The 72,089-nt window shown below is 39.7% G+C and overlaps 3 protein-coding genes and 1 long non-coding RNA gene across 5 annotated transcripts in view; 2 read left to right on the top strand and 2 right to left on the bottom strand.

Annotated features, from left to right (window-relative positions):
- f13a1a.1 (coagulation factor XIII, A1 polypeptide a, tandem duplicate 1) overlaps positions 1–1,991 on the bottom strand; it is a 12,374-nt gene extending 10,383 nt beyond the window's left edge. Inside the window, exons 1-3 of the mRNA XM_083546161.1 lie at positions 1,958–1,991; positions 1,510–1,703; positions 1,032–1,211 (exon numbers count right to left, since the gene is read on the bottom strand). Of these exons, the coding sequence (XP_083402287.1) occupies positions 1,032–1,211; positions 1,510–1,648 (319 nt within the window). The 5' untranslated portion in view covers positions 1,649–1,703; positions 1,958–1,991. The remainder of the gene's footprint in view (positions 1–1,031; positions 1,212–1,509; positions 1,704–1,957) is intronic.
- Positions 1,992–6,096: 4,105 nt separating this feature from the next.
- On the top strand, positions 6,097–10,535 carry ly86 (lymphocyte antigen 86). Its single transcript, XM_083553174.1, has 5 exons — positions 6,097–6,305; positions 9,288–9,371; positions 9,458–9,586; positions 10,255–10,304; positions 10,395–10,535. The coding sequence occupies exons 1-5, from the start codon at positions 6,176–6,178 to the stop codon at positions 10,476–10,478; spliced, it is 477 nt and encodes a 158-aa protein (XP_083409300.1). The 5' UTR covers positions 6,097–6,175; the 3' UTR covers positions 10,479–10,535.
- Positions 10,536–14,579: 4,044 nt separating this feature from the next.
- On the top strand, positions 14,580–63,123 carry rreb1a (ras responsive element binding protein 1a). 2 transcript variants are annotated; one of them, XM_083543742.1, is made up of 13 exons: positions 14,580–15,264; positions 33,790–33,856; positions 43,951–44,052; positions 44,269–44,489; positions 48,315–48,404; positions 48,517–48,680; positions 53,554–53,707; positions 53,989–54,134; positions 55,997–56,186; positions 56,347–58,876; positions 59,007–59,171; positions 59,355–60,107; positions 60,192–63,123. In XM_083543742.1, the coding sequence occupies exons 3-13, from the start codon at positions 43,953–43,955 to the stop codon at positions 60,665–60,667; spliced, it is 4,989 nt and encodes a 1,662-aa protein (XP_083399868.1). In that variant the 5' UTR covers positions 14,580–15,264; positions 33,790–33,856; positions 43,951–43,952; the 3' UTR covers positions 60,668–63,123. The 2 variants fall into 2 exon arrangements, with proteins under 2 accessions (XP_083399868.1, XP_083399867.1); XM_083543741.1 differs by lacking the exon at positions 33,790–33,856.
- LOC310730792 lies at positions 51,300–55,972 on the bottom strand. The gene is made up of 3 exons (XR_014534963.1): positions 55,515–55,972; positions 55,294–55,353; positions 51,300–51,367 (listed from the first exon to the last, which is right to left on the bottom strand). It is a non-coding gene; the product is annotated as an uncharacterized lncRNA (long non-coding RNA).
- Positions 63,124–72,089: the final 8,966 nt, after the last annotated feature.

Below are 72,089 nucleotides of genomic sequence, written 5' to 3'. Positions count from 1 at the left end.
CTATGATGTCCAAAAAGAGGAGAGTTAAAGCTACACGTTACCGCATTCTTTACTTTCTGTACTGTACTGTATTAACCTTTTACTTCATTTTATAATTAATAATTATATTTTTATGAATAAGGTTCATTATTTCAACTTAAAACTCCATAAAAAAAAAAACCCTATAAGTTTTTTGGTCTATCGTGCTATCCATGAGAGAGCAGGAAAATCAGCCGAGCTAATTAGTTATGTGGCAAATGCAATTCTGTGATAAATCAACCAGGGGCACAAGATTCGAACCGTGGTAAAGCGGGGAATTACTGTAGTACTCTAGAGTTATGGACAGTTGAACAGTAGTGCACACCCTAGTGGTGGAGGCATAATAATAAAAACTGTCTATTCTTTAAAATATCATGGAATTATGCAATATCATTTTATTATCTGTTACATACATTCAGTTTGGGTTCTTGCCTGATACCTTGACAGATACATTTTATAACTGCAGAGTTTATATAATTACCAGAAACACAGGCCCAAAAACAAATATGTGTATATTAATAGTCTTTAATAATGGTTGTTATGCTTTAACATATTTTAAGCTCATCCTGGTAATTTATATATAAAGATGATTTATATATATATATATATATATATATATATATATATATATATATATATATATATATATATATATATATATATATATATATATACATTGTAAGTTATCCAAAACTTTAAGCAATTTTAAAACTTTGGATCATTCAAAATGTAGAGCAAACACCACTAACAAGTGGTCTCGAGCTCATGTGATCCAAATTCAAATCCAAAAAATATCAGTTTAAAAATGATGTTAGAAACATGGTTATAATGATCTATCTGGTAGTTGATCCATTTTATCACACACTAAAGACTATAATAAAGTGTTTCTCAAATATATTCTATAATAATAATCTGGTCTTTATTCTTTACATCTCAGAAAAATACTAACTTCAACCTATTTGAATAGTCAAAGAGACTATTGTACATTTTATAATAAACAGAAAGTAACTCACCTATCAGGAACTCAATAAAAAACAAGTCCATTTTTGGGTTGAATCGACGATTGAAGACAATGCCCATGGTGAACTCTTGACCCCGGCGGATGATCAGGTTGCTGAGATTGTATGCAGCAGTGTGATGGGCAGCCTTGTTCAACTTCTCATACATGTTAATACTCATCACAGTCAGATCTGCTGAAATAAAACACAGGATCAGAGAATCTCAATCAATTCAATCAGCAAATACCATCATTATAGGTTTAAATCGCTGTTACATAACAGAATATAGTTTTATTAACCTTATCTTATCTTAGTAACCAAAATGTAAAAACTTTTGACTCTTTAAGGGTTTTTAACAGACTGATTAAATCTACACATGAGATCAAACTGTCATATATTTCCCAATCTTTCCTACACACATATACACTCACACACACACACACACACACACACACACACACACACACACACACACACACAGTTTATACCATACCACCAGAAGACATGGGGGCCCGAGGTGTTGCATCATGAAATGCTTCAAACTTAGCCATGACCTTGTTCTCTCTATTGACGCAGGAAATTGGGCGGTTCAACCGGCCTCGGTTTCTCTCACATGTATCGAACATTGGCATGATGTCAGTACACAGGTGGTCTTCACTCTGTCCTGTGCTCAGATTTAAATGGTTTCTGAATAGGATTCATTGAAAAAAAAAATGTAAATAACAAGAAAAATCTTTTTCTACTCAACATGAAAGTAAAATAAAGTACTTGACTTGAGTTTTACTTTCACCAAATATCCCTTCATCAAGAGATATCTCCTGAGATATCGTATACTTGTATATGTAGAACTTCTTAGCAAGTTGCAGTTAATACAGTGTCAAAAAATCCAAATAATTTAACACTAGAAACAGCAATAAAACATTAGGAAAGCACAGACTTACTCTTGTGTTGAACTGGAGGATGCGCTGTTAAGGATGCTTTGTGCAGCTACTCAAACAGACTGCATGCCCACTTATATAAGCTACAAACATACTCCTCCTTTCATGCAAATGTCCAGTTCTTAGGAAATAAATATGCAGAGTCAGACTTTTAAAGGGGATACATTTTTTTGTTCTGTTGTGATGACATTTACATGTAATTTAGTAATGTTTCTTTCAAAGTATTACTGAACTTTTTGGATTTTATCAGTCATATCAATACTTTTAGCAGATCTAATGCATGCATTCTCAAATTCACTTTTAAATGTTACAGGATAATCCTTAATGTGGTTATTGTGATTTGGGATACATTTAACTATATTTAGGAGGAAAAAAAATCTTTCCTAAATGAGCCATAAGAATTTTGGACTTTACAAAAGGTTTATATTGCTATGGTTGAGAAGGGTCCACTCTATGGAATGGGTTAATTCGAGTTTAGTTTAGTTAGTCTAGTTATCTACATTTTATAAAGTTTCTTTTCGGCTTCTCCCGTTAGGGGTCGCCACAGCGGATCCTCCGCACGTTTTGATTTGGCACATGTTTTACGCTGGATGCCCTTCCTAACGCAACCCTCCCCAATTTATCCGGGCTTGGGACCGGCACTAAGAGTGGCTGGGGATGGTTCCCTGACCGGGAATCGAACCCGGGTCGCAGCGGTGGGAGCGCTGCATCCTAACCACTAGACCACCAGGGGACCTGCGTTATCTACATTTTATAATTAAGGTATATTTAAGTGGATTTTACAATTTGTGATTGCAATTGAATTTTTGCGATCGGAGCTGCAGGATTTTGCTGAAACAGCAAAAAATATTTTATTCCGTGATCAGTTTAGATGAATCCTTGTAATTATTTTCATAGCAAAATCATGTTGAATGTTTCAGTTCATATGTATATGCTGAAGTTTCTTCATATGTTTGATATGCAAATACTGTATCCTCCACATTTTTCAGTCTAATTTAAAAAAAAAAAAAAAAACAGTCTAAGAGACTTATAATTTATAACGAATAACATATAATTATATTATAATTATAACAAATACAATTTACACAAACTTGGCAGGTAAATAGAGCAACATTCAGAATGTTAACCTCATTGTGAAGAAGTAAAAAATTATCTGCTATCAACTTCACAAAAATATTATTCAGCTAACTTCATAAAGTATTTTTGCTTTTTTGCTTTTTTTTTTGCATAAAATTGTTAATTATAACATAATATATATATATATATATATATATATCATTAATTGTTTATGCAATATTGTTGTTAACTTTTGTGACGTTATAATCTTTTTCACATTCCTTCCTTCACGTTTTTTTTTTCATGTTGTGAAATAACCTGTCAGGTCAATGTGACATATGTTATCATAAGCAGAAATTATAATATAACTTCCCCCTAAGAAATGTCACAAAGCCATGTCACAGAATTTAGTGTCAGCGATTTATTACAAGGAGAGAAAACTATTAAAAACATTCCGACTTTTGCTAAGTCTACATAAAGCTTTTTTACAACTGTCCAGCATGTAAATAGAGATAGAATATAACAAATAAAAAAATTAATAAAAAAATAAATATAAAGTATAAAGGTATAACTCAGTGGAAAAATATTTATATGTAATATAAATTATATTTTATAAAAGTTATATTTTAAGTTATATTTTATAAAATATGTATATATATGTATATATATTCTCTCTCTGTCTCTCTCTCTTTCTCTCTCATCTCAATGTATATACATACATAGAGTATATACATACATAGAGTACACACACACACACACACACACACACACACACACACACACACACACACACACACACACACACACACACACACAACAACACACACACACACACACACACACACACACACACACACACACACACACACACACAACAACACACACACACACACACACACACACACACACACACACACACACTACACACACACACACACACACACACAGACACACACACACACAGTGTCCCAGTGTGATTGTCACTAAAGTGTCCATGTGCTGATATTAAATTGACACTGTGCTGTGCCAGTCCAGTAATAAAGTTACAATCATTTGTGCAATTGTGCAAAAAAAAATTTGCATATCCCAGGTGTGGTCAGATTACATGGTCAGCCATGGTACAGCGTCTCTGAGGCGGATATGGTTCAGTATCTTGCTCGAGGGATCAACGGCGGCATTTTGGCAGTGCTGTGGCCACCCATATGAGGATGGGTTCCCCTTTGAGTCTGGTTCCTCTCAAGGTTTCTTCCTCATATCATCTAAGGGAGTTTTTCCTTGCCACTGTCGCCACGGCTTGCTCATCAGGGATAAATACACACCATTCACCTTCACTGTTGTTTTCTGTAAAGCTGCTTTGAGACAATGTCTTTTGTGAAAAGCGCTATACAAATAAACTTGACTTGACTTGACTTGACTGTGGCTGAAACCCCTGACTTTATGATCAGTAACCCACAGACTTAACCACTGGACCACCACTTAACCTCATCGTTTCATCAAATAGTATATGCTGCAGAAGAATATTTGAGAAACTGGATTTTTTTCCAAATACACAGGGACATTATTCTATTTACAGTATATACAGGGACATTTCTAGCAATATAAGCAGTATCTTCATATTTACAGGAACAAAAGTCCCCAAGGCACTTATAGTTCTTTTTGTTATTTTGTATTTATTTATTTTTGTTATTTTGCAATAAACAAAGTTTATAGAAAAATAGACTCTTAATGAGCTAACCAAAATAGATGTCAGCAATGAAATATAACTCCTTAACATGTCTTAAGGAAAAAGCTTGAGAATAACACTTGTATGTCCATCTCTGTTCATGTATTTATGAATAATCTGCTTCTCAACTTCAATACAGTTTATGTCCTCAGTCCCTGTTTTGCATTTATTAGTTGCACTTTTAAAAAAAACTCCCCTCAATCAGAATGTGTTACAGTATAAACTATTCTCTAGTGGATCAACATCATTCTAACTACAAAATGCTTTGCATTTACTGCTTTGACTGGTTTGAGTATAATGAAGAGTTTGGGCAACACAGTGACCAAGCAATAGTTTTTAATCTAAAATCCTGCACTTTGGTTGCTGTGTCCTGTTCAGGCTTTAGTTTATTGTTTTCCCAAACATGCAAGTAAATAGATTGGCTATTAGTTTAAACTTACAAATTTAAACGAGTGTGCAATTTTTTTTTTTACCACTACACCAGGTTAATATTCTGTACATGAAATTCTTTGCGCTTTCTCATACTGGCCACTAGAGGGCGTAAACTCTTAAATAACAATTGGACTTTTTTCTGTGTATTACATGTAAATAAAAAAAAAGGCTTTTATTTGTCACATGTCACATATACATTATATCACAGTGAAATTATTTTCATTGCATATCCCAGCTTGTTAGGAAGTTGGGGTTAGATCACAGAGTGAATCGTGATATAGAGCAGAAAGGGGTAAGGGGCTTGCTCAAAGGTCCAGTAGCGGCAGCTTGGCTTTACAGGGGCTTAACCATTAATTGAGTAAGGAATACAATCACTAAAGGTGTCAGAGACCAAGATGTGCTGTAGGATAAAGTCAATTCTTATCAAATTTTATGTAATTGGTTGGGTGGATGTATTGATGGATAGATGGATAGATTGATGGATCCAGGTATCAGGTCTGTATCCATCTGAAAATCCATGCGTAATATATTCTAATAAGGTGCTTTTTAACCATCTGGTTTATTATTATTCTGCTTTATAATAATCATTGGGACTCATAAAAGACTGATCATGTGTCCAAAAATATATGCAGAACCACCACACTTCAAGACCAAAGCTCTAGACTACACCATTCTTTGTCAATATGATTGTAATTTTTTTTTCCTATTTCATAGTTTTGCTTTTCTTTAGTGTATATTTTTAATACAAACTTTAATACAAACAAGTGAAGATAAACACATGCAAGGGCAGTAATAGACAACAAGAAGAATTCACTGTCAGCTGTTAATTAAACTGATTTTGCCTTTCGGTCATGCAGAAGAAAGTGGAACTTGGTTATTCTTCACATTATTGTCGAAACCAAACTAAAATGGGAAGTTTCTCGTACTTGTTCTTTTAGTAGCATTTCCTGTTTCAAATAAAGTCAGGAAAGAGCCATGCTTCAAACTGACTTACACACATCTATTTTAACATGAAGTTATACTGTGTTGTACTGATCCTGAGCATTTTACATCTGCTTTCAGGGGACACACAGGAAGACTACTGGCCTGTTCACACTGCATGTGACTCAGACAAGATCCAAGTGAGATACAGGAGTTGTGGTGAGATCAGATGTCTTCATACTGAATATTGTGTGTGTGTGTGTGTGTGTGTGTGTGTGTGTGTGTGTGTGTGTGTGTGTGTGTGTGTGTGTGTGTGGGTGTGTGTGTCTTCTCAATTACATTTAAATGTATTTTCTGTGCTGAATTACATAACATACCATTAATAAGAACAAACAGATCCCAAAATGTAAAAAAACTGTAGAATTGTTTGATTTTAATTTGACTTAAGTGTTACACAATAATCTGTCAATAATTGAATGTATTCTGTCTGTCTGTGTGTGTGTGTGTGTATATATATATATATATATATATATATATTGTATATATTCATTAAGACATTCCTTTTGTACAGCTATATCTGTAAAACCACTTCATACTGTATCATACTTATATAAAAAAAAACACACTATATATACACCCTTATTCAGTTATATGTACATATTACTACACCTTCTGTATAACCTCATACCCTTATTTATTACACTGCCACTTGTAAATAAGCTATCTATGCACTTCTGGTTAGATGCTAACTGCATTTCATTGGCTCTGTATATATACCCTGCACAATGACAATAAAGTTGAATCAGATCTAATTAAATCTAATATAGGGAGCCATGTTAAACCATGATGTTTGTCTCAGAAAAACAGAAAGTTTAAAAAGGCATTCATTCTCAATGCTTCAGTTCAGTCTTACAGCCTACATGAAATCAATCCAAGCATCAGCAAAGACATCAAATAGGCCATGTATATTTTTGTCATTACAAATGTTTCTAAAATAGACCATTGCTTGTTACCAGACAGGGTCTGGTAACAAGCAATGCAATCCTACTTATAAATATTTTGACCTGGGAATGTAAAGGTAATGCTTCTTTGAAACTAATTTAATTCACAAAATCAAACCTTTTCCGATCCTGACCCTGAGAACAATAAAACAGTTATTGAAGAATATTGAAGAATGAATGATACTTCAATGATATACAAAGAAAACCCAGAAATATCCAAATAAATTTTTATTAATAAGTACAAAAACAACATAGTCTGTTTGTCTGTTATTGTAGACTAAATTGTGAAAATTAAGAGATGAACTTTAACAGATGGAAGAAAGTATTTTCTTGAAATGATGTGCTTTACACTAATTAATTTTAATTGGTGTCAGATACACAATGCATGTATAGGTGCATCTCAATAAATTAGAATGTTGTGGAAAAGTTCATTTATTTAAGTAGTTCAACTCAAATTGTAAAACTTGTGTATTAAATCAATTCACTGCACACGGACTGAAGTAGTTTAAGTCTTTGGTTCTTTGAATTGTGAGGATTTTGCCTCACATTTAACAAAAACCCACCAATTCACACTTTTTCTACAACAAAATATTTCAACAAATTTTAATATATTGACATGCCAATCAGCTACAACACCTGCAAAGGTTTCCTGAGGCTTCAATGGTCTCATGGTCTCTCAGTTTGGTTCACTACGCTACACAATTGTGGGAAAGACTGCTGATCTGACAGTGGTCCAGAAGACTATCCTTCACCTTCACAAGGAGGCTGAGCCACAAACATTCATTGCCAAAAAAGCTGCTGTTCACAGAGTGCAGTATCCAAGCATGTTAACAGGAAGGTAAGTGAAAGCAAAAAGTGTGGAAGAAAAAGATGCAGAACCAACCGAGAGAACCGCAGCCTTGAGAGGCTTGTCAAGCAAAATCGATTCAAGAATTTGGGTGAATTTCACAAGGAATAGACTGAGGCTGGGGTCAAGGCATCAAGAGTCATCACACAAAGACGTGTCAAGGAATTTAGCTACAGTTGTTATATTCCTCTTGTTAAGCCAATACTGAACCACAGACAGCGTAAGAGGCCTCTTACCTGGGCTAAAGAGAAGAAGAACTGGACTGTTGCAGTCCAGTGGTCCAAAGTACTCTTTTCAGATAAGAGCAAGTTTTGTATTTCATTTGACAACCAAGGTCCTAGAGTCTGGAGGAAGGGTGTAGAAGCTCATAGCCCAAGTTGCTTAAAGTCCAGTTTGAAGTTTCCACAGTTTGTGATGATTTGGGGTGCAGTGTCATCTGCTGGTGTTGGTCCACTGTGTTTTTTGAAAACCAAAGTCCCTGCACCTGTTTACCAAGAGATTTTAGAGCACTACATGCTTCTTCATGCTGACAAGCTTTGCAAAGATGATGATTTCATTTTCCAGCAAGATTTGGCACCTGCCCACTCTGCCAAAAGCACCAAAAGTTGGTTAAATGACCGTGGTGTTGATGTGCTTGACTGGCTAGTAAACTCACCAGACCTGAACCCCATAGAGAATCGATCTGGTGTTGTCAAGAGGAAAATGAGAAACAAGGGACCAAAAAATGCAGATGAGCTGAAGACCACTGTCAAAGAAACCTGGGCTTCCATACCACCTCAGCAGCGCCACAGGCTGATCGGCTCCATGCCACGCCGAATGAGGCAGTAATTAAAGCAAAAGGAGCCCCTACCTATATACAGTAAATGAACATACTGTACTTTCCAGAAGACCAACAATTCACTCACAATGTTTTTTTATTAGTCATTCAAATTTTTTGAGAGTGTAAATTGGTGGGTTTTTGTTAAATGTGAGCCAAAATCATCACAATTAAAAGAACCGAAGACTTGAACTACTTCAGTCTGTGCGCATTGAATTTATTAATTAAACGAGTTTCACAATTTGAGTTAAATTACTGAAATAAATTACTGAAATAAATGAACTTTTCCACGATATTCTAATTTATTGAGATGCACCTGTATAGCTACATACTGTACGTACTGTATACTACAACTAGATTCTGTTCACTTTCAGCAAATCCGATTCTTATTTATTAACATAATTGCATGTAGAAGTATAAGTATCTCAAACATTGCAACATTATCCAATCATCCATCATTAGCAGAGCACCAACTGTTCATTACACCACCGTGGACTTGTTTCTAAGAATTATTTGTTGTCTGACTCACATTTCAGACCCAATACAAGATGTAGGTTTCAGTTTCAGCTCTTGTTCAGATATCGAGACCCAGCCATACCTCAAAGCTTCCATTCTCTTGAGTGAGTTCACCCTTATCTGGGCATTAAGCATTACAGGGGGTTTTTATCATTGTGAGAAACTAAAGTTGATTATGTGTCATCTACAGGGCAATCCATTGATGAGCTTTATGTATATGTGGATCTGTTAAAAAATAAATCTTTTGTAATCTACCACAATGAGCCCATCTGCTTACGTAATTTCCCTCGTTTCTCCTTCTGTGGCAAAAGGAGAGGAGGTAAGAAGTAGCTTCTTGTGATTGTGTATAGAAGAACATTTTAATTCTTTCTTTTAGAGACAAAAAGTTAGAACATTATACAATGGGGGTGGGGCTATGGTGATGAGTGGAGTGGATGTCAATCTTGGTAAATTTAATACATTTCTTTCACCCTGGGAAGGTAATTTAATGTAGAGACATAAGCTTTTATGACCACCTTAAAAATTGAAGGTACGCTGTGTTAGTCTTATTAGGTTGTAGATGAGCACCGAAGGAACAAATGTACCCTTGAATGTCAGCGCAGTGATAAACAATGGTGCAATTTGCCATTTTAGTTTCGAGGAGTAGTATAGCCTAGTTGGTCCCAGTTTCCTGTTCAGAATGACTTGTTCTTTTGTACTTGATTCATCTGGGAAATGTCTTGCATATAGACCATAATCTACATATTTATGAATGGACAGCTAGAGTCTTTTATTGTGATCGTTGACAAATATAAGGCCTTTAGCTGTAGCTATCATGTAAATATACAATTTAATCAGAAACTAAATTGTAAAAGGCTTTGAAACTTTCCCCCATTTGCAAGAAAGTTTATGAAATTAAATATCTAGAGATGTCTTTTTTATTGTTTTCTTTATACATGACCAAGCACATGTAAAAAAATAATGGGTTTTTTATTGTTATTATTTCAGAAATGGTTACTATTCAGACGTCTTTGCCAGGGCTGAGGGTTCCATTAAAGGTTTGTTTGGTTTAAGGAACATAAACATCTGTATAGAATCTCTGATATGGAGATATTAATCCGATTTTCTTTTCTTTTCTCTTCCTGCAGGGTCAATACAATTTTAAAGTACGTGTCATTAACCAAAATGACTTCCAGATTGCTTGTGTGTATGTTATGGCTACATTTCGGTGACATCTAAAAAAAAAAATTGTTCATATAACAAATAAATAAAAGCTGATTAATAACGTACACTGAGTTGGAGTGAAATGGATTGACGCAGTACTCATCTCGACCAAAAGATGGCACTACTAACCCCTTAGTCATTGCTTTTCCTAGTACAATTAAACAATGCTTTCTTTTTGCTTTAGGCTCATTGATAAAGACCGGTTTATTTTTCAACTGGCTTTATTTTCAGGCTCTTTTTTTTTTTTTCTTTAAAGCAAACAATTCTTAGTTGGGTGCACTAGCTATATTAGGCCAATCCCTCTGGCTGCCAAGTGATGAATTACCTTAGTGAATGGAATGAATTTAGTAATATATTCATTTATTGATTAATACATTCATACATTAATTGATACATTCATTCATGCATTCATTCGTTTTCATTCATTGTTTTATTCCAGTCAGGGTCACAATAGGTCTGAAGCATATACAGGCCACACAGAGAGCATGGGATGTCAGTGCAGTCTTGATTGTTTTAATTTCCAATTTCATCCAGTGGTTTTGCACCTCTGGCAACAATCTACTACATACAAAGTCACTTATAATTACTACTACATACAAAGTCAATTTTCTCCAGAACCAGACACACACACACACACACACACACACACACACACACACACACACACACACACACACACACACACACACACACACACACACACACACCAGCTGTTTATTAGTTATAATTGGTAAACAAACTAAAACACACTCAGTGATCAACCTTGTTAGACAAAATTCATGTGATTTGAAATACTCCAGTACATTTTGTCTCTATCTCAGCGTGTCCTCAGTGGGAGAGCATGTCCTTGTTCTTCTAACATGTGACATTTCAGATATGGATTAAAATCACAGATTAATCATCATCTAGCTATTATAATAAATGGGGTAATGTTACGAAGATCTCATTCCATGGAGTCAGTAGAGGAATGTGAACTGTCTGTTCACCTGGTTAGCTGAATCACAAAAAATACAAAATAAAACATTACATTTTACTATGTGGACTCTGCCATGTCTCTTTCTTGGTTAGGAAAAAAAAAAACGAACGAGAAACAGTTATGCCAAAGTGTTACTCAGTAACCGAATCCTGCCTAGCAATCATTGTTCTGAGAATGCTTTTCTCCTGCATGCAATTATTCAGAAAAAATAAATATGGAAGTTGTTCATCTTAAGTAAATTTTTTATGAAAAGTACAAGGTGATAAGAACCTGATATAATTATAGGTTGGATTTTCTCTCCTTTTATTCTCTGGGCTGCACTGTCTATAAACTAAAACTTATATTTATTTCAGTTTATAGAACAGCAAAAATATGTTAAACCAATACATCTGCCTTTTTTTCGTTTACTAATAACTTCAGGTAAGTTGAAATCTTTTGAGAGGTTATGAAGACTTGACACGTTTAAACCTTAGATTTTAGTCACGAGTTACGTGACCCATGCAAGCAAAGTCTTCAGTGTCCTTATTTTATTTTTTATTTTTTTTGTGGTGCATCAGAAATGCAGCCTCAAGCCACTGTAAGACACAGAATGGTAAAACCTTTTTACAAGAACACAAATGTATTCCTGTCTAGATGCTATAAATCATGTTTACTGCATTATATTGTGCCTTATAAGGTTAGCATGTTATAAATGGACCTGCATGATCATTTGCACTCAGGAGTTAAACGGTTGTGTTGGAGTTGTGTTTTGCAGCTACATGGTGAAGGGCTGCGATGCAAAACACATGGAGACAAACCGGTTTGTGTGATCACCCCCAACACATACACAACCACACACACACACACACACACACACACACACACACACACACACACACACTTTCTACGTTCTTTATGGGTTCAAGAGAAGGGAAATTTTGTAGATTTTTTGACACATTTGACAGTATTCTTTTTTTAACTATTACAAAAATGTAATGGAGAAATTTAGTGAAGGATTGCTAAATTTTTTTATAGGGAATTTATGACTGTAGGTCATCCTGACGTTCCGGTCCACAATTTTATGTTTGTCCCTCAAAATCATTCAACAACACACACAGTGTAACGCAGAATACACTGAATAGTGATCCACTTTGGGATTTAAGACTTGCTGTTAGCATTTAGGTGATGTATCAAACCTAGAAATGTATTATTTTTGCAACACTGCTCGAATATGGGATGCTCTTAAAGTTTGCTTTACCCTGTGAGAGGTAGCTGCTCTTTCAGCTTCAGTTCATGGAGGATAAAGGAAACCTTTTGTTGCTGTGAAGGGTTGTTCCTTAGCAACAGCGTTGCATTCAGGAACTGTGGCAACAGGTCAATAAATAACATCACTCTCAAGTTTCCCCTCTCGGTCTTGGACATTCATCATGTCTTCTGTTACGTTATAGGAACTTTTTGGATTTGTGTTGATTGTGTGTTTTTTTCTTACCTTTCAATGGTGCTAGTGATACAAATATATATATAGTGAAGATACAGCATAAGCTTTGCCACAGTTTCACACAAGGGAATAGAGTGCATTAAGTTCAGTCTGCATTTGGTCTTCAATGCTCCATTAGCCATCACTAAAATGACTTTCAATAGTTGATTTAGACCAGGGGTTTTGGTAAAACAGTGCATTTAATGTGCATGAATAAGTTACTGATTGCCTCAAATAGTCTAGACTGAGCTTAACTGTGTCCTTTGCTGTGCGAATAACCTCTATGAATTTTACTGACAATGTTTTGAGATCATTACAGTAGCAGATGGTAGATAAAACAGAGCTGAAGGAGTGACTTTTATGCAAAACATTATGGAATTAATTTTATACTGCGTCCATTGTGTATACTGATGTACGCTGGAGTTACTTTATTTAGAAAGGTAACATACTTAATTACCACTTAAGGCTGTTTCACAATTCTAGCTTCAGTTTGCCACAGTTTTTCAGTTATCACTTAAGACGAGACTCAAAATCGGTGGTAACATGACCAGAAGAATGGAGGGATACATGATAAAAAAATATATATATATATATAATGATCACAATATGGATGTGCATCAAAATTGAAACTAGAGAAACCGCGGCATTCTGGCGTTAATCTAATCAGCAATCATACAAGAATTTGCACAGTTTGTTGATAAGCTGGTAGGTTTCTTCTTCGCAGGTTTCAAAAACAAACTGGCGTGTCATTTCGGCTAGCAGAACTAATAATTAGGACTTAATTATTGACAATGCATTGGATATTTTTTTTTCTTTACATATAGATATACTCTATAAATGAAAAAGAAACGGTACGCATACACCTACTCGCTATTTACGAGAGGATTGAATACGCTTTGTATAGGCTTTAAAATACAATCACCTACTTTATCATGCCAGTGAATTTAGCTGATTTAATCACAGATACATTGAATGGAGTGTGTAAACAAGGATAAGTAAACTAAAATAGGTGCTAAATGCTGCTGCGGATGAGGGCTATTTGATTAATTTTAGTGCAAGTGTAAACAATTTTCAAGTTTAAAAAAGAAAAAAAAAAAAGTTTCGTGTGAGCATCTGATAAAATGGCCTCTTGTGGAACCTGTTTGGTCCTGTAGGCTCAGGTAGGGAGAGCTGCCAGCGTTGGAGATGGAAAAAGCAAAAGAAGGGGGAGGACTGGCATGGCTCAGCTCGCATAGTTGCCAGATATGGGCTTTTTAATCTCTGTTGGTCTGTTTTTTATGCTGGCTGTAAGTTGGAAACAGTCTCTAATAGGTACATGGGGACTTTTTCTAGATGCAGGTCGAGATGATGGATTCGATGAGTGGATCTTGAAACCGTGCGTAAGATGGAGAAGGGATTGTAGTACGTCTGGCAACCTGGCTCTCAGTGGCTTTTCGCCTAGTTGATGAGCTGTTAGACACGTGGATGGATGGGGGGCTGTATCGTGGCTCTGAAATGGAAATTTGAGAAATGGGACCTGAACAATCCAGCATGTTTTTTTTTTTTTAATTGATCGATCCATCCGTGCATTTATTTCCTAACATGACCTGGAATACTTCATGGCAACCTTCACGTGCACATCATCACATTTTTTATTTATTTTTATTTTTTAATTTAATTGTTCATTAAACATTTTGGGACTCTCTTCATTTGCCATAGTGATCCAGTAATTGGGTGTGTATGCATATATTAAAAAAAAGGACGTGATGCATGGTGGTAGATAGGATGCCACAGGTGGTTTGCTTTTTTTTTTAATGTTTGAGCAACTTGAGTTTCCTTTTCTTGGAGAGATGAGATGAGATGAGATGAGATGCTTGAATCAGCCTCGATCCCCTTGGAGACTCCGACAGGAGCGCAACACGTGATGAGAGAGAGACACCGAGCGAGAGAAGAGAGAGAGAGAGAGCTGAAGAGGACGCACCAAGAGAGAAGTGAAGTGAAGTGAAGAGACGAGACGTGAGGAGAGGAGCAGGGGGGGAGAAAAACCAAAACGATCCAAAGTGCGGTTTCCTCTCCTCCCACACCGACACATCTCACTCTCCACGTGTCGGGGGGATTCAGGAGAAGACCCGGACAGAAAATACGGACTTTGCGAACTTTTTTGTACATCCTCGGGAAACGCCATTTTGATTCCTCTCCGGAACAGCTTTGCTTCTTTTACCCCCCCTCCCTCTCTCTCTCTCTCTCTCTCTCTCTTTCTCTCTTCCCTTCCCCTTCCTTCCCTCTTTTCTCTATCTGATTCTCTCTTAACCCATCATCACTCTCTCACTCATCCTCATCATCATGTCTCGGCGAAAGCAGCCAAACCCCAACAAAGTCAAGCGTAAGTTACAGAACTTCTTTTTCTTTTTTTCTCTTTGATCGCGCCGATCATCTTAATCTTCTGCTACTTTCTTGTGTTTGATGTTTTTCCTTTTAAGAATACGGAGTTGGGAAAAAAAGTTAAAAAACTTTCCCACGAGTCTCTCTCTCTCTCTCTCTCTCTCTCTCTCTCTCTCTCTCTCTCTCTCTCTCATGGCTTCCTCGTTTGCTCCGAGGACCTGATGCTCATCCGCAGACCTGTGTCACCCCCCCCCCCTCCTCCTCCTCCTCCCCCCTCCATCACTACACTTTGATACACCGACACGCGTTTACACACAAAAGTTATTTATTTGCACCGGATTGAAACCGGATTAAAAGCGTGCGTTCGCTTCAATGTTTCAATTGATGTAGAGCTCAAATAGTGATGTCTGGCCGCTAGTGGAGCATCAGTATCTCTGTGTTGAGCGACTTCGCACTTCCACCCGACACTTTTATTCGAATAATTATAAGAATTCGGTTTAAATCTCATTCAAGTTTTTTTTTTTTTTCCTTCTTCAATGGGGTCGATGTTTAGAAATGTTCATCCATCGTTGATTAAACATGACTGGTGTTTTAGTTTGTGCGTGTGTGTGTGTGTGTGTGTGTGTGTGTGTGTGTGTGTTTTGCTAAAAAAAAAAAAAAAAAAAAAAAAATCAGGACTAAAGGTCTGCTAATTTTGAATGATCTTTCTGTCCTGATCATTTAAAATAAATGTTTGCTTATTTCTAATTTTGTTACAATGTCGCAGGTTTTTGTTTATAGCTTACTTAAAAAGTTAGTGTTACTATGAAGGAATGGATGGAGCTATGTTCTAAATCGCACCCAAGCACCCAAGAGCACGTCCTCACTAGGTAGGGCGCTCTCCGGTTGTGTAGTGCATGGTTCGGGACGTGGCCTGCGGTCTCTGGGGAAACGGCATCGCCTGGGCTTAATTTTCTGGATGCGTCGGTGCGTGTGTGTATGTGTGTGTGTGTGTGAGACTGCGGATCGGAACTGCGGCTGCGCGTCAAAGCGCTGCTGCTGATGGCGATGTTGGAAGGTTTACTGGCGGAACCGGTCGTTTAGTTGGCCACTCTGGAAGGAGGAGGAGATGGAGGAGGAGGAGGAGGAGGACAGATCCGGATGAGCAGTTCACATTCCATTACGAAATTCAACACTGCATGAGAGAGCAGGCCTTTAGCAGAAGTGCGTCCACATTAGGCATACAGTGAGCACACCATGAGCCCTTTCTGTGTTTTCTTCCCAACTTTTGCTCATCTAGTCTCACTGCATGCTACGCTGTAATGTTTTCCCTGGTCCGACACACCTGACTCAACAGATCAGCTCATTCCTAGAGGCTCCATGAGGTTAAAGTGTGTGTGTGTGTGTGTGTGTGTGTGTGTGTGTGTGTGTGTGTGTTGGAGTGTATGTCAGCATCACCAGACCTGAGTCTGAATCAAAAACAAATGAGATTATTTGGTTTCCTAATGCATGTCATGTAATCCAAAAAGCACAAAAACCTTGTATGAGAGCGAGGAAGCGCATTTGGAAAGCACGTTCCTCAGAAATAGGGATGAAGCACTAAATCGTTCGAGCGCTAAAAACAAATGTCAATTAAATAAATTAATAGATAATATAAAAATTCCAGAACAGTCAAATGATGCTGAACACGTCACATTTCTTAGGTCACTTCTACAAAAAAAAAAAAAATCCTTCACAGCTCAAACTACTTGACGTGTTTGGTCCGCGTCTTGCGAAGAGTGTAATCGTGTTCTCACTGCACTTGAACCCAACTGGAGCTACTTTCAGCTTTGGAAACAAACTGAAATTATGTCACTGGTTATTTTTTGCTGTTTCATCACTTACATATACAAACTGGACCAAGTAAGACATTTCCCAATGTTCAGTTTGACTCCTTATGTATGTAAAATAATCTTAAAATGTCTTAAATTGTGTAACAGGTTTGACCCTCCTTGTACTCCACACTTTTTCGCTCTCTCTCTCTCTCGCTCTCTCTCTCTCTCTCGCTCACTATCGCTCTCTCTGTAGGATTAATTTAGTCAATTCTTAATTGATAACAAATGAAAAAGATACTCGCTCTTAACGTCTTCCGTTAAACCGGTATCATTGAAAGAGTGACAAGAAAGATCTAACGTGTATTTTTTTTCTAATCCTGCTTGTGAATTCGCTGTTGCTACACACCCTTTTTTTTTTTTTTTTAACTGCACTGATGAGTTTTGTCAGGTGTGTTGGGCTGGTGATCTATCAGGCACTTCTGGAAAAAGGGGGATAAGGAAGATGTTTCATAATAGACTTTTTTTGAAATTAGTCTCTTTAACATGTTCATGTAAGGCCCTGCAGCAGCGATCAAGTGAGGACATGCAAATGTGAACTGAAGTGACAAGAGTCAGAGACCGGGGTGTAGTTCCTGAGTTACAGAATATGAACTTTGGGTGGGGAAACAATAGGTAGAACAAATCTAAACCAGCATTCCAGATCTAGCCTTGCTGGAAAGTAACATCCCTTTTGATTGAAGATGTTTGTGATTCCAGTAGCCTCCTGTGTCAGTAGAATAGTAGGGTTGATCGCAGCTTTTGTTGTTGTTAAACTTCAGCTGTTTTCATCCCATAGAATAGTGTTTTTTTTTTTTTTTTTGTTTGTTTTTTTTTTTGCGTTGCAGCATGGGACTCTGTTTTTATGATTAAAAGCTGTAGTCGGGTGTGCAGGCCTAGGCTGGATGTGGCCTGCTCCATTGTGTGGTCTGTTGACAAAATATACAAATCGCAGGATTCTGCTGAGGCGAACAATACCGCTGGAGCTGAGTGAGAGTTCAACTTGAAATCCTCCTTATGCATCCTTAAATACAAAATTTGGGAAAAGACCGGAATGAACTTGTAAATATTTATTGTTGGATTCTGGACGCACAGGTGATGCCAAAACGACGCGTCTTCGTTAACAAAACCGCAAGGAAAAACATTTAAGCCGAGTTACAGCTACAGTTACCAATTTAATATCTAAAAGAAAAAATTGCATTTCTTTAGTCAATGTTTTAAAAAGCAAACATTTTAAATTGATGTCTAAAAGATCCCTGGCTTAGACTACATAATTAAGTACACATCTCCCCTGTAGGGATTCAGAATTACCAAGGGTACTGGCATTAGCAATTCCTAATTCATTTAAAGTCCAATCCCCAGACACCCAGGCTACTTAACCCAACCCCCTTTTTTATGTAGCCAAACAATTGTTGGGTGTCACTTTGCATCTGCTTATTACATACAGCACAGGATTTACATGGGCTGTTTGCTTTGTTATTCATGTTTTTTTATTTTTGCATCTGAAAACATTCCGTTTAAACGCCTAGCCGAGAGTGATTTGTCAGTCTGATTCTTTTATTTTGAAAAAGGAAACGAGATTAAATTGATCTTCTGAACAAAACTTAGAAACAAATCGAAAAGTTTCAGATCGTGTATATCTCTCCTGTTCAGGGTTACGGCATGTCCCGTCTGATGCAGAAGGTCCTGTGTAACCCCCAGGGGTATTGATGAGCTGGCCCTTGAGCTCTCAGGCTATATTTATCTTGCCTTTTTTAGATAAGATTATATTCCTTCTCACTGACAGTGTAGAGCGGATGCAGGGCCTGAATTTGTGTGTGCAGTGGGAGTACATTGGATGGAATTTCAATTTTTTCATTGGAAGTGGATAAAGGAAACGTAGGGCAGTGGATATCTTTCTGGTAAACCCTAACAATATGGAAAATACAGTTACGGTTGATTTAGTGAATTTATGTTTCAAAGTCTTGCTTTAAATTTGAGGTCTTGTAGGCAAACTGTTAGTAGCCAAGCCGGAGTCGAAGTGGTGATGAATTGCTCGCTGAATGAACGTACTAATCGAACTCTGTTCATCTCACGTATCCTGTTGATCGTCAATCTCATTGCAAAATTAATGCTTAACACCATATACAATTGGCAACCTAGATTCTCAGAGGATTAACAGTTGGTTAACAAATGTGAATGAGGATAAAACAAAGTTAGTGGGATGTGTCACTAGAACAGTTTTGAATTAAAATGTGCAGCAGCATTGTTTGTGGCCAGGCCACTTTGGAGGTCCTCAGAGGAATAGTGCGGGTTGCAGATATTATGTCAATGGCTAGATTTTTTTCTGTCCCTGATACCTACTTGTGGCCTACAGTATTAATATAAGAAATTAGACCACATCATGTGTGAACATTCTGAACATCTCTTATCGATATTAATCTAGTTGTGTAAGCACAAGAGTTTCACTATGATGATATTTCTCCCAAACTCATTTAATTGTCGAAACTGTGGTCTGTTTGAACACGTCGTTTCCGCCACAGTTGCTAGTTTGATCCCACATCATTATTTTATATACTTCTCATTGTGTTTTTGATTAATTTTTTTTCTCTTTTCTAATTAAACACTCCGTAAATTGATGTGCAAAGCATCTGGTTTTAAGGACGTGTATGCAAAAAAAAATAAAAAATTTCATTTTGTTTGTGACCTAATCATCTGTCATTGAGCAGTCAGCAGACCGGACTGATGTGCTCATGTTGATGGCTCATCAGCTTAGTTTTTGACGACTTGGTCACAAAAGCCTACGTGTCAGTAAGGCCTCACCTCCTCCTTCTCCTCCTCCTCTTCTAGCACGTCGTGCTTCTATCACCTTCTCCTAACAACCCCCTTCAGCTTGAACAGGCAAATAGAGTAGGTATTTACTGTGGGTCCAAAGTCTAACTCAAGGGCTGTCACTGATGTGAAAGAATGCCAGCATGAGGAGAGAGCAGAGAAGGAAAGGACAAAAGATAGGAGAGAAACAAGCTAAGAAGAAAAATGCAGGAGAAGAGGGTCGTCAGGAAGTGAAACTGCCTCTTAACTGAGGTGGACAGGGAAGTGATGGAGGAAGTGGAAGAACAATAGTGTTAAAGCAGCCGGCCCTTGATCATTCACCCGTGTCCTTTTTTTGCGCATGACTTATATTCCAGCTATTTTTTTCCTCTCTTGTTTTTATTTTTATTATTTAAGGCTAAATAGTGGTGAGACTGATGGGAGAAAAAGACGGCGCTAAATGGAGAGTGTATTAAGGACGGCCTCTTGCTGTCTGTCTCTGCATTCTCTTTTAGAAACTCTCCCTCACACTGTCTGTCTTCTCTTGAGCCTCTAGCTCTCCCTCCCTGCCTGGCTTTCTTGCTGACTAAACAGTTTTATCAGCTGGCAGTTGTGCGCAGGCTGAGGATTTGCGATAGCTTCTGGAGGTTGGAGCAAGGGGGAGGGGTGGTACTCCCAGGCAGCACTTGTTGCTCGGTGGAACCGAGAGTACGGTGAAGGGAGGGAGGGAGAAAGAGGGTGGGAAGGAGTGAGGAAAAGAGAAAGAGAAAGAGAGACTGACAGAGGCTGCAGAAAGGAAGGGAAAAATGGCAGCAACAGTATCGCCCAACCAGTTTTGTTTTGCGAGACAGAAAATGCAAATGTTATACAGCTAAACTTCCCAGATCTATTTTACAGCCAGGTTGTTGTCCTCAATCAAAGTTATATAGTCATACTAGAGAAGACAGATTTAGATTTGTATTGAATCGACAGACTTGTTGTTGAAATCCTCACTACTTTTACAGTCGAGCAAGGCTTTATATGCCTAAAGTTACTCGATGGGTGGTACGGCATGGTCCCGACGTCGGTCACTTTTAAAGACGGGCAGGAAAACTGCTGAGTGCCATTGTCCAAACAGTACAAATCCCCTAATGACACCCTACCTGAGAACCAGAGTGCATGCTGGGAAGAGATGTTGAGATGATGCTGAAGGTATCTTGAGAAGATTGGGCTGGAGTTATTTTCTTCCCAAATTTAGCACAAGTGTTTGTTGAAACATCTTAGTGTTTATATTCTGTTGCAAAACACATAATTATAAGAGTGGGCTTTTGGCAGTGCTGTCTTGTGGTAACCCCACTGTCTCACAACCTTGTTTTTTTGCTACCTTTTTAGTGCTGTAGGTGCTCTATGCACACCCACATACACAATGTCCTGCTTCCCCACTCACACTGGGCTGAAAAGGTACCATTGTTTGTTCTGCAAACACGGGACACACCTTGTCTCCACGGAGACAGAAGTGCATGCCCCTACTTTTGCTTCTCCTTTGGTTTGTAAAAAAAGTTTACATGGTTTCTACCTGAGAGCAGTCACCCCCGTAACCAGTGGTACATCTATGGGGGAGGTTAGTTAAGGGTGGGGTCCATGAACAGTACCTGAAATAGAGGTGGAGGCTCAGGCCTGAAGAATTAATAGGATTGGGGCTTGCTGGTGGGGAGGGGGTTTGAGGAATTTGACACACTGAAACTTCCCTCACCTTTTTTTTTTTTTTTTTTTTTTTTTTTTTTTTGCTGCTATTTAGAAAAGTCTTGCTAAATGAGAGGATGAGGAACTGTCAATAAAAATGCTGTCTTTGCTTTTCAAAAATGATCCCCAAGCAAGCCATTCTGAGAAATTGCCATTGGTCATATTTAATCTTTATCAGCATTTTTATTTTTTTTTAAAGAAAAAAATCTTTGTTCCTACTTTTTTTTTGTTTTTTGTTTTTTTTTGTTTATGCTGGTATTTTACAACTGAACAAACTTTCACCATCTTGTTCATTGTAACATAATAGGCACAAAGATTTCCAGTTTAGCGTCTTCCTTAGATACGTGTCCTCCTAAGCTTGCAAATATAAAGCAGTGGCTGAACTATGGGCCGGGAATGACTGTTATCTGAACACCACACCCAAGAACTACTTGCATCACTGACTACAGCAACAGCTTTGTCTAGATGAATATTCAGAGCTTCAGTTAATGTGTTCATGTCATGCCATTGCAGAGCAAATGAAAAACAAAACCCCCATAGTGTTGGGTTAAGCAATTTGACATAAGTCTGAGAAACCCACCCACCCATGTGTTGGTACATAAGCATTAGAAAGATGGTGGACACAGATGCAGCCAGCAGTGTTTCCAAAATAAATGCTGTGCAGTGATGCAACCCAAACTGTTGAGGACATCGGGGTTGGGACTGGGCTATTTCAAGGTTGTGTATCTAGGCCTAAATTTGGGTTGTGGTTATGTGGGGGCAGGTAAAACGTAAAGATGTGCCTGATCCATTAGCCTAGAGTTAATGGTACACTGTCAGCCTCCCTTGAGAAACAAGGAGTCAATGGGCAAAGCTTTGCTGCCACGCCTCTAAGGAAGGAGACACAAAAGATCGTAATTTGGACTCTTTCTCCCGCTTGAAACCTGGCCTCTAGAGCAGGATCTGACCGCATAAAGAACGACCACAAGCCCTGCCCACCTTTAACACCTATTCCATATCAGTATTTCACACTTATCAAAAGAGGTCTACCTGAACAACACTGTCTTGTTCAAGCCCAGCCCCCTGTGCCCTACCTTTCACATATTTGCTCACTTGCACTCAATTTGTCTCACAATGCAAGTAATCTAATTCCACCCTTGCAATCTTGTTTTATCAGCTCTGGAGTGCATGGAATATTTTTTTATGGTGTTGTGGGTAAGAGATTTCACACAATAAAGTCCGACTTGTCTGTGCCTGCTGTCTACATTACAAAAGGGATGAGTTGTAACCATCGTTTCTCAAAACAGTTTCAGCTGAGGATTAGTCATCAGGAAGTTGTTTGGTCACCTTGCTTTTCTCCATCACACTTTGCCCTGTGACCTCAGCATCAAGCAAACCATTTCTTTTAAAGGAGTGTTATCATTAACCACTCAGTTAGCTTTCGAATTGTGAACTTTGGTACCAAGTATCAGGGGGTTAAAAAAAAGTAGAGCAAAGGTGGTCATAAAGTTCAGGAAAAAAGGGAACAAGATAAGTAGGCTGTTGATAGGCTCATAAGTCAGAAGCTGGGTCAAGGGTTCTTTTGAAGAATTTTTTCCCACATTCGCCAGTAGATATTAAAGACACATTGACTTTCTTTTGTATTGCCTTTATTCATCCATGCTCTGTAGCAATTGATGTACATGCAACCCTTACTGGCCACTGTTGGTACAAATAAGACAAATAGTTGGCTCTTGTAACTGAAATTTCTGAATGATTTAAGAGCCCTCAGATTAATTTTCTAACCATAGATTGCCTTTTTGATTTCTATGAAGGAAGTAAATTAATAAAATAAGAGACCAGAGGGTAATAGAAGTGATCTAAGCTTATGGCCTCATGTAACAAATTGAAATCAATCCAAAAGATTGGCTCACAGTTTCATTGTGTGCTTCGAGTTGCATTTTTGGGTGGGGACAATATGGCTCCATCCTTTTACAAGTTTTCTTCTTGTCAGATCTGTGTTAACAAGCAAATGTTAAGTATATTTCTACTTTAGCCTTGCGAAATCTGCCTGCTTCTCTTGTATCTTTTTTAGAAAGGACATTTAGCATCTCATTGGCTGGCACCAGTCACCAGAAGGCAAACAGAAAAAAGCCTTTGGGATATATTGCGGTACTAGTTGATGACCAAGATCCTAGACATGTTTTATGTTGATCTCAGGACTGTGTAATTAGTCTAACCGTACAAACATCCATGTCAGTTGGTAAGTTTGTGGTTTCCCCAACTCATTTGATCCCTTAATAAGGAAATAGCATTTTCTACAAGACTACAAGTCTTTAAGATGTTTGCAGAACAGGAAATGGTGGATACTGGCTGTTGTTTTAGGATTTCACAATTACCACTTCATTAAGAGAATTGCAGACTGAGAATGAATGCAGAATGTCTAGCCTGTGAGAAGTTTGCTCCAGTCTTCACCAGACAAAGAAAGTTTCAGCCACGAAAGTCAAGGATTGATATATGTTCCTATCCTGCATCTCCATTCCTGCATTAACTGTTTTCATTCTCTTAAGGCCTCTCTGTTTTGAGAGTTGTAACCCACCCACCAATCTGTACCCAGGCTGGTGCTGGCTAACATCTGATGAAACTCTCTATCACCCTGTTGGCAAAACATTGAGGGCGCCCATACAGATGGAAATGAGGCCTTTACAGTCCTACAGTCGAAATGCTACTGCCCTAACGCCTCCACAGATTGTCCTGGGATTACAAAAGGGACTGGTTTGTCATGACCCGAACCCGTGACTGCTGCGATGCTGAACGGCATGGATACGGATGTTTTTTATTCGACGTTCTTATCCTATATACAATTTTATCTTGGTATTAGTTGTGTCTCACATAAACAGACATTGCTGTCTTTTGAGCTGTCTCTGTGTGCTTCAGTATTTATTGAGGACCAACTGCAAGACACTTCGCTGTGTGAGGATTTTAAATGATGCTCGTTCACTTTGCAAACTTCACCGTGGTTTGGAAATTTGGGGATGGCGAAATTGGTGATATGTAGAAACAGCTTTTGTCAATGATGCCATATTGCAATTTGGCACTTTCTTAAGGAAGTCATCTACTCGTTTAGGGCATCCTGTTCAAACCTTGGGCAGTGCATCTCATCATGTAAAAAAATAAATAGATAACCAGGGCTTTTGAAAATGCTCTCTGATGTTTCACAGCTTCCAACCCCCTATTTCAGATGAATTACCCCCTTGTAAGAGCATGTCCTCAGGCAGAGGCCTATGTACAGAGAGAGCGAGAGAGCGAGAGAGCGAGAGAGAGAGAGAGAGAGAGAGAGAGGGAGACTAGCACAGTGACTGTGGAGTGGCAAGGAAAAAACAATGTGACTCTTATTTCAGCCAGTGGAAAGGAGGGGAGAGCAGCGTACGTGATGTGATGCCGCAGAGTCGCTTCAGTGTAACCGAGAAGTTTCAGCATGCCCTCATACCCCAGAGTTTGATGGATAACCCAGACTGCGAGGGCTGGTCTGCCTGTCAGTCAAAGCAGACTGCGATAGCAAACAGCTGGATGTCCAGCCTCTCATTGGCTCATGGCTAGTCATGTGATTTGTTTATAGGGGGAAGGTCCTGGAAGGTAGGTGGCTGACAGTTTTCAGTGCAACAGTTGGCTGATGTTATGGCCTTGTACTTTGGCCTTCATCCTCACTTTGGAGTTTAGGTCATATAACATCAGAACAGGAGCCAAAATGGTGTGACGCGAGTGAACGAGTGGGAAAGTGAGAATTAGAAGTAGATGTGTGTACAATGACTCATCTGGAACTACAGATACGGAATAACAGCAGTCATTCTGGCGCTAAAAGAACAGGTGTTGGCTAAGTACAGTGCCATCTAGTTGCTGAATGTGTACTTTTACATCTTATCCCAAGTGGCTGTCTTCTTCAGTAGCGAGAATAAAAGGTCTTGCAGGCCACAAATCATGTGTGTGTGTGTGTGTGTGTATGTGTGTGTATGTGTGTGTATGTGTGTGTATGTGTGTGTATGTGTGTGTATGTGTGTGTATGTGTGTGTATGTGTGTGTATGTGTGTGTGTGTGTGTGTGTGTGAGAGAGAGTGAGGGAGCGAGAGAGAGACAGACATTGGGATAGCCTCAGCCTCAGTCTCAGTCCAGATGAAGGGTGTATTCTTCTTGCTTTCACAAAGAGCTCCATTATTGCATGCTGTAAGAGGCGTATCTGCCCAGTGCTCCATTAACTCCCCCCTCCAGCGGTTTTCCTCGGTCTCGCTTCCCAAACAGACAAGGTAACCCACAGACGCCCAGCAGCCCAACTCTACAACTTACTCCACTACTACAAGTAGTCTGGGCATCCATACTCGAAGCACCATGGAGGGTTAGGGTTTTTCACATTAAACCATGAAAAATCTTGAAAAGTTTGGTGTGGGAAACCCAGCCTGATTTCCGTTACAGTAGAACTTGTTTCTTGTTAAAGAGCTTTTTTGTTTAAAAAAATAGAGAAAATATTTTGAAAGCAGAACACCCAGTCAGCCAGTCTATACCCAGAGTGTTATTACAGGAGATTCTTGACAACTACTACTTTGTTTGTTTTAATAAGATGTTGGGAGATACAGCTATTTGCTTAGCTGTAGCATCACTAAGTATAACGTATCCATTTTTTTTTAATGGATTTTCTACAAAACTTAAGGGATAGCTGGATTTCCCAGACTATCATGGATGTTTCGGACTGGATAGTGAGCATAGTTATTTTCTTTGAGAGACTTTTTGAATCTATTGAATGTCTGAGATCTGCAGTTCAGGGAGCACGTTGTGTGTTGAGGGCATATTGGGGATCTGTTCACGTTGGCGTGTAATGGCTTGTCAGCTTAACGGCCCTGAAAAGCCCTGCGAGCACCCGATCCCTCCCTCCATCGTTTTCTTTTCAGGTGTAGGGAGGCTTTTGGGTTTTACCTCACGAACACAGCAGCCACGCCTTAACCTTGCTTCAAAAAGAGATTATCCTAAGCATCTTTAGTCCTTTAGTTTCCAGAGACATAATGACAGAGACACAGCTGTGAGCTCAAGTTCAGTATGACTTAACCAGAGCTAATCTTGGACCATTACATCTCTGTTTTTTTTCTCTGAAAGCTCTGAAATCAGCACCTGAAGTATAAAAATGCATCAGCAAATGGCCTGGCTTCTCAATGCCATTTAGAGTGGGAATGTAGTATTCACAATCACTTAGTCACCAGTCACACTATTTTTTTTCCTCACCATCAATCACTGTAAATGTTTGTATAAATTCAGTTTCACTCTATTTGTCTAGTTAATGCTGGTTATTCTTTATAGGAGTGAACACTGACATCATGCCTTTTGCAGATCATAGTACTTATGTCCCTATTCATTTTTTTTAACCAGCACAGAAGCAAAGGTTTAGCTTCAAAGTTACATCATCTCTGTGTTATGGCTTCATCCGTTTTCCACCAGAGAACAAGTAGAACAAGTATCATCAACATGAACACGACGATAATGCTTTAGTTACTAGTTCCAAGGACATGCTGTTGGATCGAGATTTACAGTTTAATATTAGACACAGTTGAGGCAGATTGTATTTATCCTCAGTCTATTTGAATGCCTTATTAGAAATCATATGAATGTTATAAGAAAGTTTGAGGTATAGTGCCTAATTTATATATTAAACAACTGCTCATACTACAGAATTCCAACATTTATAATAATTTCCTACTGGCTAGCTATGTCAGCTCAATTCCAGCTCAAATTCAACTCATTTTGTTCACTGCATAACGCATCAGTGAGTTGATTTCTTTAGGAATATGCTCAAACAAAGAGGAAGCTTCGAGATAGCTCCTGCTACAGAGGAACAACCAGGAATTAAACAAATGTATAAAATTTAAGGCATTAGTTTATAAGCTGTTAATATTACTGTAGTTAGAAAAGTAAAACATTTCTGTATCTCTTACATGGTTTCTTAAATAGTTTTTTTTATTTTTTAATAATTAAAAACCTAAAAATAGACCTCTTTTATAGTACAGATATATGGAAATATTAGCCTTTAATGCTGTATAAATGCGTTAAAAATTATATCCCTCCTGAACATCCCACAGACAGCGTATAAAAACTATCAAGGTTAAATTCAAATCGGTATTATTTAGTAGATATTGATCATTTATTTTGTTTTAAACCTCAAACCGGTTAATATCTGCAAATACATATTATTGAATGCAATATCTTGGATCATTGTATGTTCTGATTTCCACCACAGTAAAATTGCCCATTAAAAAAAAATCTCCTGGGGCCACTGGACCTCACTTTAAGAGTCACGAAGTATGAGTATATATTGTTGTTAACTAGAAAGTTGTTTAGTGCGCATAAACTGAGCTGTCCTAAAAGACTGATTTATGTAGTGGAGCCGTCACTGCTGCCTTTCAGTGAATGCACCATTTGTTGCAGATGGACAACTGTCAGAGAAGAGTGCTGAGGCCTGAAGCTTCCTCACCGTCATAAATACAGCTGAGGGAAGGAGGGAGCAAGGCAAGGGAGGGAGGAGAAAAAATGAGAGGAGGAGGTGGGAGGGATTCCCATGTGACTTCTAACCAGGAGTCTCATTTCATTCATGGACCAAGTTCATCTTGACTTAACCACAAGAGTATTAAAATATATTAAACACATTTGCACACATGGTTTTCAACCATTCTATTTGATGCATCATGAGAAATGGCCACTTAATGTCCATGTCTCGAAAAGGCACTACTCTCTTAATTCGAGAATGTCAGACATTTGAGTTTCCTGTACGAACATGTCTGCAAAACAAAGTAATCGGAAGAGTGTAGGTGAAATGGAGGTGGGGGGGGGGGGGGGGGATTAGGGGCTCGCTTTGTGTTTCCCAGGTCGAGATCTATTCCTGCTCCCTGTCTGTTTGTGTCTGAGCTGACTGGGAGGCCTTGTAGCCTGACATCAATGTGACCTTATTCATTTAGGATTTATTGCTTAAGGAGAACTGAGCATCAGTCTACGAATGGCTGCAGTGTTTTTATGTATTGGAAGGATAGAGATGGTCTGTGAGCAAGCCTGCCTGCAAACACTTGCGCATACACACACACTCGTACCATCTGTAGCGTTTGGTGGACAGTGTACGCTTTTTTCCAGGGCAGCTGTCAGTGGCGCACCAATCTGTCAGCGCACAGTCTACATCTGTACTCCTGCTTTGTAACTCACACCGTGTATATACATGTGTGTGTGCGCTAGTACTAGCATGCCTTCCAAATGATGTTGTGTTCATCTGACCTACTGTCAGTTTGTAGCTGCTCTTCTTCGTGCAACGTTTCTGTGCATTTGCATGGACATGGAGATGAGGTTGAATTTGAGCCCGTCTTCTTCCCGTAGGCAGGCTCATATGACCAGACAACCTCTGCATCGGTGCTCCACTGCGAGCGCAGCCAAGCCTGGGCAGCGTACACACTATTCAGGCCCAAATAAAGATGTACTGGTTTGAGGGAGGGGGGAAAAAAGTGCCCGTTGCTGGCACCTGTTGCCAAGGACCGTCAGTTTACAGCCATGTTTAATTCCAGAGCCAAGAGCTGCTGTGCCAGCAACTAAAACACACCTCATCAGCTGTATGTCAAGCCTGCATGATGTTAAAGTAAAGAAAATACGTCCTGACACGAGTTTATATTTAGCATTTTACATGAACTTCAAGATGCAACTTGCTAGCTGAATATATTTACTGCTAGCTACCAACCCTTGCCCCAAAGATGTTTGAGAGAGGTTTTTTGGTCTTGTGGTTTGTCATTTGATGTTGCTATTTTTACATTTTGAAGCTATTCTCGATTTAACGCTGCTGTGAGCCACATGCGAATAACATTTTAGTAAAATGCTACACCCTGCGCTGGCCATGAATGAATCTCCGTAGTTTCGCACTCAGGAGTTTCATCATTACTAGTTTTTTTTTACTATTAAGCCCCGTCTTTTCTGGTTAGATAGCTATAGTGTTAGTGACCGATGAGAACATCGTGTGGAGCTGACAACACTTTAAGCCCATCCCTGCTGGTGTGGGATTTCCATACGAGTACGTCCTTGGTGAAACCTTAGCAGTGAATGGCAAAATAATTTCAGAGAGGCCCACGAACATCTCTACAAGTCAGGCCTTGTCTCCACACCATTCCTGTTCATCTGCAGGCATGACTGCAGTAGCAGCGCTGCTCTTACCGTTGCTTATTTTACGTCCGTTTCAATTTTCTTGCGAAAAACCGAATGCCCTACCATTTATTGACCAGTTGAAATTTAATTTCCTTGAAAATTCCTTTGGCTGAGGTTTGGATGAATGTCTGGAAGAATGAACTGGAAGCTAAACGCACAGAGGAACCTCATGGTTCTTAAAAGAGAACATAATGAGGGATTGGCAGTGAGACTCTTGCTGCAGGGGGTAAAGTGCTTTTCTGCTCTGCTCCCAAACACTGGCTGCTGATAGAATCAAATCTTCCAGCGAGTCTGTTTTTATATTTTTCCTCATATTTCATTTCATTCGGATTGTTTGCCATGTGTGTGACTAGAAACGGAAAGTCACATGAAATAAAATATCAAAGGCAAAAATACGAACAAACAAAAGCATGAAATTATTTTGCGTTTTAATTCAAATTGAGAATAAATCCTATGCATTTATAACCTCCGCACCTGGTGGTAAAAACGAGCAGATCAGATTTAGCAATGGTGGTGGTGGTAACTGCGCAAACAGGAAGACCTGATGCTACTTACTTCAGTGTTCTTCTTGTCAGTTCCAGTCAGTTTGTTAACCTAGTTGATTTTAGTGATGTTTAGGTGTTGAAGGTTACCATGTGCAGTCAAGGACACAGATACATGTACACATAAATGTTTCCTAAAATGAATAAAACATGCTCTGGTAGCGTTGTGTTCTACTCTGTCAAAATATTCTGAAGTAAAAAAAAAACAACAAACGGGTGATTTCTCAGTGCCAAATCAGTTTTTTTTTTTTTTTTTTTTCCCCGAGGCAGCGCAGCAAAAAGTTTTTTTTTTAAAGCTGAGAAGAAAAGACAAGTATTTTGGCCCTGTAACATTTGAGTAAACGGTATCTGAATAAGTCTTGGTATGTGTGTGAGCAAGTGTAAGTGTGCCAGTGTGTACGGTCTGCCTTGATAAGGATGATCCTCCCCTCTCTCTGCTTCACATTGTCCTTTCTGTGGAACTAACACAAAGTAAAAAAGCGAGCGAGTTCAGGAGGGTGCTGTTGACGTCGCTCAGTCGCACTAGAGAGGAGGAAACCGGACTTTCTAGTCAATCCAGATTTATGCATCAACTTTGCTCTGGTGTGCTGCTTTACACTCCTACATCCACAAACACATTCAGGCTTTTTACTTTTCAGCTTCTACATCTGCTTTTTTCATCCGCATTGAGTGCTCAGTGTACGTCCACCGGTCTCTCTTTTCCTGCGTGTGTGTTTCGGGTTAGCGCACAGTGTGAGGCTGAAGATATAGGCAGGTGGAGAAATGGTGATATCTCGCTGAGCCAACTGCTCTCAAAGCCGTCGGTTCCTGCACTTGTCCGTGCCTGTCATCCTGCACAGAAACAGCACAGCAGCATTCTTTACTTTCTCTCTCTCTCTCTCTCTCCCACGTCACTCTCATTCACTCTCACACACTCACACAAAGTAATGTTCAGTGTCAATCAGTAATTTCCACCTTACACACAGACACTAATAATATCATTGCTGTGTCTCCGATTACAATTAAAAAGTGAAGAAATTTAGAGTGCACAAAAAAGGGCAGCTCATCCTTTTGAATGGTATTTCAACGCATCCATCGATGCATTTTCCGTATTATAAATGTGATGCGCTTCAGACCATCATTTGAATGTGGCTTTCTGCGATTGGATCACAGCATGTGTTTGCAATGCATTCGACCCGCTTTACACTTGTGTTTAGAGCTGATCACTAGTGACCTGCTCACCCAGCATATTAATGCCCAATGTGAACGGGGTCAGAGCTGCCAAAAAAAAAAAAGAAAAAAGAAAAGACTGTCCAATACAGCAGTAATGTTGACCAGAGACCTGCAGCTGTGTGCTCTCCTTCATTTCCCAGCACACCTGGACTACAATTGTGGACATTAAAGAACTCTGCTATAACTTGTCATATCCAGATGTTATGTCAAATTTAAGAGTACGTTCAAAAGGTGTGCAGGAAGAAAGAAAATGGAGATCATTGTCTGCTTGCATCAGGTAATTATTTTAAATAAAGGGCAAATAATTAAAGGAGCACCAGGTATGGACATAGCCATTTGTCTATGAATAGTGTCAGAATAAATAGCATACGCTGCTGCTGTTGATGCCGGACCACCGCCTAAGGCTCTGTTTTAAACCACGATGGATTGTAATTAAATAGTGCACTACTGGTGGGAAGCCTGATGATGTGCAGTCATTTTGTTGAAAGAATGCCCCTGCCTTTATTTTTATATTGTAGGTAAATGTAAATACAATATAAGCACTATTATTCAGAAATTAGTACTGAGTACAGCTGCGTATTACATCATGGTCATTCCATCGGCAGGCCTATTCACAGCTGCACGGTTTGCTTGCTTGTTACCCAGCGTCCTCTGATTCATAGCCTCACACGCTGCTGGTTTTTAGCTGCTGAGGCTGGTTAAGGCTGGAGATGATGGAGAGACCGGGTGTGAGATTTGTGCATACACACTCTGGCATGGCTCAAGTCCTCTGCAACCTAAAATGTCTCTTCCACCCAGCCATTATAACTACCTCTGTGTGTCTCAATTAGGCAGTCTTACCAGCCACTAATCTGATAATCACTGCCCTGTCTCTCTCTCTCTCTCTCTCTCTCTCTCTCTCTCTCTCTCTCTCTCTCTCTCTCTCTCTCTCTCTCTCTCTCTCTCTCTCTCTCTCTCTCTCTCTCTCTCTCTCTCTCTCTCTCTCTCTCTCTCTCTCTCTCTCTCTCTCTCTCTCTCTCTCTCTCTCCCTGCCACCCTCCTCCCCTTCATCCTTCTCTGCCTCTTTTATCCCCCTTATCTATCTGCTTCTCTTCTTTGCCCACATATTATTTTTCCTTTCCATCCAAATCACTGCCAAGTTTTTACATCAGTGTCTATTCTTCACAGTTCAGTCATCAAAATTGGGTCCGAAACATCACGCATCTTCTCTCTTCTTCTCTCCTTCAAAGTTCTCTCTTCCTTCATCACCCTCTCCGCCCGTCTCCTCCGTCTTTTCAAAAGCTCCTTCACAAAGACTATAAGCTGTTAGTGGCCCCGTAAATCTGTCCTCCTCCTCCTCCTCTTCTCTGCCCATCTGTATCTCAGGCTCTTTTCTACACACATTTGCATGAACACACAGACAGGAACCGAAACTGAACACAAGACTTTAAAGACAAAGCAAGAAGAAAGAAGTCTTAAATGGAGAACTGGTGGACACATACATTATATGGGGAAAAAAGTAATGGGACACTTGACTTTTTTCCAGATATATGTGGTTTGTGCCCCAAACTTTCAGCACAAAGATGGAGGCATAGGATGCGGTAGCATGACAATGCCCATGTGCACAAAGTGGGCTTCATGAAGATATGCTTTATGAGTTTAGAGTGGAATATCTTGAGTGGCCTGCCATAGAGCTATAAACCTATACTCTGATACCAATATACTGTTCATTGTTTTGGGCTGATTTATATGACATTTTTTTCATGTATTTCTGTGATTATTTATTGTATTAAAAGCTTTGTGTTAATGAAAAGTAGGAAGTTTTGCTTTGAACAAACTCTCTTTGGTGTTCAGCTGTAGTGGGATATATTTAATAATTATATCATTTTGGCGTACACTTCATATTGGCTTTAATGGAAGAACTCTGGTTTCATGACAGATCTAGTAACCAATCATAAAGTTGGTTGTTGAAGGATTTGTTTTGTTGCTTGGTGCCAGACATCAATCAAAGGAACTTGTGTATAATGCTCTTGTGAGTATTACAGTACTCAGGCTCAGCTCTAAAACACATCATATATCACTCAGTAAGATGGTGGCAGGAGGTGGAAATTTAGTTTTGCTTTTGAGCCTCTGTACTGTATCCCTATTTCTTCACTTGTCACATTTAAACAAGCAGGTGTTGTGTAATAGATGCTTCTTTAATTGAGGAAGGAGTTTGCATGTGAAGTCTTCCAAGCAGTGTGTGTGAGTGTATATTAAACCCTGTCTGTGGTCTTCCTGCAGTGTGAGCCGTGGGCGCTGACGCTCGAGGTGCACGGTGGTCCCTCTCCACAGCCTCATTCGAGGACTGGTAAATATCCCTCAATTTCAGGCCGTGCCTCCTCAACCTCACATAGCCTCAGCACATCATCAAGTTCAGGGGGAAAAAAAAAACCGCATGGACGAGCCATTACCGAACTTTGCTTTCTGGGCAAGCATGCAAAATGTCGTCTGAAACCTTGCTCCATAGTGCTGTTGTATTTTATCTTTTTTTACACCATTCCTTGTTACATTGCCAGCCCTGATTTTGTATTTATTTTTTTTATTTGGGCCAGTGACATGTCTCTTTCATTTCATGCCTTTACGTCTCTGCTTGCTGCCCTCTTTTGCACGCAGAGAGACTGCACTGTGCACGCGCTCTGTCATGCTCGTGCTCATTCCTCGAGTCAGAGAGCATGCGCTCACTTCTTTTAGGCTGCACTGTTCGAAAGTGTTATTTCATGTTCTGAATGAAACTCGTGTGCATTTCTGAGGATCAGCTCTGATACTGACATTCTCACCGTAACCAAACGATCCTGCAGTCTGCTGATGCAAAAGTTATGTAAAGTGCCACAGGCACAATGAAGGTTCAAATATATACTAAATAATCAATAAAACGACATCATATGAAATTGTATTCACTTCAGGTTTCATTTTTAGAGGCCTAAAAAACATCAATTTTAAAATCCGTGGCAATCGTTTTCGGAGAGCTTGTGAGGATGAAGATGGAGCAGGATGAATAATATAGTCCAACCCACAGATAGATTTTATGTTGTGAGTGGGTGTGGTGTTAACATGAAGGCTCTGATGTTTCACATAGCTCAGCAGCAGAAACTTGACAGGCAGAGGCTCAGTAACTAAATGGATGTCTGTGTGAGTTCAGTTTCTGTTATCAGATGATACTCAGCTGTGAATTGAATTGAAAATAGAGGGGAAAAAAATTGAAATGATATATTAATGAATTTAATTTTGTTGCAACACCGACAATTAAATTGATCAAAAACACAATTTTGTAAGATAATCAGTGTTATATTCTCAGCCGCAGCTCTGCCTGTAGGACACGGGGCATTTAATATTTTTTAATAAACGTTTCTGGCCATGAGCTCAGGCATTTGCACAATTCGAAGCTCTCTGCACCTTTATGTGTTGTTTTTTTCTCACATGACGAGCTTTTAAAATCTTGAGTCCCTTGTTGAATCACTTTCGAGTAAAATGTTGTGTGTGTTGATAGACATGGGTCTGATTTCTTCTTTAAAAGGTCCTTTGTTTATTGACAAAACGCACTAAAGGCTCCATCAAACTTGGAATACTTTTTAGTGTCCGATGCATTCCCTTGACCAAACTCAAGGGGGTGTAACCCAAGGTCATCTACGTGCATGAAGGCACCTTTGTCCTCCTTGTAGATGTGTTTAAAGGTTAAATATTTGTTTGCACTGTCTTTGTGCCAGAGTGATAGATGATCGATGAGGCAATATGGTTTGCGGTCCTGGTGCAGGCAGATAATGATACTCTAGATGCAGTGCTGTTGTTGAGATGTAGTGTAGATGTTGTGGCTCTGTGCTGCCCCTGAGGCGTCTGCACCATGGCATGCTGACAGCCAGTGAGAACCTGTTTGAGTGGCTGTAGGCAAAAATGTAGAGATGGAGCATTGAGATCCCAGACAATGTGGCCTCATTAAAATGCTCAGAGACAAAAAGACTACCCGTATATCAGTGGGTGCATGGTTGGTCTACAATATCTTCAGACTTTAATTTGTATTTGTTAATAGGTGTGACAGCAGTGTTGTGTGTATTAGACTTGTCAGTGTTCCTTCTAAAGTCCATCTCAACTTTGTGGCAGCTTCCTAATCCAGCAATGAGAATGATTTCAGTACATCACAGGAAAGAAGACTTGATATACCAGACTTCAGCAAAGAAAACTTTACTCTCTCATCAATATTGTAACGTTAGATCAGCTGACTGGTGTCGAAGCGGTGCAAAAGGAGAAGTTGAAGTGAGCTTCAGTGGGAAAACAATGCCTTCCTCACATGGGGGTTGTAAAGAGGAAACATGCCAGCAGTCTTAATGAAACCATAAAGAATATGAGAGGATTAGCCTGGTTTTCCACAATGACTGCACCGTGTCACTGTTAGAGATGGTAGAGATGTGGAAACCCTGCTCTCTGCTGGAGACGGAGCTGCACATGGTTGCCGAGTTTCTCTGCTCTTTGGTTGGAGCACACAGACACACCCTTCATTCTCTCTCAGCTTGAAACGAAAGGAGTGGAGAGAAGGACAATGCTATCTCAACAGCTTTAGATGAGTTAAACAGTAGCCTGTGTGTGTGTGTGTGTGTGTGTGTGTGTGTGTGTGTGTGTGTGTGTGTGTGTGTGTGTGTGTGTGTACTTAGATAGCCATGTATGCTTAAACAGTTGTTTCTCTTCTGCTCTGTGGACAGTTTGAACCAGACGTAGACAGGAAGCATTAACGTGACTGCATTTTCCCACAGAATGAAGCGGCTGACATCAGTATAAGATAATAAGTTTCAGATGAGAAACATAATCAGTTAACTCCTGCACAAAGTCACACTTGTACATTGGCATGTGTGTAAATGTTCTGTGTTCAGAGTACCAAACCTTCATGATAAATACGAAACATGTAACCAGTTAAAATGTGTTTAAAAGTTGGCATTTGGATTTAATTAATTGTGCTTATTGGCTTCAGTATTGAATTTATATAAGAAACAGGAACTAAAGCATGGCAAAAAAGAGTTCAGGGTTTCTTAAAATGACATGATTCTTGCTCACTAATATAAAGTGATCTTACTTGAAACATTCAGTCTGATTTTATTCAACGCAAAAGATTCAAGGAGCTTTTTATTCATGCAGTATTTAGTCAGTCTCAGCTGAACCCTGCTAGGTTTTCCTTCCTCCTGCAGTTTATTTGGCCAGGTGAGAATGCATCCTGGTGCGGCCAAATAACTGGATTGAGACCACCTATCTCACGCAAGGAAATCCTACTCGTTTTTAGAGAGAAAGCGATTCAACGCTAAACCAATCCGAAAACACAGGATGTGAGCCAAGCATGCAGCGATTATGGGTGGTAAGCTTCATATTTTGTACTCACGATTTGTTAAATCGTTCTCCAAGCAGCAAACTGAGACAAATGTGCCTTATTGCCGTTGCCATATTTCCATCAAGTCTTAAAAAAGATCCAGTTTAAACCGCTCTGTTTCGTTGGAGCGTTTCTGAGTAGCAGGATGAGTTTAAACTTAACTACACGTACAGTTTATGGACAAAAGTATTTGGACACACGAGTTTTCCAGCCATATGTGGTTATTCCCCAAACTGTTACTACAAAGTTGGAGGTGCATTATTGTGTAGGATGCCTTTGAAAGTGGTACGATAATTTATTTTTCATTTTTTTTGGTCACTTGAATTAGGAGAACTAAACCTGTTCCAACAAGACACAAAGTAGACCCTGTGCACAAAGACCCTGTGCACAAAGTAACATATCGTTTACATGGGATTGTGACTGAATGAGCACAATTCTCTACAAGCACACCCCAGCATCTAGTGGAACATCTTTTCGGATGTGTGGAGGATATTATTGCAGCAAATGAGGACTAAATGTGAAATAAGATGTTCGAAGAGCACAATTTAATGATCGGCGTCCACAAACGTAAATCTTTTTTTTTCTCATTAGCAGTAATTATTTGCACTTTGTTATAAAAACAATTCTCCTTAATTTAACTAATTTTAATTAGCATCAATGTGCACTGATGTAACCAATGTGGGCTGGTGTTTTACTGCATTGTACAGATCTCTAGGACAAACAAGTCCATCCAGATACTCCTCCTCAAAGCCTCATTGTGTTGGAGCACTATAAGTCATATAGGTTTATTCCTGGAGGAAAAATAGTGTGAATGTAAATCAGTTGTATCTATTGTGAGCTTTTCAAAGCAGGCTTTTTGAAGACCTTGTGTGGACAAATCACGGAGAGTGAGAAAGAGGTGTAGGAAGAGCATGATGTTTTTTTCCCCCCTATCACTTTGTCCTAGTCTGGCCTCAGATCAACCCTTCTGGCTTCTGCCTCTGCAAACATGCCTCTGCATTGATACGCTGATCTTTGCCTTGTGTGAGTGAGAGAGAGGCCGAGCGAGAACAAGGGAGTGTGTGAGAGAGGGAATATAGGAATGGAGGAGTGTAGATGGAGACAACAGTAAGGCGAGTGTGTGACGGTGAAGTGACTCCCCTTTACACTTATCAGCGTTAAAAACGAGTTCTTGGTCGGTGGAGTTTGAGTGAGTCCGATAGGATCACTGAGTGAGAGTAGTATTATATTATAATACTAATAATATTGTGCTCAATTCATTGATGTCAGCAACACCAGATAGTTAGGTAGTTAGTTAGTAAATGTTATTTTACCAGGATAAAAATCTCTTTTACAAGAGAGACTTGGACAAGAAGGCAGCAAAAAAACAATTAACACAACAATGATTTACCCCCCAAAAAAAGATATTAAACAGTCAAGTCTCACATAAGCAACTTCTAGTATAGTGCAATAAATTCAACCAGTGAATTCAAAAGCTCGACTTTCGACTTTTTTCCACCCACACTGTTACTCACTGTAGCATTAGCTAATTTGATGTTAAAGCTTTTTCCCTCAGGGTTCCTTTTTTCTACTCCATTAAAAAAAAAAAATATTTTCCCCAACACAGTTTCACCCCCCCCATTAATTACTTTCATTCATTAAACTGAAGCATTGCTCTTGCTGGCATGCTCAGGCTTTATATTATTAATTTTTATTTTTTTTCATTTGGCATCTGTGCAAGATTAAGATTAAGCAGCATTTTTCTCCTCTCCTCCAAATGGGGGAAAAAAAAATTCCACATCTTCGATGTCTTTGAACCGAGTTCATGTGTAACCTCTTTAATCCAAGAAGTGTCCAATACATGTTATCCATTTAAAAGTCACTTTTTCAGTTCACTGCTACTTAAAATGAATTTTCCTTCTGTTGTTGATATTATAATGGACGCATTGTTTTGGCTAAACTACTTTGAGTGCGAAGCAAGTTAACTCAAAGTTTGGACTAATTTCCTCAGCACTTTGCGTGTGTGTGTGAGACGGAGAGAGGGAGACTGTTGGCATGTTGAGGCAGGATGCAGGCGTGTGCGGGCCTCAGTAGCTCACCGTGACTCAGTTGAGACGAAAGAACAGCAACAGCAGACATAGATGACTCCAGAGTTCTCATAGGACTTTAAACATGCACACACTTACACACACATGCACATACTAACAATCACACAGATTCCCACTTTTGTTCCAAACCATATTGTGATAAAACTTAAACTGTGTCTTTTGCAGATTTTTGGGGAATTGTTGTGGCCAACTTTCTTTCTCTCATACTGTATGAGAGCGAGAAGCAGGGAGGGCGAGAGGGAGGGAGGGTGAGGGCTGCTTCCTTCCTCCATCTCCTCACACTCTTCTGCTTTGTGTTACTGATACACAACACTGTTTGAGTGGGGTTGTATCCATCCTCCCCTCCACCACCTCTCGGTCTTTTACCCTGGGTCTTTTTGAGAAGAGCGGTGTCAGGACAGACACACACAGGAGGCTGTAATAAATAGCCAACATATGGTCACCGGATCTGTGGCCCCGCAGGCCTCTCACCCCTACTCCCAACCTACACATCTCTTTCTCTCTTTCCCTCGCTCTCTATCTTCCCATCTCCTCCGTCTCACTGTCAGCTTTTCGCCTTCATTTTGAGCCTTTAGTCACCACAAGACAGTGTGGTCACCAATCCACTATTCAAATTTAGAGATAACTTTTGCTAAAAACCTCTTTGGTGATGTCCAGAGAAAGTGGAGGCAGAGCTACTAACAGTAGGGTACTGTTCAGGGTTGGTTGGTTTCACATACGCATCGTACTGCGAGTGACTATATACTGAGACATTGAAGAGGAAAAAAAAACAGAAGCTCAGAATAGTCTGGTTTCTTGGTGCCATGTTTGTTGCAAGAATAACCACACTGGGCTGTTTTGTTTCTCACATGATAGAACATGTCCTGAAATATAAAATAAATACATGTTTTAAATCTTTTGCAGCTTGTAATAGTGGTAACACCCTTACAGACTTTTTATAATTGTTTTTATTTATTTATTTTTTTTAGTGTACAAAGAATTTACACACCATTTGTGAGGAAAATATTTTTTCAGGTGTTGAAGAGGGTTGATCTTGTATAAGGGACACTATTAATTAAAGTCCACCGTTCATTGGTTCGTGTCAGAAATCTCCTGTATTAAAAGCGCTCTCTTGAACTGGTGCAAAATGAGGTGCAACTTTTTTGCAGTGGGAAAACTAAAACCTTATCCCTCATTTCTTCAAATGCACTACTCTCAGCAGGTAATACATACACATCCACCCACACACACACACACACACCTATATACACACACATAATAGCAGCACCATCCTGACTCCTGTTAGCTTTGAAGTGCATGTGTCACTTTTGGCAGTTTGGCTTTGAGCCATTGTCTATCAGCCAGGTTTAGAAGAAGCTCACGGCAGCTCCAATCCTGGGAACTTTAGACAAGATAGCTACTAAAACACCCTGTCTATATTTCTCCCTGAGCTCTTCTGTTGTCGAGACAAAAAGGAAAAATTCCAGCATGCAATGAGAATTGTACTAATTCTGATTCCATGAGAGGTGAAGCTGAGACTTTGGACCTTGGCCAGTGTTTATGGTTAAATTTAGATTGGGAATGAAGGCTAGCTAGTCTAATAAATAAGCAGGTGTTTTTTTTTTGCATGTGGCACAGTCACATGTATCAGTACTGGAGAACAGAGAACATCCTTTATATAGGGGCTGCGTACTGGCTTGCATCATGGTCAGGGTTTAGTAATACATGACCCATGGACACAATTTTTAACAACTTAAAATGAGTTGCGAGGACACAAATGTAGATTAAAGTTACAGTAATAGTAAAGTACAATTTTATTTTTTAATCCAAATTTTCTTTTTACATAAATTGTGTACCTTAATTTACAACTATAATATTTTAGTCAAAAATAATACTTACTCTCAGTCATGTTATAATATTCTACCATAAAAGAAAATACTGATTACCCTGTTTTTTTGATGAACGATGCAGATGGTAATGAAGATAATTAAACGGCACATTTAGAAAAGCTTCATAATAACATGATGCTTCTCAGGAATGACTCTTTTTCGATTCTTTGTATTGACCCATTCGCAGTCTGCGTGGTTTACGTATGTAGGATGATTTGAGCACCGTGTGAATCTTATCTCCTGAGTCAGTCGTCAAAAGCAGGACACTCTGATCATCAGAGCCCCTCCAGTGAGGGTGTCACGCACCTCATCCTCCCCCTCCTCAGACTTCCTTCACTTCTGCCTCCAGAGTTGTCTACAGATTATTTGAAACGGTTTCACACGAGAAACGGGCAGATACTACCGAAGAGGAGTTTGTGCCCAACTCCCCACCCTGTTGGACGCTGCAGCCGCACCGGGATCTTCGTACACTCCTGTGGAGGGAGCTTACTTCGGGTTTGGGGGAATTGTTCGAGACAAGTTTTTCTGACCCTAATCCAAGTTAGCACTTCATAGATTCCTTCATGCATCAGTTGTTATGTCGGTGATGCTTTGGCAGTGCCACGAGTGTAGTTCTGCCAGTACAGCTTGTGAGAGAGAGAGAGAGAGAGAGAGAGAGAGAGTACAAGGAGGAGGGAGAGAGGGAGGGTGATGTAGTGAGTAAGGGGGCATTCTTTTCCAGAGTGTTGCAGAGCATGCAAGGACTTTTCCAGCCTCATGTGCCTCTGTTTCTACTGAACACAAACGAATACACACAAACACATTCGCACGCCTCCATATTGCTCTGTGCATGACCTTTGTTGTGTCACCTGTAGATGGTTTCTTCTTACAAGGATGTTTAACAAGCAGTGGAGATGTGTGTGTGTGTGTGTGTGTTGTGCTTCAGTGAGAGTGATGGGTGGGAACAGATGTAGTAACAGTAGCACCCCCACTTGCAAACTTTCTCCTGGCTAAGTTGCAAGAATCTAATAACAAGTCTCTCTCTCTCTCTCTCTCTCTCTCTCTCTCTCTCTCTCTCTCTCTCTCTCTCTCTCTCTCTCTCTCTCTCTCTTTCTCTCATATTTTGGGAAATCCTTTACTATTTCTCTCCACTACGCACATCAGGTCTGTCTCCTCTCGTTTTTTCACTTCCCTAATCAGACACATTGCCTTTCAATTCATGTTTTCAGCTTTTTCTTTCGATCTGGTGCATCACTTTCTTTGTGGCCCTTCCCCCTCTACAATCATCTGTTGCCGTTCGTATTGCAGGCCATAAAAGTGACAGTGGGGTGAGCGAGCCGATCCCCTCCACCGACCTGCCGAAGCACTGAGCTGCTCCTCTCTGACGATACTCGGACAGAAATACCCTCCAGTTCTAGTATCGCTATCTAGGGTGGATGCTGTTTTCATCCATGTTGAGAAGATCTGCATTTTATTGCACCCTTTAGCTCACTCTAGAAAGAACAACGTAGTGTAGATTGGAGAGGGCACCTCACCTTGTTCAGGGGGAACGTTTGTTGGAGTTTTTTTAGTGATAAAACAAAAATGGCATTGCATTAGATGGCAATCATAAATGTACAGCTCTATAATGACCTGCTGACTACTGTAATGACATTCATTTAGTTCAGAGGTAATTATTCGAGACCAATAGACAACTCAACTCTATATTTGTGGTAGACATTAAATAAAAGTAGCAATTATACACATTATTTTACCGTTCTTTTCTCCCCTCCTTGCTGGCAGTTTGCCATCCTTTACATTGTAAAACACATCAATCCATCATATGATGTTCTAATCATGTTACCCATTCCTAATCCCAGTTCAGCAGCACATGAGCACATGCGTGTGAGTCGAACAGGCCTCACCACGACTCGGATCTATCAGCTAGAAGTCATGTGACTTGACCAACATTTGTCCTGTTTCTGTCGAGCACCATCTTTCAAGTGTGATGGATGTGCTCATCGGTGTGATGGCATTCTCATCATCTGCATTGACCAACACACACACACACACACACACACACACACGTACTCCATCTTTTTGTCCGTCTGTTTCCACTCTCTGGTGAGGAGGAAGTAGCCTGGACCGGAGAGGAGCTTCCTGTGGGGCCGTAAACGGGAAACAGCAATTAGCTGAGGGAGAAGTCTGTTACTTCACCCCTCTTCTCTCTCTCACTCTTCTCACTATGACTTTTCTTTCTCTTTTGTCTTGTCATCTGCACGCAATACTCCGCTTTATTTCCTCTGTTTTTTTTTCCAGCGCTAGGATCCGTTCTCAATGGATCAAATGGTCTCAAAGCTAGATTTGGCTTATATACGACTGCTATGTGATACATGTTAACCAGGGACTGTGTGTGGCCTCTTAGGAAAGTACTAAGCACTTAATCAAAAAACCCATCTTTTTTAATGGGAAGAGGGTGTGTGGGGTTAAATTCTTTCAAAATCTAACCCCCTTGATGGACTAGGGATTGATTTTGATTTCTTGTGATATTACCTTTGTGCTAGTGTTTGAATCTGCCACGCTTGTCGTGTCATGAGACAGCCAGATGCACATGCTGTCTCATTCTCATGCTCTGTAGTCAGGTGCTGGAGTCATAAAGCACACACATCGCCAGATCCGTATGTGTGTGTGTGTGTGTGTGTGTGATGTGTCTCACCTCTGAGGCAATAGGACATTCTGTCCTTTTGAGGCATGCATCTTTTTCAGAATTCTGATGCTGCATTTTCAGCTCAGAAACATTACCTTTACATTTAGGGCAGATGCCCATATCCAGTGTCTTACATTTATCTAATTTATACAACTAAGCAGCTATGGGGTTAAGGGCTATACTCAGGAGCCTAGGAGTAGCAGCTTGGTGTGGCTGTGATTTGAACTTATGACATTTGGATCCAAAGTCCAATGCCATTATCACTAAGCTATCACCTCCCCAGAGAAGTGCAAGCATCTGCTTAGCTTGCTTTGCTTACTCTTCCCAATATTACGAAGGGGTTTTGCTTTAGTTCAACCTTTTAATGACTTCTATAGATGCCCATGCATCTCTTGTCTCTCTTTTCTAAACATCTCTTATCTCTGTGTTTTGCAGTGATGGATAGTTCAGCAGAGGAGAAAAAGATGGGGGAAGAGGTCAGCTCTGCTATCGCCACTATGGAGGACGAGCAGATGGAGGAGACAGATAAACACGCAGGTAAGACATGCCGGTCACACTAAACGCTCATAGAAATTGGCATATTAAAAGATTTCCGTAACTAAAATAAAGAAAAAAGTAGTAAACAGAAGCCACTTATAAGCAAAAATCCGAGGCAAAAAAAGAGTGACATGATGTATACATGTTTATTATGTGTTTGTACAGTTACTGTATGTTAAACAGCGTATCAACAATTTATTTTGGATTTTCACTCAGAGAGTTCGAGAAAGACTGCCGCGAGTGTAGCAGACGCACAGATTCGAGTGGAGGAAGGGAAAGAGGGAGCGGTTGGAGCAGACCTGTCGTCCATCACTTCGATGATGAGCACTGTGATGAAAGCAGCTCAGTTGAACGGAGGGGTGGAGGTTCCTAACAAAACTCCAACCAAGACTTCCAGTAAGAGCCCCAGCGCCACTCGGTACGCCAGGAAGAGTCAGGTGCGTTTCTCACACACACACACACACACACACACACACACACACACACACACACACACACACACACACACACGTGGGTACACATTGAACAGCTTCCAAACACAGTTTGGAGTGATTTTGAAAGCTATAACAAACGATTAAAAAACTTACAGAACTCTAAGTGAGATAATACTCACTTGTTCCGACACGCAAAAGCCCTTTAGAAACTCACTTTCACCAGCCTATCAGCATGTTTCTGCTGATTACACTTGCACCCCTTACATCAGCCATACAGTGGGCTTCTGTAAGCACTGAGATAAGTAAACCAAGTCAAACATTAAAATCTGATGTCTGGGATGTAACCATGGTGCCAAGGAACCATTTCAGGCCAGCATGTATTTTATATGTAAACATATGGGAAGTCACCTGCGGCGCTGAACAAGACCAGATTTGAACGAGTGATGCAACTGATATTTATTTCACAGAACTGGCATAGTTTTCAGACTTTTTTATTTTTCACTCAACATATCCGGTTTCGGCTTAAACAGAATGTGGAAGAACCATAACAGACACAATATTGCCAAAAGTTTGCAGAAACCTTACATGTGCTTATTGAGCATCCCATTCAGTCCCAATTTGCTGTTATTATTCCCTCCACTCTTCTGGGAAGATGTTCCACTAGATTTTGGAATGTGCTTGTGGAGATTTGTGTTCATCAGCCACAAAAGTGTTCGTAAAGTCAGGTACTGATGAAGGTGAGGTGAGGAGGTCTCTCTTTCCAATTCATCCCAAAATTGTATAGTAGGGTTGAGATCAGAGCTCAATAGCAGGAGATCTTCTACATATGGCTGGGAAAGTCAGGTGTCCCAAAACTTTTGTCCATACAGTGTAGTTAAATGGGGATGAGGAAATTTCTTATAGGTAAATAAATATGAAACTCTTGATATATTATAATCAAGGCATTTATATGATGTTGAATGTAGCTAGCTTTAGGGCATCTCTATAACTAATTTCCTAAATTGGTTGTTACTCATTTCTAATAATCAAAATTAAAATCTATTAGCGTTATTCAGTACATAAAAGCAGGAAAGCTTACTGTCTCGGCAGTAAAGTCGGATATAATTCAAAATGGTAATATAATTGGTAACTGCTTTTTCTCTTTTCTTTTTCCAGATCATCTTAAAAAGCGCAATAGACAATGCATATTAATATAGAAATGTGTGGGTGTCCATGTGTTCTTCACCCAGACTGTAAAGCCATTAACCAGTGTTATGTGATAGGTAGGGCATAGTGACGGTGTTCTTACATTGGTGTCCGGTGTTTCAAACGTGCAAGTGCGCTCAACAGATATATTTAATGTTCATCATACTAGTAATTTGGCCGCAGTAATGCACCTTAAATGCAGCATTCGAGCACAGCTAAACCGTAGACCATATTTTACTGCGTCAGCTGGAACACTGCAACATTGCTTTCGTATAGTTCACTGGACCAGTAGCAGGTGTGTGTGAGTGTGTGTGAGTGAACACACATGTGGGATGACGCAGGTGAAAGTGTGTGTTCATGCAGACAGTGTCCTCCTGTGCTGAAGCGCAGGGACACATGGTCCTCAATCCCCCTTTTGTACAAGCAGCTCGTCATCACATGGTGCCGATTAAAGCATGCACTTCAGGCCTGTAAGTGCCCTCATGTGGGGATAACAGGTGTTAATTCTGACCCCTCAGTACCCACTCATCCCCCTCTGCCCCTAAAAGCTAGTCCTCTTAAGTTTTCTCAGTGAATGGAAGAACACAGGTTTTAACAAATATATATTTATTGTAATCATTTAAATTAGCATTTTGTTTATGAAATGTATATTTTGACCGAGAGAAGTAGCTGTACAGGTGAACTGAAATTTTGACCTTTTTAATTAAAGAATATTACCAGAAGGCAGAGCCAGGGTTTTCATAATAGCCTTATAAGTCATTCATAAGTGCTTAATAGACTTCACATATCTCACATTATCTCAGAACTATATTACTACCCTCTACACAAGCATTTAATTTTTTTTAATTTGGACATAAAACTACAAAGAGGCAGCTTATTGTAGAATGTAGAATCCAAAAGTAGATTTGAATGATGGCTTTTTCATTACATAAATATAATTTTAATATTATTCAAATGAATAAATGTAAATAAAATATATTTCTTGATTGGACAATTATCCAATGAAATAATTAGTGCTTTAATGTGAATTCGGGTGCCGTAATAGTCTGTCTTCTTTTTTCTTTTTTTGGTCAATAAAACACACACACACACAGCAGGTGAAACATAAATTAATCGGTCAATAAATAAATAAAAAACATTAAAGAGTTAATAGTATATGTTTGGAAAATTTAAAAATATAATGATTAGCTTGAGGCCGTGGCTCTTTTAAATGTTGTTTAATGGTCACAGCGGTGCCTCTCATCAGTCCTCGGTCAGACCCGTACCTTTAATAATAGGTAAATATAGAAATATAGTAGACTAGTAAATTTAGATTTTTGTTTGAGGCCAGTTAATACATGATAAACTGACTGTTTTCAGATCCCAAAGCAGTCTAAATAAGTGTCTCATTTAAGGACAATGATGTTTTATATGTACTTTCTAATCCAAACCAATCCAGCAACTTCAAGGGAAATGTTTGAGTGATTATTATGAAGGACATAAAAAAAAAAAAAGGACTGTTTAGGAGAAATTTTGCACAAAATCAGGCAACTGAATACCACTGTGTTTTTGGAGACACTGATGGTGTACATCATTTTTCTCCGGTTTGACCACAGTTGGCCTTTAGCCCTGTGGGTCTGCCTGTAATCTGGGCGAAACTCTGAACAGCATAAGAGTCATAAACACTGAAGTGTTTGTGCCCTTGATTGATTGTGTGCGCTTGCATTATGTGATTTGGTTCTCGAGCTGTGTGCGTGTGTGATGGCATGCAGGTTGGCGTGCAACCTGGATCTGGCCTTGTGGGAGTGCAGTAAGAGTCGAGCAGAGCTACAAACCGAGCTCAGAGTTAATGATCTGCTCTACTGTCAACATTAGTGGGAGGGAGCACATGGTGTTGGGTTACAATGATCTGCCACTCAAGGTGAAAGAGGAATACGCACACAGCTTACTTTCAGGATGCTTGCTGGACACACATTTATACAAATGCTCCTTTAAATTTGAATGGCCGTTAAGACAAAAGGACAATTTCTTAGAAATGATTATAGTTGAAACAAAACTACAAGTAGCTAAGTGAGTTTCACAGTAGAAAAAGAAAGTTCAAAAAAATGTTCCTAGCTTGTTTCAGTCTGACATGAATAAGATATCTGGGTTCATGTAGTAGGCTGAGACCAACAACCCATGTAAATGGATTAGAGGCCAAATGATCATACACTCTTATTTATCTAGCTGAATATTTATTTAGTCCAGAATCTTATACATACAGTGAGGATCAATAAAAAGTCAAGGGCAGAAGACAAGGCCACCAGATGGGCTTTTACCCACACTCCCTTCTGTTTTTAGCACAGCCAGACCAAAACGGACATGGAGGGCTGGGGTGGGCTGGGCTGGGGCGTTCGTAGGGGCACTTCTGTCAATCATGGAATTGTACTTTATACAGCTATGATTATATTTGTTTATTGTTCTGAATGTTTAGTGCCAGACTGAGGCATCTAACCTGAGTGTTGTTACTGTAATATTATATTGCTGGCATGAATCCAAAACGCTTCACTTACCTGCATTGTGTCTGTCTTATAATATGATGTGCTGTGTGGATATTTCTAACCACATAACACATTTAGAAGAGATGTTTATATTTGTGTGTGTGTGTGTGTGTGTGTGTTTTAGGATGCCAAGGATGACTCAGGACCTCTCATCTGTCCACTGTGTGACAAAAATTGTCAAACTCAGCACCAGCTTACAATGCATATTCGCCAGGTAATACACACACACACACACATGCATGTTTAAACCGCAACTGAGATTCTACATTATTGATTATAGTGTATATATAGTTTATAATATAACATTATAATTGTTCTCTCTTCAGCATAACTCTGATACTGGAACTGCAGATCACTCATGCAGTATTTGTGGAAAGTGCCTGAGTTCAGCCAGCTCTTTGGACCGCCACATGTTGGTACACAGTGGTGAAAGGCCATACAAATGCTCTGTGTGCAACCAGACCTTCACCACCAATGGCAACATGCACAGGTCAGAAACACGAAAAACTATTTCAGGCCTTTGTTTGGGAAGATGGCTACCATAACACTTTTTCTCAGGCCATTAGAAGCTGCTGTGTATCTGAGGCCTTCAAAAGGATGATACGTCTGGTGTAATGCTTTCTTTTAGGGAACTTGAGCTAGGATTGAAGCAGCTATACTGTCTTTTTTGGCTTTTAAACTTATGCAAGTGTACATTTACACAGGTTCAGTCTTGTTAAATGGCGCTCCGGGATAATTCATTCCAGCAGATTTAAATACAATAAACACATTTGAATGAGGTTCTTGAATCGATCTGATAATGTTTGTCTGCAGTGAGAAGATGATTTAACAGGAACTGAAAGAAATGTGGTGGTTTACAGGTTTTGAGAGTTTAACATATTTAAAATAGGTTCTGTTGGAGTTGGAGAGCTGTGTTTCTGAGAGATCTAAATACTGTGCACAATAATACTGCTTTAAAAAAAAAAATCTTCTATTGATATCATTAGTTAATTTAGTCATAAATTATTAACCACATCTTGTGTTCAGTTGAAAGTCCACTTTCTCACACACTCTTTTAAAAGATTTTACTAGTCAGCCAAAAAACTAAGTCCAAATAGAAACAAACTACTTTTTAGGTAAGTAAGCAACATTTAACCATTGGATGGTTGAAACATTCGATACTTGTAAACCACAGCATTTTATACTTATAAAAGTCCGACAAGGAAGTGACGAAGCTCACTGGCAATGCAGTGAAACAGTTTTACAAAGAAAACAACAAAAACCAATCAGGTTTATTTTAATGGGAAACACTAAAGCAGTTAAGATGGGGCCAAGAGCACACGTCTGAACAGTGCTGATGAGTATTCGTACAGGTGACTCATCTGTGGTGGTTAAGCAGGAGTGTGTGTGTGTGTGTGTGTGTGTGTGTGTGTGTGTGTGTGTGTGTGTGTGTGTGTGTGTGTGTGTGTGTGTGTGTGTGTGTGTGTGTGTGTGTGTGTGTGTGTGTGTGTGTGTGTGTGTGTGTGTGTGTGACAATGAGCGTGTATGACAGAGATGTGATTGAGTGAAGTGGACTATTTAGACAGACACCTGTGGCTTCCTGCCTCATGTTTAGGCTCCAACGACGAGGTATAATCCCAAGATTAGCAATGACTGTGTATCCTGGAGGATTCAGCATTATGTGTGTGTGTGTGTGTTTGAGGGAGACATCTCCCACTCTGATGCAAGATTCTTAGAGGCTCACATTTTCTAGCTCCTGTCTGAAGGCACTTAGTAGACATGACAAGTCAGGGCTGGTATATACTTCTCTGTTAAAACGGTTTTGCATTGGAACACAGATGGGTGTGTGTGTGTGTGTGTGTGTGTGTAAGGGAGTGAATTTTGTCTACAGCGCTGCATCAGTGCTACATCGACAATGAGCAGACTAACGGTGATTGGTTGAGGTAGGAAGGTGTGACCCCTTTGAAGCATGTTGTATCAAGAGTGTCAGAGTAATGTTGGTCGAACACGAACATGAATGGAATGAGGGGTGCGACTTTGGGGGGGGAGAAAACCCTTTTAAATATACGACATCCAGTTGGCTTTCTTGACACTTTCTGTGGAGAGAATCTGAACATTTCCAAACCATTCCATTTTGATTACTTTTTTGATTACTTAACTATACAGTATCAGTGATTTAAAAGCAGAATGTCAACAGCTGCTGCTGCTTCTCCATTCATTCAGCCAATAGTTTCTCTCTTTGTCTGCCCCCTAGTGGATACGTTCATGTTTTTGTGCAGACACCGCTATCTTCACAAAATGTTCACAAGTGTTCCCAAATACACAGAAGTATAAATCAAGCCTCAATGTGTTAGGATAACGATCCGAAACTCTTTTCTCGTAATGCTGGTTCGGCAGAGCAGCACCACTGAACGGTTCAGCTTCTTCACTCTTCTAACGCAGCTAATTGGCTATTGAAAGGCTTTCATTAGCTAATGAGGTTAGTCAGGAATGTTTGAGTAGGGGATTGTTTAAACAGTACACAGTGTGTGTGTATGCGCTTCTCTTAGAGATAGAAATAAAAAATATCTGGTTGATTACTTTTTTTTGCAAAAATTGAAATAGAAGTGCAGCGAAAGTTGATTTTTTGAAAGACAGTTTTTGAAGTATGAACAGAAATCGAATGAATAAGTGAACATCTCGACTGTTTACCTAGCAATGAAAAACATGCAGAAGCAGTAGATGATTTTTATTTTTTTCGATATTGAATATATATTTTCGTTGCTTAATACATCATTTTAAAACGATTATAATTGGATTAGTATTTGATGTACTAATAATATAACATCTCCGATTAAAAGTTTTTTTTACCAAAATGTATTTGTAATATTGGCATCATGAAATGACTTTAGAGTTACTTACTGTGATGTGTAACTGATTAAACATTGGTTTGTTTGTTTGTTGTTTATTAATTTATTTATTTAATTACATCAATCATTTTTCATCATTGACTTGCTGGGGCATTGCTAGCAAAATTTCAACAACGCATTTTTGCTGAAAGTTTAATTTAAGTAACATCAGACATTCTCCTTTAAAAAACACACACACACACAAAAAGAATAAACTCTTGATTCTCCCTTTTTTTTTTTTTTTTTTTTTTTTCTTCTTTCTTCAGTAGTTTGTCCTGAACCTCGCCCTGATGCTGCACCACCACCCTGCCTGCATTGGGTTACAGACAAGACAAGTGTGTGACTGAGATAGTAGATGGGCGTTGGTGTGTATGTGTGTGCGTGTGTTTTTGTGCACGTTGAGGTACTTGTGGATGTGCACAGAGACAGTTTATTATGAAAGAAGGATTGTGCAGGAAACTGGTGTCTTTGAAGCGCTTCCCTCTCCGTTTTCACATGTGGTATCTTCTACCACCAGGTTGTGGTGGTGGAGGGGCAAGCACCAACATCCTCCCTGAGGCTCAGGGGCTGATGGTGTTGAGGCATGGAGGAGGGGGATTAAAAGACAGGGAGTGAGACTGAACTCCAACAGTTTTACCTGAATGAACACTGGAGAACAGAAATACAAACCTATTTTTCAGTGTGAGGCTGTTAATCAAACATGAGCTGCTGAAAGTTCTGCTTGTTGATGAGTGATAAGTTGAGAAACTGGTCTGTTTGCCTTTCTTCACTGCCTCTCAGTTTGCTTTCTCAGTGCTTGTATAGCTGTAAGAATGTACTCTTCCTCCTTTTTCATACTCATTGTTTAGTCAAGTTCAACAGCATTGTCTTATTTACAAGGCACCTAAGTTAACGTTGCTAGCAGTTTATGTACGTGTTTTCATGCTGTTGCAAACTGTGATGCATGAGGTACTGTAGCTGTCTATGTTGTTGGCAAGGCGGCCACCATTTTGTGCCAAAGCATCACATGGAAATGGGGGCAGGGAGGAGGGAGTCACCGTTGTCAAGGAGAATGAGAGAGATCACAACTGACAGAGGAGGGTGGCCACACACGAGCCGATTGGCTGCTTTTATTTGCTTAAACTCCTCCAGCGTTCGTTACACTGCTAAACGGCCACGGAGTTAAGAGTAGTGCCCTTGGTGTGACTTTGTATAGGAAACATGACAACACAGCGCCCCCTGTCTTCATACTGTGGTGCTGTGTTGGAATGTCAGGAATGGACTTGTTGAGGCTTCAACAAGTTTTATGATCCTTCACACATCAGCTAGCTGACTGCTTATAATTTCTTAAAGAAACACCTAGGATTCAAGGGTAGGAAGCATACAACAAATAAAACCGGGGCGGCAGTTCTCTTATCAGCGTGTCTTCAGCCTTGTCAATGTTTTTCTGCTACTAAAGTATTTTCAGAAAGATTGAACAGCTTAAACTTATCATACACTTGTAGGACATATGTCATGATCTCCATCCATCCAGTTGTGGTTCGCTGACTCGGCAGTGCAAGTCTGCTGTGATTTGTCAAGCTCTAAGTTTGAGTCAAGAGCAGAGAAATTCTATTCAAATCCCCACTTGGGCGGCAAATTCTCTGCCTGCTATTAATACACTTCTGAGTGAAAGATGAAACTCAGATGACCAGAGATGGGGATTTATTTTTTTTCACACATGCACAAGTGCAAATTCTCTTCACATGCAAAAAATAGCCAGAGAGAATTGGTAGTAAAATGTGAAAGAGATGCACATAGTCAATACATGTTTTGATGCGTGTATCTGAAACTTGTTAGCACAGGCCTGTTACAGAACACGTTAGTAAACTTTGATCTTTTGCCCAAGTCGGTTTGCTGTAAATCTTTTTTAACTTTTCTTGGCATGGAGCGTGAGACCCATAGGTATACCAGAAGAAAGTAGACGAGAGAAAAAAAAAACGAGATGATTGTAATTTTAGGACTAAAACATGAATATCCTTCATGTATACCAATCAAAAAAAAGATTTTGGTTTCCTGAACTCTAAAATGAAGAGGACTTACCCCTGGGTCTTTTCATGGAACATTGCCTATTCCTGTGCATGTTATCCATTTAAGGGCATGCACATGCATGGGGATAATTGCAGGGGGGGGGGTTTAGGCCATTAGTGCTTTTCCTCTTGGTGATATTTTCATCAGGAAGCATGGATGATTTCTCGGTCCAGTTTTACTTGAAAATGATCCATTAATCAGGCACCAAATGAGTAACCCACCCAGTTGGCTTAGTTATCTGATGTTTTTCAATTCAAGTCAAGAACATGCTGGTCATTTAAGCATCAAGTTCAAAGGTGAACCATAATGAAATGTATTTATTAAAGAAAATTAGTGACTGTATGTTTTGGATTCCAGCATAAAATGCAATGCATTTATAAGATGCTGTTCATTTGTTTAAAACACACTGGAAGTTCAATCTTTTTTTTTTTTTTCCACTTTTTTTAGGCACATGAAGATCCATGATAAAGATCCTTCCCTTTCCAGTCCCACCAGCCCTCCAGCTTCCGGTAAACGGAAACGCCCCTCTGCTGTTATTTCAAAGAAGAAACCCAGCCAGAATGAACACGGAGAACAATCTAATGAACCATCCAATAAAAGGGTTAGATTTGTGGCTGTTATATGCATTGTGATTTTTTCCATGATTTGATTGGTCTGTTGGTTGAACATCCTGAATTAAATCAAACGATTAAAGGATAAATTGATGCTACTTCTATAAGATTATGTCCAGATATACATTAGATGTCTAAAAATCTATATTAATATGTATAATGATTACTTATTACATACCGTACCTAGTCACGACATATTTAATTTACTATAGTCACACCCATACATCCCAAGATCAACATGTGTGAGTGACATTGCTCTGTCCTTCTGTAGCTGCTTTTAAAAGGTGGTGGAGTGGATGATCAGACGGTGAGCAAGGGGCAGGAGGGGCAACTGCCATGCCCCATCTGCTTCAAAACTTTTAGCTCCAAAAATGACCTGGAAACACATATGGAAACCCATCCAGACACTGCACTCAGGTTTGAACAGTACATGTGCACAAGAATAATATTCTGCTTTCATGGCTATATGCATACAAATGAAACATACAGCTCTACCTGGATTATGCTAAAAGTTGTAAATGAAGAGGAAAAGTTTAGTTTTAGTGCTTATCTGTGCAGATTATGGTAGTTCCCTCACTATATATATATATATATATATATATATATATATATATATATATATATATATATATATATATATATATATATATATATATATATATATATATATATATATATATAGTGCGATAGAGGACAATAGAGGTTGGAGGTTTAGGCAGGACTGTAGCAGTTGCTAGGAGATTATGGCGGCGTTCTTTGTGCCGAAATGGTCATAATTTAACACATCCGAGCAGAGAACATCCTCTTGCATACCAATCAGGGTGTTGTTTCATGGTCTTGCCTATAGCTTCTATAATTGCTGTCGTTTTCGCCATCATTGAACATTTTAAAGACTTCTGTTGTCCTGTTTGTGGATTTTTGGACTTAATGGACTTAAAATAAAGCGAAATTTCATATTTGGAGGGCTTTAGGGTCAACTTAAAGTTTGCTGAGTAACGTGTATGGAGAAAGGTCATACCTGAGTGCTTCTAATGGTGTTTGTTCAGTCAGAAGAAGTTTAACGGATTCATCCCTTCCCCCCGTTTGGCCTCTAGGCACCAGAGTAGGGAGTGGTGTTGAGAAGAGAGAGGGAGGAAATCAGGGAGGAAAGAGGAAGGAGGGGGGAAAGTACCATGTAGGTTGTGTGTGTGTCTGTGCGTGGTGAGGGGATTTAATGAGTCACAGAAGTAGACTTGAGGACGCAGCCGGCTGGACCTCTCAGTTGGGGGTGGGGATGAGTATCCTTGGAGACATCACAGTCCACAGACTCTAGCCCTAAAACTCACTCATGCAATAACCAACTTTTCTGAACACCAAGTTAATGGGTAGTTTCATGGAGCTGGTTCATTCTGAGGTGAGCCCTGCCTGGATTCGGTTTCACAGCACAATTATTGTATGCAAGTGGAGCAAATTTAGCACTAATCCTATGTAATCACTAGAGCTAAGAGAGCTAGTTAAGAGGATCTAGGCTGCAGTGAATAAGGTGATTAATAGGGCTGAGTGTAGACCACAAGCATGCAAATTCAGCGATGCTCACATGATGTAGACTTGTCGTCTGTCTCTCCCAGTTGCACGCTGTTACACATCCAGTCACACACTGAAAGGCATCCAGTAATAAAGAGAGTTAGCACTTTGGTTATGTGAGACTCCCTCAGGGGGGTATGAAATAACAAACAAAATATCGCAGTGACTAATTACAAAAAGAAACAACAGATTTGGCAGTTAGGTTGCAGTTTTTTTTTCTTGTCTAACACTCACGGAAATGTGCATCTAGGTTAGATAAAATATCAGCCCTCAAACTGTGGAAGCACACCTGCCATCTTGCTAGATTGGTCACACCACGAGTGTGTGTGTGTGTGTGTTTGCGCTTTTAGATAAAGCAGCTTACGGTCACCACAAACACCTCGGGGCAGTGGTGAGAGGTGTGGCCATTGATAAGAGCTGTGCTCAACGTCATAGACAATCGCCAGCTGTCTAACAGTGCCAGACAAACAGAAATGGAGAACTACCAGTTATTTCCAGAGTTATCTTTCACCAACCATTATTTAGCATATAAACAGCCTTAATTTAACCCAAATTTGACCCTACGTTTTTATTGCCATATTTGCAGTTGTATAATACAATTTAATCCTACTTGATTCATCAGTGTTACTCAACAATCACAAATATTGCTTAATTTTTTTTTTATTATGTCTGTTTAGTGAAGCGCCACGTTCTCAAATATACTCAATTCTTCACAGGTGTGAGCACTGTTGCATCTCATTTCGGACACATCGAGGTTTGCTTCGTCACAATGCAGCCATCCATAAAAAGCTGCCAACTGACCCCAGTGGACGTCCGTTCATTCAGAACAATCCCTTCATACCCCAAGGCTTTAATGATCTGGTTTTCATTGACTTCTCCTGCCACAAATTCCCTCACATTGCCCAGGTACTTGCCTGAATTTGTGTCAATTTACAAATATTTTCAGCTCGTAGTAAACAGTAATTTTAAAGTTTTAATGATGTGGTATTTATTATGTTGTAGGTTGCTGATAAATAATAATACTCCTTAGATATATGAGTAATTATTGAATTGTTCAATTTAATAGGTTTGGTGTGAAACCAATCTACGGCGCAGCACTAGCAAGCTTCATTGCTTTGTGTGTGAGACCTGTGACAAAGCTTTCCCTTTAAGTGTGGCATTAGACTTGCACAAGTCCACACATGACAAATCTGAAAATAAGGAAAACTCTAGTTCCTCCAAGCCTTCCAATTCAGAAGCCCCTGTTTCTGAGAAAAGTAGCTTCATGAGCTCACTGGGTTTGCAACACATTTCTCAGGTCAAACCTGTACCCTCAGAGGAGGATGCCTTGCAAGCAAAGTTAGACAGCATCCGTGTAATCCATGTGGAGCCATCACTGGTCCAAAACGAGTCAAGCTTTCTTAGTGGGATTAGCCTGTCTCTGGTGGATCCATCGTCTCTTCGGGGTCTGTCTCAAAACGATGCCCTCAAACTCCTTTCCTTACAGCCATTTGAGACCGGTTTTCTCGTCCAGCCAGATGGTGGAATGGTAGTAAAGCCAGTTAATGGTGAGACTGGAATGGAGCTGGCTGACATACAGCAGATCCTCAAAGTGGCCTCTGCTGCACCAAACCAGATCAGCCTCCCTCCCTTGTCAAAGGCACCATGCAGTGCAGTGCAGTCAAACTACAAGCAGATGCCTCCACTCAAGCCAAAGCCTTTAGTGGCTCCCAGGACCAACATGACAACCTCCACACCTCCCCCCCTTTTAAGCACCCAGCAGGCATCCCTTGGTTGCATCAGCCCAAGTCTACCACCACCTGCTGGCCAGTTTCCAAAGGCTGCTAAGGAAATGTCTCCATCCTCATCTTCATCTTCTACTTGCAATCAAGCTTCTATTGAAAAAATGGAAATGGAAGCTGATTACATGGGTGATGCCCACACTCCCATGGACACAGATGATCAACAAATAAAGCAGGCAGAAGACAAACTAAGGGAACCACTGGGAAAGAAAGGAGCAAGTCGCAAAGGGTCATACCCCTGTCGTTTTTGTGACCAGGTATTTGCCTATTCAGGGGTATTACAAGCACACATGCGTTATCATCTTGGTATCTTGCCCCATCAGTGTAACATCTGTGACTATGTTGCTCCTGACAAAGCTACACTGATTCGTCATCTACGCACTCACAGTGGTGAGCGACCATACGTCTGTCGAGTCTGCCATTACCCATTCACTGTTAAAGCTAACTGTGAGCGCCACCTTCGCAAGAAACACATGAAGAACACTCGTAAGGAAATTGAGAAAAATATCAAGTATGTCACCTCTTCCACATTGATGCCTGATACATTAGAACAAAATGGCTTAGGTGACGCTACTTGTTGTTTATGTGGCGAGGACCTTAAGACCTCCCGAGCCCTACAAATCCACATGCGTGTACACAATGGCTTCCAGAGAAAGCCATTCGAGTGTAAAAGTTGTGGAGCAACCTTTCTGGCAAAACGTAATTGTATCCATCATCTACTAAAACAGCACCCTGAGATTAAAGAGCAGGACATAGAACAGCATATAGCTACCATCACTGTTGCTTCTTCTCGAATGAGTTCTAAACCTTCTTCAGCCAACGGAATGCCCCCGAGTGCTTTGCTCTGTCCCATTAAAGTGGAGGATCTAAGTTTCTATTCCGCAGATCAGGACCAACCGCTGGACTTCTCGAACAAAAACCGGGGGAGCAACAACGCTGGAAACATCAGTGATTCTCTTAGAATCAAAGTAGAGTCTGCCACCTATGAGGATTCCATGGAGCCCATCGATCTCTCTATTCCCAAGAAACCTATTAAAAAGATAAAGATAAATACTGATGCAATTTTGCAAAGAGAAGTTAAAAAGGAACAGACCTACCTTAACATAATGGATCACACACCTGCCCCAGGCGTACATAACGATAGAGCCATTGATGAGAAACCACAGCAGCTTGGGTGCTACCAGCTTCCCACTGCCTTGACCACTGTAGGTCCAACAAGAGCAGCAGGTAGTGCCTTGCGTCTAAAGCCCCTGCTACCTAAACCAAGTAATGCAGGTGTGAAGGAGCTCCCACCCTTGGCCTCTATTGCCCAGATTATATCATCTGTCTCTGGTGCTCCAGACCTCCTGAAACGAGACAGCCCTAATGGCTGTTCTGATTCTGTCTCGGATGCCTCAGCTGAGGAGCTTCACCAAGAGGGATCCAAAAGGAGAAGCAATAAAAAGCAAGCCATCATTAAAGCTCGGGAAAAACCTGCCATGAATTCAACAGACCCTAGTGTTGACCTTGAGTCCAGTGGAGAATTTGCCAGTGTGGAGAAGATGCTGGCCACCAGTAATGCCAATAAATTTAGCACCTATTTAAAAAACAACATAATGGAGCTAGAAAGGAAAGAAGAAGAAGAGTCATGCAATGGGGACAAGAAGGAAGCAAATGATGAAAAAGACATGCAGGCCAAGCAGACCTCACCTCCCCTGCAGTCCAAAGGGAAGAAGAATGCATATTCAAACTCTGTGCAAAAAATGACTTGCCCATTCTGTCCCAGAGTCTTTCCATGGGCCAGCTCACTCCAGCGCCACATGCTGACGCACACAGGTAATGTGCAAACCATCTCGTTTTAAGGTCTTCGAATGTCTGTAATCTTGAATACTGTTTTAGTATTTGAAATAAATAAATACATTTTTAACATGTGGCATAATTTGGTCAATGTTTGTGTTTGGTTTAGGTCAAAAACCGTACCCTTGTCCCAAATGTGAAGCCCTGTTCTCAACCAAGTCGAACTGTGAGCGCCATCTTTTGCGCAAGCACGGTGTAACCAACAGAAATCTTCGGCAAAATGGTTCCCTACCTAAATCCAAGGATTCGGAGGAGTGCTCACCAGAGAGTGCAGGTAAGGAGGAAGAGTGAGACTGTCATAACCTTACTTTGGTTAAAACAAGAGTAAAAATTATTATACCTTCAATTTTATGTAACGCTGTCACAGACATTGATTTTTTTTACAAGTACAAATGGGACCCTTGAGTTTATATACATACACTGCAGTGTTGTAATATATTTAAATTTTGTGTTCTAGAGAGCATGTCTGAAACAGAGCTCCCTAGTGGCGAGGCAATGGAGCTGACAATTTGTGGACCTGAAAAGCCCACAGCATCGGATGCTGAGAAACCCTCCCCAGCCAAGCCTACAGAGGCAGCTGCAGTAAAGACTCTCCTCCACCAGGGGGAGCCAGAACACCAAGATGTACACAAGTCATTAAAGAGAAGAAGCACTGTAAATGACGACGACACTCACAGCAATAAGAGCCTGGACCTGAACTTTGCCAGCAAATTAATTGACTTTACATTCTCAGAGGGTGAACAACAGAGGTCCTCTCCTGCTTTAGAGAGCGATTCACATGAACAAGAAGAGTCCAAGCTGACCTGCAAGAGCTGCAACAAGAGCTTCAGATACGCTGCCACTCTGGCACGACATGAAAAAGTTCACATAATAGAAAGTGTAGTTGACACCACTAGCATGGACCTCAAGGTGGACGACACAGCAGAGTCTTGTGAACTGAAAGAGGATGATGTAGAAAATGAGGTGGAGAAGGTGGAGCGAAACGGGATAGCCGAATGTGAAGAAGCAGGCAGTGCGATGGACAGTGGCTCTGAGGAGGACAGGGAGGAGAGGAGTGATGAAGAAGGAGGACCAACAGAACCAAAGAGCGGTGATGGGAATGCTGTATTGTCTAGGAGCAAATCAGATAAGAGGAAGAAGATATGCGGGGTGTGTGGCAAACGCTTCTGGAGCCTACAGGACCTGACGAGACACATGCGCTCTCACACAGGTAAGAACAGTTTAAATGAATAAGTATTCAATTCCGTATCTCAATTTTTATCCTTTTAATGCTTCAACCAATGTGTTTTACCAGGCGAACGGCCCTACAAGTGTCAGACCTGTGAACGCACATTCACCCTGAAACACAGCCTGGTCAGACACCAGCGCATACACCAAAAACCCCGTGGTGCAGATGGAGAAAACGGCAGAGCTGGAGATGAAGATGGATTCAGCGGTGGCTCAGCCAGTGAGCGGGAATCCACTCCCACCAGCACGAACCCTCCATCTGAAAACGAGAGTGAAAGCATTAAGGAGAAAGTGTGTGCGTCTGCCTCCATCACCAAAAGTAAGACAGAACTTAATACAGAAGCTTCGGTCACAGAGAAGACACAATCCACGCCAGCTGCAAAGACACCCAAAGAGCCTCCAGCAGAGGATCTAGCTTCAGATTCACCCACAGGGGGGGAGCAACCAGCTGGATTTCTCCAAGGCCTGCTGGAGATCCATTCCAAGCCTGACATTGAGCGCATCCTCCCTACCAGTGAGCCTCCTCTCGTCGGGGTGGAGTGAAAGAGTAACCACAGTGCCATACATTTGGTATTTTTGTAGTGCAACATCTTTTAAACATCAACAAAAAGACCATTTACAAGTGCCTTGCTACTTTTGTTTTGCTATATCTTTATCTACTACCAGATGATTTAGATTTTAGAGCATTTTATAAATACCTGTTTTTTTTGTTTTGTTTTTTTGAAAATGCCACATTAAGCAATACATAAATGAACAATTGATTATAATGATTCGTATATGATTAAGGGACTAAACAGAGAATGGTCATACGAGGCTGCAAAAAGCTGGCACATGGCTACTAAGACTACTGTGTGACTATTTGTGCATATGAGTTAAACTGGAACATGTACAACTGCGCTTATTGTTCAAAGGGCTGTTCATGGACTCGGGAAACTTTCACTTCCAGTGATACCAAGTTCTCTAGATGACCTGAAATAGCTGAATGAATAAAATCTATCCTGGCTTTTGTACTACATAGCAGAGGGCATGACAAGCTGCAAAGGTTTCAGTCTGGAAGGCAAAGCTGCACTCTGGGTAATTCTATAAGCAGTGTGCAACAACTCTCAGCATATAATATCTGGGCAATATTTGCCTATAATAGCATGGTTTCCTTTCCAGCTACACTGACCATCGTCAGACATCCTGTTTTAACTTTGGTTTTTGGAAGAAAGTGAAGGACAGATTTTTTTTTTTACTGAGGAAAGCACAGTTGTTGTTTTTTTTTTTTGTTTGGTTTTATATATATATATATATATATATATATATATATATAAAGGGCTCAATAAGAAGGGCTCTAGCTCCAGTATCACCTACAAAACACAAACAGATCTCAAGAGAATGAGAGTTCTGTGTCCAGGTTAAATGTCTTCCAAAACCCTTTTACTTCAAGCCTTACGCGTGTTTCTCCAGAGGATTTAAACAGGCATCCAAATGCGAATTCTTTTGTCAATACTTGAAAGCTGTCACCCTGCTGCCTCCTGTCTGGCTACGCCACCAGTTCCAGGACCACCATCATCCTCCTCCTGAGCATCTCTCCTAGTAGGATATCAGGTCAATCATATGATCTCACATGGGGTAATTATACCTTTCCTCAGACATGCAAGTCAACCTCAAAGAGCAGCAACGAACTGGCAAAGTAATTTCTTTCTTTTTTTAAAGACTAGTCCTTGCTGACTGGATGACACCCTTTTACCACAGTCACCTCTGGTGTTTTACCAGAAACAAAGACCTTTTGAATTAGTTGTTCGAGTTCTATGAAAGAGTATTAATAAGCGAGCATTTCTTTAACAGGTGATGAGCAATCTGGTATTGGACGACATATTTCCTCACCGCAGTGGCCACTGGCACAAGACTAGTGTTGGATGAACTTGAATGAAAAATGCAATCTCTTACTCAGTCTGTGTATTGTTTTCTGAGATTTTCCTAATGCCTTTTCCTGGGTTGCTACGTGTGAGTGTGTTGCGTTTGTATCCATGTGCGTGTATATATTCCTGTTTCGAATGCACACGGACTGTTTTAAATGTATTTATTGTAGCCCAGTGTGGGTGAAGAAGTAAAAATATGGAGAAGCCATGTATTATGCTGCAGAGAGAAATATTTCTGATTCAATACTTTAGTTGCCCAGCTGATCTGGGACTCCCCCCTTAACCCCCCCCCCCCCTTAACCCCCCCCCCCCCCTTCTAGCAATAATCACTATCGATCCAAAGGCTTTATTTAGATGTTTTTATGTTTTATAGACTATGTGGTCTATTTTGTCTCTTTTTTTTTTGGGTTATCATTATATCACTATTATATCAGTTTGGATGAAATATGAGTTGTTTTTTTCCCTTTGATATACAAGGCATATAAAACTGTGAAATCTATTGTTGTTTGTTTTTTTTCTGTTATGGGTAAATCTTTAGGGTAGTTTTGCATGTTAACCTTTTTATGTTCTATTAAATGGGTTTTTTTCTTTCCTTCCTTCTTACACTGTCTTGCTCTCAGGGTTTTTACATGATGCTTATTTGAAATGTACCTTCCTGAGTTGCAAATATTCTCCCCAACTCTTGATTTTGGAACAAGTTGAACTGTCAATCACTACTTCTAGCACTTGACTGTGAATTAAACCGAGTGGGGTGGATATACTAAAATCCATGTACACCCACATTCCTTTCATCACTTTGCTTTTTTTTCCCTGTGTTGTTCATTTCCTCCTGGTTCCTTCATGCCTGTTTTTTCCTTCTCATATGGCAAAAACTAGAAAAATGTACAGTCTTGCCGCCTGGCTCTGATTGATGTTAAAGGGAGCTTCACGTCGCTGCTACACACAAAAAGTAATTCTACTGGACTTGAACGGAACCAGAATCATCGATAGTATTTTGGTACACTACTCCTGCTTTTCACATGAGTGCTTTGAAATCAGAAATTTAAGCTGTTCTGTATCAAACCTTTAAAGCAATAAAATTGTATTAATGCAAAATGTCTTGTATGTCCGTTTCGTGTGTAAAGAAATGTTTTAGGTTCCTCTAACAGACTAAAGGCATATCAGGTTTACATGGTGACTGTGTTAGTCTCCTGGGGTGCTATAATACTACTGACTTTTAATATTGAAAGGATGGCATTCCACTGTACTCCCTGTAGAGGAGCCCAAATATAAACTGGACCTGGAGTTCACTACTGTTTGTATGATTTCATTTTTACATTTATTTTCAGCAGATGTATTCATCCAGAGCGACTAACAATTTATTTCATTTATACAACTGAGCAATTGATGCTTATGGATCTTGCTCAAGGGCCCAACAGTTGCATGCTGGTGGCGCTGGGAATTGAACTCATGACCTTCCAGTCAGAAGCTCAGTATCTTTATAATTTAGGTGCCAGTTTTAATTTTCTTTGCTCGTTTCTCATTTTCCTGCATAGCTTTTAAATTTATATTATAATTTATGCACTAGAATAAATTAATCATTACAGCTCACATTCAGCTTTTTTTTTAACTGGGAATAATTACATAAACAGGCCTTAACACACCATAGTTAACAATGTTGTCAGTAGACAACACCTGGATTCTCCATAGTTTTTCTTGTCCATGTAAAAGGCACATTTTAAATGTATACCCTGAGACCAGCGTTCAATTTTATTTACATTACATTTACTAGAGTTTAAATTTTTCATTACACTAACCAGTATAAATATTTACATTGGGACCTTTAAATAGCAAACCACAGAAGACACTGACAAGTAGCTGAATTCATCTATCAGCACAGACTCATTCAAACAAGATGGTTAAAAATAACAATTAAAAGAAATTACTTGGTTAATTTATTGTTTTTTTTTTTTAATGCATTTTCACATTTTGCATTGTAAAATCATCTGTTCATGATTGACTGATTGGGCAACTGATATGAATTTATACGTGAAATATTAATACGTTATTTAGAATTTCAATTTATATTCTATCTATCTATCTATCTATCTATCTATCTATCTATCTATCTATCTATCTATCTATCTATCTATCTATCTATCTATCTACAGTGGTGTGAAAATGTGTTTGCCCCCTTCCTGATTTCTTATATTTTTTTTGCATGTTTTTCACACTTTAATGTTTCAGATCATCAAACTAATTTAAATATCAGTAAAATATAACACAAGTGAAAACAACATGCAGTTTTTAAATGAAGGTTTTTATAATTGAGGGAAAACAAAATCCCAAACTACATGGCCCTGTGTGAAAAAGTGTTTGCCCCCTAAACCTAATAACTGGTTGGGCCGCCCTTAGCAGCAACAACTGGAATCAAGCATTTGTGATAACTTGCAATAAGACTGTTACAGCTCTGTGGAGGATTTTTGCTCCACTCATCTATGCAGAATTGTTGTAATTCAGCCACATTGGAGGGTTTTGGAGCAGGAACCGCCTTTTTATGGTCATGCCACAGCATCTCAATAGAATTCAGGTCAGGACTTGGACTAGGCAACTCCAAAGTCTTCATTTTGTTTTTCTTCAGCTGTTCAGAGGTGGACTTGCTGGTGTGTTTTGGATCATTTGTCCTGCTGCAGAGCCCAAGTTTGCTTCAGCTTGAGGTCACGAACGGCTGGACATTCTCCTTCAGGATTTTTTGGTAAACAGCAGAATTCATGGTTCCATTTTTTTTTTTTTTACAGCAAAACAGCCCCAGACCATCACACTACCACCACCATATTTTACTGTTGCTATGATGTTCTTTTTCTGAAATACGCTGTTACTTTTACGCCAGAGGTAATGGGACACACACCTTCCATTTTAGTTTATCTTTTGTCTCTTCAGTCCACAGAGTATTTTCCCAAAAATCTTGGGGATCATCGAAATGTTTTCTGGCAAAACTGAGACGAGCCTTTATGTTCTTTTTACTCAGCAAAGGTTTTATTCTTAGAACTCTGCCATGCAGACCATTTTTGCCCAGTCTCTTTCTTATAGTGAAGTCATGAACACTGACCTTAACTGAGGCAAGTGAGGCCTGCAGTTCTTTGGATGTTGTTGTGGGGTCTTTTGTGACCTCTTGGATGAGTCGTCGCTGTGCTCTTGGGGTAATTTTGGTTGGCCGGCCACTCCTGGGAAGGGTCTCCACTGTTTCATGTTTTTGCCATTTGTGAATAATGGCTCTCACTGTGGTTCACTGGAGTCCCAAAGCTTTAGAAATGGTTTTATAACCTTTTCCATAGTGAAAGATCTCAACTACTTTCTCGTTTGTTTCTGAATTTCTTTGGATTTCAGCATGATGTCTAGCTTTTGAGGATCTTTTGGTCTACTTCACTTTGTCAGGCAAATTCTATTTAGGAGATTTCTTGATTGTGAACAGGTGTGGCAGTAATCATGCCTGGGTGTGGATAGAGATGTGGATAGAGAACTTAGATGTGATAAACCAGGGGGGCAATCACTTTTTCACATGAGGGCCATGTAGTTTTGGATTTCCCCTCCACCCTTCAATAATAAAAACCTTAATTTAAAAACTGCATGTTGAGTTCACTTGTGTTTTACAAATATTTAAATTAGTTTGTTGTTAGCGCCACCTAGTGGACAATCTAGTACAACACACAACTTGAAAAAAAAGCATAAATAAAAATCTATGCATCACCTTATGCAGCTTTTTTATTTCTACTTTCCGAATTGTTTCGGGATAAATATAGCTTATGGCATTCGAAAGGAATTAAAAATATAAATAGTTTATAAATAGTTTGTTTGCAACAACATTGCTTTATGTTTATTTGCTTTTGTATGTTTGCTATATATATATATATATATATATATATATATATATATATATATATATATATATATATATATATATATATATATATAAATATACAAATCTAACTGATTTTTATTTTATTTAGAATGATTTTAAACAAAATCTCTATATTAAACTTCTAGGTGGTGTTTTGTCATGTATTAATCAATTATTAAATTATTCATATTGGTATTCAAGGCCAATGTTTCCGAATCTGCAAGTGAAACCTGCAGCAAGATTATTTCCAGTGGCTGATGGTGTAAGTATTTTTTCCATTAATAGATTTGATGCTCTTTTCCATACATTTCTTTGTAGAATTCCTCCTCATACCAAACAACTTTATTATTAATGTTATTAAATCAAGTCAAGTTTATTTCTATAGCGCTTTTCACAACAGAAATACAGAAATCAACAGTCAAGGTGAATGGTGTGTATTTATCCCTGATGAGCAGCCATGGTGACTGTGGCAAGAAAAAACTCCCTTAGAAACCTTGAGAGGAACCAGACTCAAAAGGGGAACCCATCCTTAATTGGGTGACATCAATAGTGTAATTATAGTCTTTAAACAATACAGAACACTGGAGAGTGAGAAATAACATGAGCACTGGAATGTCCAGTGTCTGATTAGTGAAAAGCAGAATGACTTTATTTCCATAGTACACAGATGCTCAGTGAAATAACCAGCCAGTCTGATCTTTTCTGATATGCAACATATTTCGATGTTGAGAGACAATAAATTACCTACACTAAATTAACAATTAACTGTAGCAAATATTTACTGATCTTTAAGTTTGAAAAGAATGCTATTATTCAATCTAACCTGTCAGTACTGTGGCCTCCAGAATGACTATTTTTAATAACCATTTAAAATAATTGAGTCGTTGCATACAGTAAACATGTTTGTTTATTTATCTTCACTAAGTTTATTGTTTTAGTCAGGGGTACGATGGATGGGTAGAACACTGCTTTGCAGGACACCACACATTTCTACACTCATTCAAACCAAGTTACATTTACATTTATGGCAGACGCCAGTCCAGTGTGACTTACATTCATCTAACTTGTACAACTGAGCTGGGTTTAAGAGCTGCCATTCCAACTCACAATTTTCCAATCCAAAGTCCAACCTTAGTTTTATTTTCTAACAAAAGAAAAGTTTATATTATATATTATATTTATTTTATATACAGTATGTAGTACTATTTGTATAAGTCTCATGTTTTCCTAATGTCCTCTGCTACCAGCAGTAGTTTAATACACATTTAGTAGTTTAATAGTACATATAGTTTAACAGTTTTAGAGACCTACTTTTAATGCTGTCAATTTCGTACAACAGTTTATGTATGGAAACACGATTTCGTGTTTTCTACTGAAATGCTCTACATAAATATATGAAATCATCTCCAGGATATGTATGTAACCATGGTTCCCAGAGGGACAAGATGCTGCGTCGACAACGCTTTGGGAACGCTTCCGCATTATCCACACTCTGAATTACGTGTGTAATTAGTCCACTGTAAAGCGCGGCATCACTGACGAGGTGACGTCACGACCAGTAAGCTATAAAAAGCACATAGAGTTAAAGCTAGCTTCTAGCTAGGGACATTGGGAACCTGATTTAGGGTAGAAAAGGCACTGACCATACCTGGAGTAAATTCCAGAAAAGAGGGGGCCACAGAGAGGGCCTGAAGATCCCCTACTCTCTTAAGAGAGGAGATGGCCAAGAGGAACACAGTCTTGACTGTAAAGAACCTCAAAGGCACCTCGGTCAATGGCTCAAATCGAGGCTCCAACAATGCCTTCAAGACAACGGTCAAGTCCCATGCTGGCACTCTAGATCATATCCTAGGCCTTGGCCTCCAGGTACTGTGGAGGAAATGTGTCACCAATGGGTCCTTGCCCAGCGACTGCCCTGTGAGGGGCACATTACATTCTACAATGGCATAAACCTACAGAGTGGAATGAGCCACTTGGCGAACTGTTCTTGGACAAATTCCAGCACTGGGCCGACCGGGAAGTTGACTGGATCCAAATGGTTCCGTTCTCACCATGCTGTGAACAGGTGCCATCTGGTGGTGTACAACCTCCTCGTGGTGGGAGCTCTAGATTGGAGGATGATCTCTACCACCTCAGTGGAGAGACCGGAGGCTAAGAGCTGTGCTCCCTCAGAGAACAGAGAAGATCTCTTTTCGGCCACGCCTGTACTATGGCATTCAGCCCTAGTGAGGCTGGGGGTTTAAGAGCGAACTAGACAGTGCTATGCCTCTTGAGTCGCAAGCAGTTCCACCTGAGCTTGGTAAAATCTTTCCCAATTTTGCTTCACCACATCGGATGGAGATGCCATTCCCCGGGACCTGGGAAATACCCTGCCTTCAAAGAGAGCAGCTTCCCTTGGGGCCACAGGAGGATCTGACAAGCCAGCTTGTACAGGAGGCGAGATCGCAAACCCCCCTTGAGACAGGAACTCAGGATCTCCCCATACATCTAGGGCACGTAGGGCTCGCCGTGTGACCTTGATTGTACAGAGTGGATTACCCCTCCAAGAAAACCCTTGGGTCCTGAGCCACTACTGGAGGAACCTCATGTGCAAGAAGAAGTGGAAACACATTGGACACTGCTGCCATCAGACCCAGCAATCTTTGAAATTGCCTCACAGTGAGTGACTGGCCTTCTCTCACTCTCTTGACAGCCGAGAGAATTCGAAACGAGTGGAGACAACTGCGCTTGCATTAGGGTCAAATCCAATACTACGCCCAAATAGGTGGTTCTCTGTGATAGGCGTTCAGCCTTAACTCCAGCTCCTTCACGTGGGCAAGAAACATCTCGATGCCGGACCGCCAGCTGCTCTGTTTAAGCCAATATCAACTAATCATCGATATAATTTAAAATGTGGACACCCCTGAAGTCTCAGCGGGACCCGTGCTGAATCCACACACTTTGTAAAGGTGCTGGGTGAGAGGGCAAGGCAAACAGAATGACCTGGTATTAGTAAGCTTTGGCCCTGAAAGCAAACCTCAGGAACTTCCTGTAAGCTGGAAGGATAAATAGTATGCATCTTTTGGATCTATCGTGACAAACCAGTCCTCTGACCTGATTTGGGACACGACCTGATTCAGGGTCAGCATCTTGTACCTGAGTCTCAATAGTGAGCAATTCAGCTAATGTAGATCCAGTATAGGATGCAACTCTTCATCCTTTTTGGGAACTTCGAAGTACTGGCTGTATAACCCAGACTCTCTGTCTGATGGAGGGACCACTTCAATTGCCTCATTCATAAAAAAAGTGTCTACTGCTTGCTACATAACCAGAGCCTGCCTGGGTGCCACCAGGGTGGGGCACACTCTGTTGAGACCCAAACTGAATTATATTTCCTCTGTCTACAGCACAAGACCCATTCGAAACACGTCTGGCAAAACCTCCCAGGCTGCTAGATAGTCTCTTAAGGGAATTAGTCTCTCGAGACTGACCTCAGGTATGCCCTAGTACAGCTCTAGGGGACTCCTGCAAGGTGGTGGACCCTCCAAGTCCGAAAGGGTACTGAGGAGGGCATTCGCTGGAGCTGGCTGTGCCCTGAAGCACTGAAAGGGGCAGGGTATACAAACCAGCTCCCTGAGGGCGCCAGGGCAGGGCGGGCACCATATACTAAGGTGCACAGCCCAGATGGTCCTGTATCAGGAATATTGAAGATGACAGTCCTTAAACTCACAGGGCTTCGCCCTTGAGCATTGCACAGGATCTCTCCTGTGCACTCTCGGTGTGCAGGTCTGGGAAAAAGGGCAGACCTCAACATGAAGGCCGTGAAGCAGGTTGCAGAAAGAACTTGTCAATCTTACTGGAGGAGCAAGCTTTCTTCTGATCGGCCAGTCAATCTATCTCAAGCTAATTAAATACATTGGAAATAAACATTCAGCATAGTACACATTAGAATCAGTTGGCTGCCATACACGCCCATGCTATAATATAAAGTTGTACGCTTTAGATCATGGGCAGCTCCTATACTTCTTCAATCTGTTATTTATCTCTATCTGTAGAAAAGTTTGCAGTTTTATTCATCTTCACTTCAAGTGTTTAATTTTAGTCAGCGGTATAGTAGAGTCAGAGTATATCATGTTAACACTGTTTGCAAAATAAGATAATTTACCTTTAAAAGAATGGCACTTTTTTAAAGAACATCACACAACTCAAGGGCTAGGATTTGAACACACAATTTTTCCAATCCAATTTTTATGCAGATAAATTATGTTATGGACAAACATCTGTCATCAGCTGTGCAAGCAAAGTGTTTCTGATGCTTGATGTTCCAGATGGCTGGTGGATAGTAGGAAGCTCTGATATTGTAGCAATGCAAACAGCAAAGTCAATAATGTTATGTTTGTTTCTCACCAATAGAAGGCATTAGACCCTCATTCCTTGCTTACAAAGATGACATGATCAGCTAATCTGCTCTTGGTCCATCCGATGTACACGTGATTGCATCATTTGTAGAAAAGAAAAAATAAGCGCCTCCAGCTGTATTGTACCGGGATCAGCTTCTGCAATGACAGAATCTGCACCTTTATGTACAATTAGAGCAATATAACAGAGCTATTTTTGTCATTGCACAGTAATGTATATGATTCTCTTAACACTACAGTTGGATATCACAATTTCCAGTGTGGAAGATATGTTTCTGGTTTCTGTGTCTGGTAGACTATTTTATGATTAACAATTTACTTCATTTGGAGAAAAGATACTAGGTAACATGTTTCTTTCTTTGTTTATTTATACTGCTATTTAGGTCATAGTATTAATAACACTTTTATTTAATCCAACCTGCAAATTAACAACTAGGTATACATAAAAATAATAATTTTCTACTATTTCCTTTCATTAATTTTAACAGTCAAAAAAGCTCTTATTAGATTCTGATCATTATTATCATAGAAATGTGTTCATGTTTATATTTATTCATGCAGAAGATTATGTTTAGAATCACAAAAATCATCTAAATTGTCTATTTGATTCTAATCAATCACACCTACAGTACCTGCGTGTAGAACAGTGTGAGGAAACCAAAAGACCCACATAAACACCGGGAGAACTCTATACAAATGTACAAAACAACCTAAACTTAGGATTGAACCAAAGACCCTGTAACTGAGAAGAAACATCATGAGATCACTATGCTGTTGTGCTTTCAAATCATTTATTGGTAACTAATTAAAGACATCATGATCTTGAGGTTGCCTATTAAACTTCTTAATATTTTTATAAAATTATGTATCAGAATAATGCATGTAATGCTATAAAAAATAGAAAATAAACTGAAATAACTATTTTCCAAAGTAAATTTTGAAGAGAATCATGAGCAGCTCCATTACTGCAAGACCCTGCAGCTCACAATGTGACAGTTAAGCGAGATCTTCTCACGTGTTACATTGTGACATTGTGCCCTGTCACAAAACTCCAGTCTATTGTATTACAGGATGGCTATTGCATAGTCTTAGTTGTTTCTGTGTTGTATAGTTGTGTGTTGTTTTATGCAGCATCTCGGTCCTGAAAAGGTGCTGTTTCCTTGTGATGTGTACTGTTTTAGCCATATTGAACGAAATGACAATAATTACTTTTTTAATAATTACAAGATCCTGCCTACTTGCAGTAATTAGCTTTTTAAAAAATCATAAAAAATATAGGACATATTGTAGAATTAATTCCAGTCGCACATCATACGTTTAGAAGCAGCACCATTTTCCTAGACACCATTTTCCACCATTTTCCTATATATATATATATATATATATATATATATATATATATATATATATATATATATATATATATATATATATATAAAACTGGATATTTTTTTCTTTTAGATTTTAATTCTACTTAAGAAATATTTACACTAGTCTGTCTCTTCTTACATTCGCTGAAGCAGCTTGTGAAAATGACTGTTCACACTAACAAATTCTTCATAACGAGTACATAACACTTGCAAGCTATTGTTTTTGTTTAACAGGGAGTTATTCGGGTGACTGAGCATGCTTTAGTGTAATTAAACTTCATGTACCATGGAAAATGGATGAATTCATTTGCACAATAGGATGTATGTGAGAGGTAATATGACTTCGACTCCACTAGGTGGCATAAGGAGAAAACATGAACCAGGATCTGGTTAAAAATAAGCTGCAGGTAAAAAAAA

The sequence above is a fragment of the Silurus aristotelis genome (assembly GCF_946808225.1).
Source record: "Silurus aristotelis genome assembly, chromosome: 1".
In the NCBI taxonomy this organism is placed as follows: domain Eukaryota; kingdom Metazoa; phylum Chordata; class Actinopteri; order Siluriformes; family Siluridae; genus Silurus; species Silurus aristotelis.
The sequence above is the reverse complement of the archived record's forward strand: the minus strand, read 5'-3'. Positions and strand labels throughout refer to the sequence as shown.

Bases quoted from the DNA above. Each gene is read 5' to 3' on its own strand.
- ly86 (XM_083553174.1), top strand. From the start codon at position 6,176: ATGAAGTTATACTGTGTTGTACTGATCCTGAGCATTTTACATCTGCTT. The intron at 6,306-9,287 runs GTGAGATCAGAT...CTCACATTTCAG, and splicing joins AGTGAGATACAGGAGTTGTG to ACCCAATACAAGATGTAGGT. The intron at 10,305-10,394 runs GTTTGTTTGGTT...CTCTTCCTGCAG, and splicing joins GGCTGAGGGTTCCATTAAAG to GGTCAATACAATTTTAAAGT.
- rreb1a (XM_083543741.1), top strand. From the start codon at position 15,225: ATGTCTCGGCGAAAGCAGCCAAACCCCAACAAAGTCAAGC. The intron at 15,265-43,950 runs GTAAGTTACAGA...TGTGTTTTGCAG, and splicing joins AAACCCCAACAAAGTCAAGC to TGATGGATAGTTCAGCAGAG. The intron at 53,708-53,988 runs GTTAGATTTGTG...GTCCTTCTGTAG, and splicing joins ATGAACCATCCAATAAAAGG to CTGCTTTTAAAAGGTGGTGG.